This window comes from Paralichthys olivaceus, chromosome 17 (genome assembly GCF_024713975.1).
Source record: "Paralichthys olivaceus isolate ysfri-2021 chromosome 17, ASM2471397v2, whole genome shotgun sequence".
In the NCBI taxonomy this organism is placed as follows: Eukaryota; Metazoa; Chordata; class Actinopteri; order Pleuronectiformes; family Paralichthyidae; genus Paralichthys; species Paralichthys olivaceus.
Window position 1 is genome coordinate 14,350,395 of NC_091109.1, and position 72,089 is coordinate 14,422,483.

A 72,089-nucleotide genomic window follows, 5' to 3' on the forward strand; every position below is an offset into this window, starting at 1 on the left:
ATTTAACCAGAGAAATCTGTATGGGGGAGAGAGTCTGCCTTGCTGGAAGGAAACCAAACATTTACATGCTCATTATCATCTGTCAGCTCTCTAAAAAAAACCATGGCCATCACAGGGTTATGGAAGTGTTGCTTAAGATCAACGCACATCTCTTACATGTTCCTTCACAAGTCAATGTCCACATCAGTTTTTATTTCAAGCTTACAGTCTGACATTCATTTCTACGAATCTCAAAGAGTATTTCATGTTAATATTTTGTACAGCATAATTAAATTCCACCGAATCCATGCTGGGAATTACAGAACAAAAATAACAAAGTATTAGAGGGTTCCCCAAGGATCAGATTGTTTGCAAGCTAACAGGGAGAATTTTGACACAGTATTGAGATAAGGGGACACTAAAATTCATCTTATGTTTATTGTGAGTGAAATTTACCTACTACACAATGACTGGGTTTATAGGCACTTCTACACGTCTTTAATGACAAACTGGACATTCAACAGCAGCTTCAATACACATCGTAGAAACAACGTCTATAGACCGCAATCAAATAATATTAGTGATTATCCAATAATATTAGTGGCTATAAGTGGCTATACTGTAAATATGACTATGTACTTTTTGCCACAACAACAAAAATGAGACAGAAAAACATTATCTATAGTTAATAAAAAACACACATATATATATATAGATATATCTATATTTATATAGATATAGACTGTGTATATATCTATCTATATAAATATATATGTAATAATTGCAAAAGTATTACCTCATTGCTATGCTCCTGCAAACAGCAGTGTTTTTTTCATTCTTCCCAAACCAAATGGACATGGTGGCCAAACTGAGGTTTTCTCGACAGGAGATATAGAAAACCACATCAGGCATCAAAATCAAGGAAAATGAAAAGTTCCTTGTAGGGGGTTTAAATAATACCTGGTGAGTTCATTCACTGCAGCAACATCCTGAAGGCTACAACCATATGAAGCTTTTTCAAAAAGAAAAGGGCTGAATGCAACAAGGTGAAGCCGGAGGAGCCGGAGGAGGACAAGACTCCTGTTGATGAGTCAGGATGTGAGAACAAGCTCAGGCTGCTGAAGAAGCCGGCTCTTCTGCTGGGGAGTTGAGCTTAATGGTTCTAAAACAGCCTTTATAAAACAAGCATTTCCAGAGCACACTTCTGCGTATGATTAAAGCTGTGGAGACAGACCCACAATTGTAAACAATTACAGAGATAGGACAAGACAAAGACTGAAAGAGCTACAAGAGCACATAAGGGATAATGGAAGATAGATGTTTATTACATTATATTAAACTGCAATATGTGACAAATAGCAACATAATGCTGATCGATGTACATCTGTTATTGCATTGAACAGTGGCTGTAGCTGGTGTTCTGTTGTTGTGCTGTGTTGTGTGACTCAGTCCATATAGAATAATGAGCACAATCCAGCTCCTGCAGGATGGAATAGTGCATTCATGATTTGCTTTTGTTTAATCTCCCATTGTTTGGTATGTTGGTTAAATCTATGTGTAAAATAAATTATACAAAATACATGTTGATTATCTAATCATCGTGATAAAAAAAAAAGATGTTTGATTTTGGCTGGATAAAGCTGATTGCCTCTCTGAAATCAGTGGGACAGGAGAGAGGAGAAGAGAACAGGGGAGGTGAGGAAGATACAGGAGAGGTGAAGAAGAGGGAAGCATCAGACTGAACACAGTTAACACAGTTTATCATTCTTCATCACAGAGTGAGACGGAGGATCAATTTTAACTGAACAAAGCAATGGCTACATACAGTCTAGAATATGGCTGCTTCATCACTATCAAGTCTCTTATGTTATCCTAGGGTTTTCCCCTACTGCTGAGAATAAATATAATTATAACATTTAATGACAACTCAGATTGTACTGACTTCTTTTGTAATCATGCTGTAAATCTCAGCCCAGAGATTGACCGGAGACTTGTTTTCATTTAACTCTGAAATATGTGTAAAATAAGTAAAAAATAATGTGCAAGATAAAGGGACAAATTAATAAATTAATATTTTAATGAAAAGTCTTAGTCTGCTGATAAAGGAAAAACATTTTCCTCCAACTCCCAAAATGTCTCTTTTTCCAGACGGGGATTCAGCTTTTTGACCTGTTGAAATAAGAGGCATCCTGTATTCTGTCTCTGTCAGTGAACTTATCTGAGGATCCTTGGAAGAGACATTTTTGTGCAGTAAATGATCCACAATCCACTGAGAGCTAAACTGGAAGCAAAAAGAAAAACTGCAAAAACATGAAGGTATGAACTGACATTTATATCGAGGTAAACTAACACAACATGAACTCTTGTGGATCTAACTCAACATAATCAGTGTTATGTTGCGTTGGCAGTGCAATAAATGAGTAAGATCATGATAACAGATGTTGATGGACCACCATCTAAATTTACTGCTATATTTACACATATATTTATATGTATGCTACAGTATATGGTATACTTATATGTAAACAAGAACAAATTCATATGATTTACTACAAACATGACTAATTTGTTTAGAAATACATTTCTTGAGCCCACAAGATGAATAAATAAATAAAAGCCAAAAAAGCTTAATACAAATATGTTTCGATTTTCCCTCAAGTCATTTTTCACACCTATTTGCACAGTGTCCTGCTCTATTACTGCCAGCTCTTGTACAACAATAAATTCATAATTTTATGTCCAGGAATCCCCAGTAAGATTCTGATGAAGCGTATTTACCTGGTGTTTTCCTCAAAATGTAAAACTCATGGATTAGATTCTTCTGTTTTCCTGCAAACATGGCTTATTGAACCTTTCACATCAATTCAAATATTTAGACCCTTGCCCTACTGTGGTGAGCCCCTTTTTTAAATGTATCTGGAACACTCAGAAAAGAATTTTGATAATGCACTTATTGTCAAAACTAAGATTTCCTTGCAAGCAAGATATTGCAATAAATTAAATAAAGATTACACACAAACAAAAAATAGACATTTTTCTAAACTTTCCAGGATATTACTCCTAATGTCATCATGTTAGAGCAATCATATGTGATCAATACCCTTCTAATCCCCATCACTACAGACAAAGTAATCTACCCACTCTGCCAGATGGTGGCATTTAATAACAAAAGAATGTTTCCCTCAGATCCAGTGGGATGGATTATAGCTCACCACAAATCCATCACGTTCATCTGCTTCAGCTGTGTCCATTTGCACCAGCTTCTTCTTTTGTTTCTCTTTTCTTTACCTGTACAAAAGATTTAGTACAAACGAAAAGTCTTGTCAGTCAGTATAGTTGTGGTTGCTGCTTTTTCATGACTCACATGAATAATAGTCTCATGTGCTACACACTTATTCCATGTTTCTTTTTGTAATTCCTTTTATTATTTATTACATTAAAAAATATTTGACGTTATCAGTTTACTACATGGTTGCGGGGTTGTTATTGATGTAGGACTCAGGTATGTATTGTTTTGATTATTTTATAAAGTTTACCCGACATTTGTCGGTTAAATTGAGTAAATGTACTTAGATGCCAACTGTTGATCAGATGGGTGTATCTGCAGCTTGTGCCTGACACACTGAGCAGGGCTGCCAGCTCTGTGCGATGGACGCTATGCTTTCCTCCCTCCAGATGGGCGAGAGGCTCTTGATAGCAACAAACTCTGACCTTGGGAGCAATCTTGGCATGCCACTTCCTCTTGTTGAGCAAAACGTGGATGATATTTCCCTCAGAAGAGCACATCTACTATTTGCATTGAGTGGCTGGACGACGGCCAGACAGAGTAAATGTTATGTGGCCTGGGGGGGGGGGGGGGGCAGCTGGAGGCTCAGATGAATTGGACTGAAATGGGAAGCTGGGCTCTGATGATGATAGCACATGGGATAACAAGGCAGCTCACTACACTCAGACAGACTGGCGGTGGATACCGATCTCTGTGGTGCTCAGCCAAAACATAATGATAATACCGTTTGAGAACAGAAAGCAAAGGGAGTGAATAAATTAATGATCAGAAACTAAATCTGTCCTTTGAACCAATAAATCTTGAGCTTGTTTTTTCTTAAACAAGTGTTAAAGTATCAGCGGCTGGCTAACTGCACTAACTGACTCAATGCATCTTCAACCTATGACCTCAAACTTTCTTAAGGATTTGAACATTGATAATTCAAACTTCATCTGCTGAAGATTATATAATATGAAAAACCACAGTACATTTACATTCTCTAATTTGCTGTCTGGACAGTTTAGGGACAGAATTATTTTAACTTCTGTTATCCGTCAATCCAACTTAATCTCCTCCCTAAATATTTCTTTATATATTATATATATAGATAGATATATTTTCTATATATCATATTTGCCATTTGAACATATGATGAATGCTGTTATTTGTAGGACAGTCTTGCTTGCATGTATTTCTTTATTGGTGGAGCTTTATAAGTCAAATTAATTGTATGCACATGATCCTGCAAAATTAAATATGAAGGTAAGTTGATGAAACAACCATCACTTAATTCTAACTTTGATTGTGTTGTTTAAGTGTCAGCTGTGATTTGTCAGATCATTACAATTTGACATTGAGGGGAAATAAAGGTCAATAATCAATATATCCTGTATTTGTATAGCATCTAAAAAAACATTGGAACAAATTAAAAACATGTAAATCTACTTTTCACACATTTTTCTTATTGCAAAACCAAAATCTGCATTAAGAATTACAAAGAATTACAAAGATTTATTAGGGATTGCTCTGTGTTATTATGTTACTGTTAGTTTGTGGGACCAGTGTTTATGACCTCAGACTTATCACATAATTTTAACAAGTTTTGGGACAGCCAGGATCAGGTAGGCAAACAGATTATTAGGTTGCTTGTGTTAATGTCAAATGACAGATTTATAAACACATAGCTCAGCTGGCTGAGAGGAAGCATGTTTATGGAAATAGTAGTGGGCCAAAGACGGAGCCTTGAGGAACACCATAATTAAAACAGGAGCTAGCATCTGCTTTGACAACAGAGAGCATTCTATTCAGTATTACATTAGTAGCTTTAAGGCAATCAATCAATCAAATTGTATTTGTGAAGCCCATATTCATAAATCACAATTTGTCTCATAGGGCTTTAACAAGGTGTGACATCCTCTGCCCTTAACCCTCAACAAGAATAAGGAAAAACTAATAAAATAAACCCTTTAACATAGGAAAAAGAACGTAGAAACCTCAGAGAGAGCCACATGTCAGGGATCCCTCTCCCAGGACGGACAGACGTGCAATAGATGCCACTTGTAATGGAGAAAATCAGCGAAATAAGAGTATCTACAACATCGATTACAGCACAATTGAAAGAATTGGGGAGTTATCCAGTTGTCTAGACAATGGGCATCGCTTCATAGACAGATTGTTGATTATCCTGTCTGCAACAATAAACTTCATCTATGATACTATGTAAAACTAGGTGAATTAATTGTGTCATGGTAAAAATGATTTTCTCCATTTTAAACTACAATCTGCTCACTTCAGCTCTGTATTGACACTGGGTGGATACCAGCAGTTTGTGCACACCGATCTTGTGTTTTCATTTTATTTCAAAAGGAAGTAAATGGCAGTTGACACTGAGTTGAAAGCTGCCATTCATTTCAGCTAAAGGAAGGGTAACTGTTAGTTGTGTTATTGTTATTTCATAGTCGGGTGAATCTGAAGAGTATTCGGCTGTTGTATCTGACTGGGATACAATCATTGTGAATGGCAGCTGAACTGTGACAGTCACTGTCTGGTTGAGTCGCCGAGAAAAGCTGCAAGTGATAATGAGGAAACACCTTAATGAAAAATAAGAAAAGCTGATCTATTTAACTGACAGTTACAGTCCCTTTAATTAATCAAGGTTCAAAATACTGTCAGGAAAAAAAATATGAGAGTGAAGGGAAGAAATGCTCAGATATATATTTTGTTCATCGACACATTGAATTAGTTTTTAATTTATTTAACCTTGCCTGTTTTCATCAGAACTGCCTCTCACTTGTGTTGTTGTTTCCTTCAGTATGACTGAATGTGTCATTAAAGAAAGTTGAGGAAGTAAAATGTGTGCTGAATTACTTTATATATACACCATTCAACTCAGAAATCCTTCTGCATGCTATGTCCATTTTGCTAAAATGCATTTAAGTCACAATTGTTGCTCCTCTCTGATTTTTGAAAGTCATATAAAAGATGTTGAATTGACTTCGCTAACACGTGAAAACGTACATCACATGTAAATGTAGACTTTTGTTTTTCTTTTGCATCAATGCAATTTTTTTATTGTTTTATTTTCCTTATGCAATATCAACCACCAGCTCCGCAGGTCCATTGTCAATAGGTCTTTGGTCCCTAGCTTTGCATTCAACCCATATAAGTGTACTAGCAGTAAGTGTGCCTGACCTTTGTTGTCATGGTAACAATAATATGACCTATAGGAGAGTATTGGTTGCAGGCCGACCTTTATCATTATTGTAGCAATAATAAGGTACGGCCATGAGGTTTAGGGCCAAATATACTTAAGGTTTTGGAATAGATCATGATCTGGGTTAAAATAAGTATTGTCTTTACCATCATGTTTAGAATATTAAATAAGGTAGTGGACCAATCATGGACTAATTAAAAAAAAGAAAAAAACTGGTGTCACACAGAAAAAGAAAAGCAGTCTCCTGTTTGACAGTCCTGTGTTTTGTCAACCCATCCATCAATGTATAGTGATTCTATACCCATTTGTTTTGTTTTGCCTTCCTACTGTTCTGTTCTGATGAGCTGCATGTTTACAAAAAGTTAAGTAGCTGAGAGGATTCTCTGCATTTACATTGGAATAGAATGACCCCCCCTTGAAATTACTTCATTACGGTTTCTCATAAATTTTATGTGAAAAGCTACTGGACAGTAAAATCTTAAAGTCCAGTAAAACATTACAAGATTTAGTATTTAAAGGTGAAATATATACGATTTCTCTGCCACCGAACATTGTTTCTTGCCTGAAGCGGGTGGTGCATGGTGATGGTCACTTGCCATAAGCTTCAGCCATCATTACAAGACAAGAACTGAATGAGAGACTGAATGCTACCATGACTCATTGCTAAACATAAGATTGGAGTGATAGAAATAGAAGTAAGACAATTATATGCTTTCTATAGTTGCACCGTTTCTGCTACAGATTAGTGACTCAACAGCTGTTAATGCTGTAATGTTGGATGTGTATCATGCAGCCTCGTTTAAATGTATATTTAACAATGTCAAAGCCACCCTTGGACGTATCCAAGTAACAAAAAGTTTGCAAGAGAATTGTGCATCTGCTGCTGTGAGGCTCATCACATGCTTGTGTTGTGTGTATATCTGTAATTAGTCCATAATTACCAGTTAGGGTGTTTGACAGGAGAAAAGGTGAGACTGAGAGACCTTTATCAGCAGGGCATCTGCAAATGAGACAGCTTCACAATTAACTAGGGTCTTCTTCATTTCAGCTCCACCAAGTACCGCAGGATTTACATCAACTTTCTTTTTTACCAGGCTTTGAAACAAGTCAACAGGCAGAAAATCTCAATTAACTCTCTCAGCCGCCGTAATCGTCCCACAGAAAGCCCATCAACTCTGACCTGCTGTTAAATCAAGACACCCGCAGTTCCTCTTCTCATTAGAAATAAGAACAAAACAGGTTTTTTTTTTGGAAGGCATGTCTGGTTCGTCAACTTGGAGAACAAAAAGTTGACAATTTCATTAAGAGCTGTAGAGTCCCAGCTCTGAACATTCCAAGCTCTGCTGGACAATGACTCAGTAAATGAACTATTGGAGTGATTAAGTCAGTGAGGACCTTGCTGTTGCTGACCTTTGAGTGTGTGAAGAACTGCGGAGAAAAATGTGTGGGAGCTTTTGAAAGTGGCCTCACTTCTTGGACTGATATTGAGTGTGCGGTTTGATTGCGGCTGTGGCTGAGGGGTAGAGCGGCCGTTCTCTAACCAGAATGCGGCGGTTTGATCACAGTCTTTTCCATTTGCATGCCGAAGTGTCCTTGGGCAAGATACTGAAGCCATAGATGCACTGTGTGAATGTGTGTGTGAATGCGTGACAGGTAATCTGTACTGTAAAGCTCTTTGAGTGGTCATCAAGACTAGAAAAGCGCTGTATGAATACAAACCATTTAACATCAACTATAACATTTCACCAGCTAACCTAACTCAAGTCAAGTCAAAGACAATTTGGCAAATATATGAACATTAATGTCACAACTTGTTTAATACGATTTTAAGGTCTTGACCTTCTATGTAAAGAGCCTTGAGATAATGTATGATGATTTGGTGCTATACAAATAAAATTGAATTGAAATTGAATTGAATTGAATCTTTCAGGCCAGTTACGACTCCAAGCTCTGTTATCTTCTTCTGCGTCTGATCATGTGATCGCAACTCGTCTCCATCTGATGCTGCAGCAGGATCGAGTTCCGACAGCGATTTCGCTGGTCATAGAAACTTCTTCTCCAGACAGAAAACATGATAACATGATGGGGGACATTTTCCAGCTTCATATACGGGACACTGAAGTAACAAACTTTACTCGCGTTTCTCTCACTCATACTGTTTACAGGCTTGTTTTGAAGGCATGAATAGTGATTTTCCTGAATTGTTGTCACACTGATTCAGTCACATTGTCATTTGCTACTGTATTAAAATAACATATTCCGCTGGATTGTAAAAAATTCATAATTGTTTTTTTTATTTCATATTTACATTTATGAGCATTTACCGCAGCAGTCGCCATCTTGACTCGCTTCATCAATGAGAATTTTCCGTCTACGCTTTCCTTTTTTTTAATTCATTTTTGCTGAGTCAATATTTTGTTGTTCAATAAGCTGGAAACTGTCCTGAAAGCTTTTCATAGGACTGCTGTTCGCTCTCACGTGCACTGGTGGGGCTTGTGCCCTTCTAACCCGTCACCTCTTACATTAGTCACGCCTGCTGCATCTGAGGGCATCAGAAATAGATGAACTGACGGCTCAGAGCACGAGGGAACTGACACAGTCTGAAGTGATATATCATATACTGTAAGTCATATCTCCACCAACATTCAATCAATTAATCTGCATCGCATCAGACGCACACAAATATCACTCCTATAAAAATGTTGGATTGGAAAAGCTCACTTTTCTGTGTTATGACCAGCAGAGGATGACTCCAACAGTAGTTTCTGTAGAAGTCTATGAGAAAATGATTCTCACTTGATTCATAATGTCAGTAAACATAAGGAGTTTATGAGTTTATAAGGAGTTATCTCTAGTTTCATGTCTTCTTAAATACAATATGATGTTCATTGTATAAAATTGCGGTCCATCTACAGTCAACTGTGGCCGTGAGAGCTCAATGTGCTACAAATGTAGAAAACCATGCAAATAGAGAAAACACAATTCATCCATTTGACGACACATATGCTGCAAAAGGTCACAACACAAGCAAATACAGAAACTCTTAATTTGCAAGTGTTTTCCTGATTTGCAGTACGTTGAGCCCTCAACCGCCATACAAATACATCATAAAGCACTACATTAAAGGAATTTTTAGGGTTTATTGCTTTATTTATAGTTTAGTATAGTTTATTGTAGTTTAACTGCCTATTGATCAAAGCATCCTGTCCTGCCTTTGATCTTGAGCCTATATATATAGGCGGCAAGAAGCATCTGCATCATATTTTCTGAAGGACCAACATAAAATATTCAACTTGAGACAAGAACCATGTCAACTAGTACGAGATTAGATAGTGAACCACGTCCCTCTGAGCAGATCCAGAGGAAAGTCATCCCCTGGAAAGTGACAGCAGACTTGAAGCTGCACAAGGCTGAGAACCCCTGGGAGTCTTCAGTGAGGACAGGTGTTCACAGCTGCGCAAAGCCAGAGAACGATCCAGAGCAGGTCAAGACCCAAGTGGTGTTCAAACTGTTCCGCGGCATCCTTAACAGAGTGACCCCCGAAAAGTTAGATATCCTGGTGAATCAGGTGACTGAACTCGACATCGACACCAAGGAGAGGCTGAGCGGAGTCGTAGAGCTCACCTTCGAAAAGGCCATCTCAGAGCCAAGTTTTTCAAGGGTCTATGCCAAAATGTGCCAAAGCCTCAAGATGGTAAGTATGGCCTTTTGAATTCTTTGAAATTAAGCCTGTGAATGTTTGTGTGTTGATATTTTAGCTTAGATAGTGACAAAAAGCCTTCAAGTGTGAGGAATTGGTTCAGAGAAGGAGCACAATATGTGTCTGTGATCTACTAATAAGGACACAATCACTTTAATATAATGATATGATAACCATGTCTGGTATATGTAACAGAAACGTGCTCCTGGATTGGTGTTTACCATTCAAGTCCTAGTTGACACATACCTCTACCAGGCTGATGACATGAATTTAGTGCCATAGTTCTGGGCCAATGGTCAAAGTAATGGGATCGAGGAACTGAGAAGCCATTTGCACTACATAACCCGACCACACGTCCTCTCCTGTCCTGTTTTCTCTCTTTGCAGCTCACAGTCCACACCCCAGATGGACTGAAAGTCACTTTCAACAAGCTTCTGCTCCTACGTTGTCAAAAGGAGTTTGAGAAAGACAAAGATGACAATGAAATCCTGAAGAAGAAACAGGAGGAGCTGGAGGCTGCTTCAGGGGTACAGTAACGTATTAAGAACTACCAGTTGGGTTTTTCATGTATGCACAAAGGAAGTCATGGTGATTGAACTTGAGTGACTGATGGAGGGGATCCAAAGACAACCACATACTGTGAAAGCATTATGCAAAGATGCTACAGAATCTTATCTATATTTGGAACTGTCATGTTAAACATCTGGGTTTTAGAGATATAAACTTAACTATCCCTCCGCTAAAGTTTCTTTTTCTTGATCCATAATATTTTCAACATCTTTCCCTGACAGGACCAGGAGAAGAAGCAGCTCACTGAAGAGTTAGAGGAGATTAAATACAAGGCCAAAAGGGAGTCTGTGAGTAACCTGAAGTTCCTCGGTGAGCTGTACAAACTTAAAATGCTCACAGATGGCATCGCGTGCGACTGCATTGCCAAGCTGCTCAAGGACAATGATGAGGTGTCCCTGGAGTGCCTGTGCACCCTAGTGTCTGCCATCGGCAAGCAGCTAGAACTTGGGATAAGAAAGGTACAACACTCACAGTTACATATAGAGGAAGTGTGTGGTAGAGAGGAAATTAAGTTCACATGCATACTCATTACATGTATATTAGTTCTAATGAATGTGTAGCTGGATTAAGTTTTAATTTGTGCTTGTCTTCAGACTTGTTTGGACAAGTGTTTTGATCAGATGAAGCAGATTGTAACGGTGAAGAGTACCAGCAACAGGATCTGCTTCATGTTGCAGGATGTGCTTGAACTTCGACTTGTAAGTTATCATCATGAGACAAATAAAGCAAAGTGCTTATGAATAGAACCAATCAGATCACAATGATTGATGCAAGTCCATCAGTGCTGAGACCTGCTTTCAAAATTGTTATGCAAAGAAAATGAAAATGTCAGAACACATTCACTGATACACTGTGTGGACCACTATCAGCAAAATCTGACAAAGAATGTATTAGTTCAGCAGAATCAACAGAGCATTGCACCATATTACTTGGAAATATGATTCTATGTCACATTGTGCTGCTCATCCAACACTATCCTGTTTACTGAAGGATCAGTGGGTTTAATCATTTCTTACATTATTTGTCCTATCTTGTTCTCATTTATGTATTTTGTGTTCATGACTATAGGTATTATGTTGAATATGTTATCAGTCCCTTATTAATTAACATTTTATTTACATTTCACATAACTCATTTTCTTATTTCCGCTCTTCTAAGAAAGTATATATTTTCTGACGTCTAATATTCCTTGTTTGGGTCGATCTTGTCAAAAGTGGAACTGTTAGTAAAATATTTATCATTTATCACCTGTGTCCTGCACTCTCCATCTCTCTCCCTTCCACCCATTACAGAACAAGTGGGTTCCCCGGCACAAGGACCAGGGCCCCAAGACCATTGGCGAGATCCGCAAAGAGGCTAATCTGGAGGGCCAGCGGTTCAACCAGCAGCCCCACCGACGAGACAACCGATGGTTCAACCAGCAGCCTGACCGACGGGACAATCAACGGTTCAACCAGCAGCCTGACCGACGGGACAATCAACGGTTCAACCAGCAGCCTGACCGACGGGACAATCAACGGTTCAACCAGCAGCCTGACCGACGGGACAATCAACGGTTCAACCAGCAGCCTGACCGACGGGACAATCAACGGTTCAACCAGCAGCCTGACCGACGGGACAACAGAGAGTTCAATCAGCAGTCTGATGGACGGGACAACCGACAGTTAAACCAGCAGTCCGACCGACAGAGAGGCCAGCAGTTCAACCAGCAGCCTGACAGACAAGTCGGTCGATGGTATCAGCACCACAGCACCTTCAACTCCACCAAGCCCAGTTTGACGGAGGAACAGCTTGAAAAGAAGTCCAGCGCCATCATCAAGGAGTACCTGAACATCAATGACATGAAGGTACGCTGATGAGCAGTTGTTAGAAGAATGAAATGATACCTTTAGCACCACTTTCCTTGACAGTTCCTTACCTCACTCATTTCCTGTGGCTGCTTCACAATAAAAGTCGCTGTGTAGTTTGCTGGGTGAACAGTTTTAATGTGAAGCGGTAGCAGCACTTTGACTTCTCGCAGTAATAGTTACAGTTATGACCGTTACACTGAAGTTTCTGTAAACATCATCATTTATCTCTGTCTGTGTTATGTCCCTCACTGTCCCAACAGGAGGCGCTGCAGTGTGTGCAAGAGTTGAAGAGCACTCAGCTGCTATTCCTTTTCGTGAGAAAAGGGCTGGAGTACACGCTGGACCGCAACGCCACCACCAGGGAGTGCATGGGCCTGCTGCTGCACCAGCTCATAAAGAGTGGCATCCTCCCACCTGAGCAGTACTGTAAAGGGTCAGTGTTGAGTTCCACAGAGGTTTCACAAAAACAAAACCAGTCAAATGCTAATTCAGTTGGAAAATCTTCTTTTCGTCATCTTATTAAAAAAATTCAACTAGTTTTTTTTGTTTTGTTTTGTTAAATCTTCAAATACATATTGAGATGTGTGCTCTCTGTTTGTTCAGGCTTCAGGGAATCATCGAGGAAACTGAGGACCTGGCAATAGATATCCCCAAAATCTGGCTGTACCTGTCAGAGCTGCTCACTCCCATGCTCCTTGAAGGTGGGATCCCAATGGGAGTGCTTTTCAGGTAAGTAGCCAAAATAGAGAAGGAAAGTTTTTAATTTCTCATTCATTCACTGTTAATTTGTTCCTTGGTTTTGTCTCCAGGGAGATTTCAAAGCCTCTGATCCCTCTGGGAACAGCTGGAGTCCTGCTGGTTCACATCCTCAATGGACTGTGCAAAGCAATGGTGAGAACTGTCTCCATATGTGTCTCCTTATGTCCATTGTCTAGATTCTATGTAATATAATGATCAGTGGATGTGTTTATGAATCAGTCAGTAACTATGTGTATCTTCTCATCAGAGCCGTGAGAAGGCAGGTATAATGTGGAAGGAGGCCGGCCTCCGGTGGAAAGACTTCCTGCCCGAGGATGAAGACGTCCACAAGTTTGTGACAGAAAAGGTGAGAGGTCACTCTCTAGCTTCATCACCAACTGAAAGATGATCTGAAATTTCAACTATGCTTTTGAGATATTAACAGGTTTAGAAACTAGTACGAGTGAAAGTGGAATATTGGAGGAAACGTCAGTTCCTTTGAAACAAAAATAGAGAAGAAACTGAAGATGGGTCATGATTTAAACTCTGTGCCATCTTCTTTATGGTCAACTCAAAGTTGACAGTTAGGTTTTGTTAAATATGGTGAATTACAAGTGGGGGGAGTGGAGGAACCAGGAGGTGCAAGACATGTTAAACATTATGCCTCTGTCTATAGAATGTGGAGTTCACTCTGGACAAGGAGACGAAGGAGAGTCAGAAGAAGAAGCTGAGCTCTGCAGAGCAGAAAAAGGAGCTGGACACACTGATTCAGGACAAGGCCGACAACCACACCATCGCTGATTGGATTGAGGTTTGTTCCTCCAGTTCAAATTCAATCTACAATCTGTTGTTGTTCTGGCTGAATGTTTCCTCTGCATGAGAGGACTGCAGCTGTTTTCTACATGTGCGTTAATAAACATGTTTGTGTGTAGAACAACCTGGATGAGCAGCAGACCTCCTCCAACACGTTCATCAGAACTCTGACGACCTGCATCTGCCAGTCAACAATCATCTGTAAGTCAAGTTCTTCACTTTCCTTATGAGAGAATATTGATAACAGACTAAATATGATGAGGTGATGGTCCTGTCAGTGTTTAATGAAGCTTTCCTTTCTTTTACCTCAGCTGATGAAAACTACTACATTGTGGACCACGATCTGATGAGACAGCGAGCCACACTGCTGAAGAAATACCTGCATGATGAGGAGAAGCAGCTGCAGGCTCTCTCTGCCCTGCAGGTCCTGATGGTGCAGATGGATCACCCTAGCCGTGAGTCTCATTACTCATATATATATTTTACTTTCAGACACCATGAATCTGTTTCTGTGCACAATGATTCTAATTGTTTGAAATATCTTGTCGTCCTCCCTCCATCAGAGCTGCTGCGGATGTTCTTTGACTGTCTTTATGACTTCGACGTGATCACGATCAGGACGTACTACAAGTGGGAGTTAAACAAGAACCCCGGCGAGCAGCAAGGCAAAGACGTGGCCCTCCAGTCTGTTACTAACTTCTTCGCGTGGCTCCATGACTTGAAGGCTGCCAATCGCTGAAACTTAGGACTGAACGATTAATAGAAATTTGACCACGATTTCGGCCTCTCACGCTCATAATCGAAGAAAAACGATTAATGTGCCGCCGCGCTGCCTGTATGCAAATTACTGCGCTGTAAAGCAGAGTGAAGGCACCCGCTGCAGCAGTGAGTTTGTGGATCGATTGTGGAAAGAGCGATTGACAACATGGCAGAAAAGCAGCCCGAGCCTTTAGTTGAAAAGAAAAGTAGGGCAAGCTCGGTCATTTGGAGACATTTTGGCTTCAAATCGTTGGACGTAGAGCAGAAGGAGATTGTTTGCAAAGTTTGTTACGCCGTCGTGTCTGCACCCCAGGGCAACACGACAAATATGTTTAACCATTTAAAGTTCAGCTATAAAGTGGTCTATGACAAAGTACTGACAGAGCAAAAGACCCAAAAAAGTGCAAGAGCTTCAACTTCAGCCACCGCCACCGCAACACAGTCCTCCATTGAGGACACTCTTTCCAATGCCGCTCCATATCTCACCGGCTCCCGGCTGCAGCGAGAGATAACGGAGGCGGTGACGTTCATGCTAGCGAAGGACATGTGCCCCATCAGCACAGTTAGCAACCCAGGGTTCAAAACACTGGTGAAGACGATGGACAAGCGGTATGTGTTGCCATCCCGCAAACACTTCAGCAGAGTGGCACTGCCTGCTTTGTATGATAAATGTCGCGCTGAAGTTGAAAAAGATATCTCCACTGCCAATCAACAAATAATCGTGTTTATTAATCGTGATTTCAATAGGAATCAAAATAATCGGGATTATTGTTTTTCCCATAATCGTCCAGCCCTACTGAAACTGACATCAAATTCTTATTTCCATCTTTTTCATCCATTCCTTCTCTTTTTCCCTGTGAACTGTCAGCAGAGGGTTCACTATCTATCTATCTATCTATCTATTTTTTTTTTATGACAAATGGGAAATAAGAATAAAAGATGATGAACACATGCCTGAGTTAGTGTTTGCCTCTGATCCAGTTTCCTTTATTCAAGATTCAAGATTCAAAGATTTTATTGTCAAATACACAGAGAACACACGTTTCCCTATGAATTGAAATTCTTGTGCTGTCCTTTCTGGAATACCGACCAAATTTACATAAAAATTCAATAAGGCTATGAACATGTTAAAAATAAGGCAGAAACAAGGCGAATGAGGTGAATAAGGTGAGGATTGTGCAAAACACTTCTCTCTGTCCCTCTGCCCCCCCACATTCATTTATTTATTTTAATACATGTCAATGACTATTTCACTTTGTCCTCCCATAGTCTCTCTCTCTCTCTCTTTTTCTCTATCTCATTTCAGATATCTCTCACCCCGGAACTTCAGGACAACAACTTTTACCATTATTACTATTTTTAATTACAATATTTCAGTAATTAATTATTATATAAATTGTGCCTGTTATCACTAATAAATAATAGTCTTTACACTGTTGTTTACATTTTAACTAGTCAGATCTGATCACATCTATCACTCTCTCTTCTCTCCCCACTTTTCCATCCATCTCTCCTCTCCTTTTTCTTTGCTACCGGTCGAGGCAGATAAGCGCCCACACTGAGTCTGGTTCTAGAGGTTTCTCCCTGTTGATGAGGGAGTTTTTCCCTTCACAGTCTCAGAGTGCTGCTCATTGTTGAACTGTTGGTTTCTCTATTTAACCATGTCAGGATGTAGATGTTTTAATAGTTGGCCAGACTTAAAGGTGGTGTTACAGTTTTGTTGTGGCTGGACCCGGAAGCAGACACAGAGAGGAACAGTTTGTGAAATGAGTTTTTTTTTTTTTTAATGAAAAGCTTGTGGCAGGCAGGCAACAGGCTGAAGGCTGGCTGAGGGTGAGCAGGAGCGAGGGCATGCGGGTTGAGCTCTGGCGATCCTGAGGCAGGGGAAAAAACAAAGTGAGTCACATGTACAAAAAACAAGCGAGGAGGTTCTTTTTCTAAGAAACACTACGAGTGAAGCTGAGAGTGTGAACCACAGGAGTGACTGTAACAACCTGGCAAGGAGTGGAGGAGAGACCTGGGTATTTGTAGCGCTGGTGATGAGGATGATTGAAGCCAGGTGTAGAACTCATGCCAGGAGTAGAGACCACACCCACGCACACCCGAGGAGGAAAAGGAGGAGGGACATGGAAAACACCATGGAAACGGCACAAGCCATGACAGGTGGAGTGAAAAGTCATCAGTTGTGGAGAGGAAGGGATGTGAGGAATAATGATGTATGGTTTTATGTAGTATCTCCAGGAAGACATTCAATGTGTTACACTTAGTTATTTATACAAAAAGTATAACAACAAGTTGTATGACATTCAAAAAAGGGAGTGCTAGAAGGAGAACGTTGCCTGGATCCTTTCTCACCATCTCATAGCTGGCTACTGGAGGTCATGCCTGTTGGAATTAGTTTAAATCCCACTTCAGGGTGCCTGAGGAACATTTTTGCGAAACTCTCTGCATCATTTTGTGTAAAGAGTACAGAGGCATTTGTGTTTTATAGAACTACCTGCAACATATATCCACTAAGAGCTCCTCTCTGAGTAGCATTCGTTAATAGGAGGGAAATGTTAATTTTCAAAGCTCGACTCCCACATGAAAAGGGATGATTTATTCTCTTTGCCTGCTCAGCCCGACAGATACTGGGAGGGGACAGTATCTGCGAGTCTTCAAGGAAGAGAGATTCCTTTTGTGACTTTATCATAGATTTACCGAAATGTGTGATGCCATGCTCCGGAGGTAGCACATTTGTTCTGTTTGCTTTATCTGTATTTCAGATGTGGCATCTTTGTTCTATAGAGGAAGGGCAGGTGGATTGATCTGCCAAGAGGGAGAAAAGAGGGAATGCAAAGTCCCTCAGCTGTTAGAGAAACAGATCCTAGATGTGGGAAGGTTGTAGAGGAATGGGAATTTCTTTGATAGAAATGCTCGTACGCATTTTAGGACCTGGCACACATATACTACAGTGGGTACACATTCAGACACACAGGAAGTTAGCATGCTTTGGATACAGGATTTTACATCTTGGCCGGAGTATAGTACATTTTGGAATTCCATTTAAGTAACTGAATACCACCGATACATGCTGAAAACTTTAAGAAATCAATATTTGAAATCACTTTTTACACACAAGTATGAGTCCATCCTTACAAATTGGTTTATGATCTCTAAAGGATAACGTTATTCATTCTAAACATGTGTAGACATGTAGTGGAACCTATGATTTCTTGCATTAAACTGAAAACGAAGTTTTAGTGAAATTTCTGAGAGAGCTGCTAAAATGTAGCTTTGAGCTGCTAAAAAATGTTGATGCACACATCTGAATCATCCTCAGTTAATACTACGTGTTTAAAGCTACAGTGCTACGAACTTCAGTGTTTCCCCTCTGATTTTTTTTAGCAACGGGGACCAACCCCTCCAACTTATGAATAAACAAATACATAAACAAATAAAATAAATCGTAATGTAATTATTTTGACACTCTACATATCAATGCACCAAGGCTTGTGTGCTGAAACACTCAGTAAGGTGGCCTTGCTGCCAGTGCAACCAGGCTCATTAATGAGAGATTTAGCTCCTCTGCTCTTTTCTAATCACTCACACGTATAATATGTATGCTCCTGGATAAACGGGGCGTCAGATCTTCTGCAACAACAAAGTTAAACACTGTTTTATGTCATAATCTGCAGGAGGAATTTTTTTGGTGTGTGTGCGTGTCTGCCTGTCTGTCGCTCTTCACACACACAAAAGTTATTTAGTTCTTAATTGATGTTGAAGTGCATGCATGCAAAATGGTGGACTATCAAATTGTATAAATACTTCTCATAAACTCTGGAGCGAATCAAACACACACAAAGTAGGGTTCACTACTGTTCAGATCCTAATTACATCTAATTAGTGTTTATTGTAAATGTGTAAAGTGAGCACAGGTCAGTGGGGGAGTGAGGAGGGAGGACATGCAGCACTGTGCAAGGATACAGGATTCATAAGGTGCGTCTGCTCTGATCCTGAAGCAGCAGCTGCAAGAATTTTGAGTGGAGGGGAAACCCTTGACTTGCTATGTAAGTAGGATCTCAGAACCTAAAGTGCAGACACATGACAAAGGCAGATAATATAAACGTGAGCTACAATGGCACTCAGTAAAGTGCATACCTGCCAAGGCCCATCAGTCCCCTTAAAGGTTCAGTGTGTACGATTTAGGTGAAAGGGATTTTTGGCAGAAATTGAATGTGAAATAATCCTTGTGATGTTTTCACTAGTGTGTTTCATCTAAATTGTATGAATTGTTGTTTTCTTTACCAGAGAATGAGCTCTTTATATTTAAATACTTTATATTTACATGGAGGGGGGTCCTCTCTGTGGAGGCAGCCGTGTTTTTTACTGTCGTCCAAACTGGACAAACTAAAACCTTTTGAGTTTTCATGACAACTGAAGTTCACCACAGGTTCTTTCTCATGTTTGGAAGGAGAGGGTGAGGTGAGGAGTATTCAGCTGCAACATGACACTTCACCACCAGATGTCACTAAATTCTACACACTGAACCTTTAAATGCAACCCATGTAGATTTCAATTTTAATGAATGATCACAAGCTTACAACAGCGTCTCAACTGATTCTACAAAAACACAATATTCCATTCTTTCTTTTTTTGCAGTGTTCCCTATAAACATGAAATCAGGGCTTTATATCACTCCTATAAAAATGTTGGATTGGAAAAGCTCACTTTTCTGTGTTATGACCAGCAGAGGATGACTCCAACAGTAGTTTCTGTAGAAGTCTATGAGAAAATGATTCTCACTTGATTCATAATGTCAGTAAACATAAGGAGTTTATGAGTTTATAAGGAGTTATCTCTAGTTTCATGTCTTCTTAAATACAATATGATGTTCATTGTATAAAATTGCGGTCCATCTACAGTCAACTGTGGCCGTGAGAGCTCAATGTGCTACAAATGTAGAAAACCATGCAAATAGAGAAAACACAATTCATCCATTTGACGACACATATGCTGCAAAAGGTCACAACACAAGCAAATACAGAAACTCTTAATTTGCAAGTGTTTTCTTGATTTGCAGTACGTTGAGCCCTCAACCGCCATACAAATACATCATAAAGCACTACATTAAAGGAATTTTTAGGGTTTATTGCTTTATTTATAGTTTAGTATAGTTTATTGTAGTTTAACTGCCTATTGATCAAAGCATCCTGTCCTGCCTTTGATCTTGAGCCTATATATATAGGCGGCAAGAAGCATCTGCATCATATTTTCTGAAGGACCAACATAAAATATTCAACTTGAGACAGGAACCATGTCAACTAGTACGAGATTAGATAGTGAACCACGTCCCTCTGAGCAGATCCAGAGGAAAGTCATCCCCTGGAAAGTGACAGCAGACTTGAAGCTGCACAAGGCTGAGAACCCCTGGGAGTCTTCAGTGAGGACAGGTGTTCACAGCTGCGCAAAGCCAGAGAACGATCCAGAGCAGGTCAAGACCCAAGTGGTGTTCAAACTGTTCCGCGGCATCCTTAACAGAGTGACCCCCGAAAAGTTAGATATCCTGGTGAATCAGGTGACTGAACTCGACATCGACACCAAGGAGAGGCTGAGCGGAGTCGTAGAGCTCACCTTCGAAAAGGCCATCTCAGAGCCAAGTTTTTCAAGGGTCTATGCCAAAATGTGCCAAAGCCTCAAGATGGTAAGTATGGCCTTTTGAATTCTTTGAAATTAAGCCTGTGAATGTTTGTGTGTTGATATTTTAGCTTAGATAGTGACAAAAAGCCTTCAAGTGTGAGGAATTGGTTCAGAGAAGGAGCACAATATGTATCTGTGATCTACTAATAAGGACACAATCACTTTAATAAGAATGATATGATAACCATGTCTGGTATATGTAACAGAAACGTGCTCCTGGATTGGTGTTTACCATTCAAGTCCTAGTTTACACATACCTCTACCAGGCTGATGACATGAATTTAGTGCCATAGTTCTGGGCCAATGGTCAAAGTAATGGGATCGAGGAACTGAGAAGCCATTTGCACTACATAACCCGACCACACGTCCTCTCCTGTCCTGTTTTCTCTCTTTGCAGCTCACAGTCCACACCCCAGATGGACTGAAAGTCACTTTCAACAAGCTTCTGCTCCTACGTTGTCAAAAGGAGTTTGAGAAAGACAAAGATGACAATGAAATCCTGAAGAAGAAACAGGAGGAGCTGGAGGCTGCTTCAGGGGTACAGTAACGTATTAAGAACTACCAGTTGGGTTTTTCATTTATGCACAAAGGAAGTCATGGTGATTGAACTTGAGTGACTGATGGAGGGGATCCAAAGACAACCACATACTGTGAAAGCATTATGCAAAGATGCTACAGAATCTTATCTATATTTGGAACTGTCATGTTAAACATCTGGGTTTTAGAGATATAAACTTAACTATCCCTCTGCTAAAGTTTCTTTTTCTTGATCCATAATTTTTTCAACATCTTTCCCTGACAGGACCAGGAGAAGAAGCAGCTCACTGAAGAGTTAGAGGAGATTAAATACAAGGCCAAAAGGGAGTCTGTGAGTAACCTGAAGTTCCTCGGTGAGCTGTACAAACTTAAAATGCTCACAGATGGCATCGCGTGCGACTGCATTACCAAGCTGCTCAAGGACAATGATGAGGTGTCCCTGGAGTGCCTGTGCACCCTAGTGTCTGCCATCGGCAAGCAGCTAGAACTTGGGATAAGAAAGGTACAACACTCACAGTTACATATAGAGGAAGTGTGTGGTAGAGAGGAAATTAAGTTCACATGCATATTCATTACATGTATATTAGTTCTAATGAATGTGTAGCTGGATTAAGTTTTAATTTGTGCTTGTCTTCAGACTCGTTTGGACGAGTGTTTTGATCAGATGAAGCAGATTGTAACGGTGAAGAGTACCAGCAACAGGATCTGCTTCATGTTGCAGGATGTGCTTGAACTTCGACTTGTAAGTTACAGAAGCAACACAAACCACAGATTTACACAAGGATATGCACTGGCAATCATGAGACAAATAAAGCAAAGTGCTTATGAATAGAACCAATCAGATCACAATGATTGATGCAAGTCCATCAGTGCTGAGACCTGCTTTCAAAATTGTTATGCAAAGAAAATGAAAATGTCAGAACACATTCACTGATCCACTGTGTGGACCACTATCAGCAAAATCTGACAAAGAATGTATTAGTTCAGCAGAATCAACAGAGCATTGCACCATATTACTTGGAAATATGATTCTATGTCACATTGTGCTGATCATCCAACACTATCCTGTTTACTGAAGGATCAGTGGGTTTAATCATTTCTTACATTATTTGTCCTATCTTGTTCTCATTTATGTATTTTGTGTTCATGACTATAGGTATTATGTTGAATATGTTATCAGTCCCTTATTAATTAACATTTTATTTACATTTCACATAACTCATTTTCTTATTTCCGCTCTTCTAAGAAAGTATATATTTTCTGACGTCTAATATTCCTTGTTTGGGTCGATCTTGTCAAAAGTGGAACTGTTAGTAAAATATTTATCATTAATCACCTGTGTCCTGCACTCTCCATCTCTCTCCCTTCCACCCATTACAGAACAAGTGGGTTCCCCGGCACAAGGACCAGGGCCCCAAGACCATTGGCGAGATCCGCAAAGAGGCTAATCTGGAGGGCCAGCGGTTCAACCAGCAGCCCCACCGACGAGAGCACCGATGGTTCAACCAGCAGCCTGACCGACGGGACAATCAACGGTTCAACCAGCAGCCTGACCGACGGGACAATCAACGGTTCAACCAGCAGCCTGACCGACCGGACAATCAACGGTTCAACCAGCAGCCTGACCGACGGGACAATCAACGGTTCAACCAGCAGCCTGACCGACGGGACAATCAACGGTTCAACCAGCAGCCTGACCGACGGGACAACAGAGAGTTCAATCAGCAGTCTGATGGACGGGACAACCGACAGTTAAACCAGCAGTCCGACCGACAGAGAGGCCAGCAGTTCAACCAGCAGCCTGACAGACAAGTCGGTCGATGGTATCAGCACCACAGCACCTTCAACTCCACCAAGCCCAGTTTGACGGAGGAACAGCTTGAAAAGAAGTCCAGCGCCATCATCAAGGAGTACCTGAACATCAATGACATGAAGGTACGCTGATGAGCAGTTGTTAGAAGAATGAAATGATACCTTTAGCACCACTTTCCTTGACAGTTCCTTACCTCATTTCCTGTGGCTGCTTCACAATAAAAGTCGCTGTGTAGTTTGCTGGGTGAACAGTTTTAATGTGAAGCGGTAGCAGCACTTTGACTTCTCGCAGTAATAGTTACAGTTATGACCGTTACACTGAAGTTTCTGTAAACATCATCATTTATCTCTGTCTGTGTTATGTCCCTCACTGTCCCAACAGGAGGCGCTGCAGTGTGTGCAAGAGTTGAAGAGCACTCAGCTGCTATTCCTTTTTGTGAGAAAAGGGCTGGAGTACACGCTGGACCGCAACGCCACCACCAGGGAGTGCATGGGCCTGCTGCTGCACCAGCTCATAAAGAGTGGCATCCTCCCACCTGAGCAGTACTGTAAAGGGTCAGTGTTGAGTTCCACAGAGGTTTCACAAAAACAAAACCAGCCAAATGCTAATTCAGTTGGAAAATCTTCTTTTTGTCATCTTATTAAAAACCTTCAACTAGTTTTTTTTGTTTTTTTTTGTTAAATCTTCAAATACATATTGAGATGTGTGCTCTCTGTTTGTTCAGGCTTCAGGGAATCATCGAGGAAACTGAGGACCTGGCAATAGATATCCCCAAAATCTGGCTGTACCTGTCAGAGCTGCTCACTCCCATGCTCCTTGAAGGTGGGATCCCAATGGGAGTGCTTTTCAGGTAAGTAGCCAAAATAGAGAAGGAAAGTTTTTAATTTCTCATTCATTCACTGTTAATTTGTTCCTTGGTTTTGTCTCCAGGGAGATTTCAAAGCCTCTGATCCCTCTGGGAACAGCTGGAGTCCTGCTGGTTCACATCCTCAATGGACTGTGCAAAGCAATGGTGAGAACTGTCTCCATATGTGTCTCCTTATGTCCATTGTCTAGATTCTATGTAATATAATGATCAGTGGATGTGTTTATGAATCAGTCAGTAACTATGTGTATCTTCTCATCAGAGCCGTGAGAAGGCAGGTATAATGTGGAAGGAGGCCGGCCTCCGGTGGAAAGACTTCCTGCCCGAGGATGAAGACGTCCACAAGTTTGTGACAGAAAAGGTGAGAGGTCACTCTCTAGCTTCATCACCAACTGAAAGATGATCTGAAATTTCAACTATGCTTTTGAGATATTAACAGGTTTAGAAACTAGTACGAGTGAAAGTGGAATATTGGAGGAAACGTCAGTTCCTTTGCAACAAAAATAGAGAAGAAACTGAAGATGGGTCATGATTTAAACTCTGTGCCATCTTCTTTATGGTCAACTCAAAGTTGACAGTTAGGTTTTGTTAAATATGGTGAATTACAAGTGGGGGGAGTGGAGGAACCAGGAGGTGCAAGACATGTTAAACATTATGCCTCTGTCTATAGAATGTGGAGTTCACTCTGGGCAAGGAGACGAAGGAGAGTCAGAAGAAGAAGCTGAGCTCTGCAGAGCAGAAAAAGGAGCTGGACACACTGATTCAGGACAAGGCCGACAACCACACCATCGCTGATTGGATTGAGGTTTGTTCCTCCAGTTCAAATTCAATCTACAATCTGTTGTTGTTCTGGCTGAATGTTTCCTCTGCATGAGAGGACTGCAGCTGTTTTCTACATGTGCGTTAATAAACATGTTTGTGTGTAGAACAACCTCGATGAGCAGCAGACCTCCTCCAACACGTTCATCAGAACTCTGACGACCTGCATCTGCCAGTCAACAATCATCTGTAAGTCAAGTTCTTCACTTTCCTTATGAGAGAATATTGATAACAGACTAAATATGATGAGGTGATGGTCCTGTCAGTGTTTAATGAAGCTTTCCTTTCTTTTACCTCAGCTGATGAAAACTACTACATTGTGGACCACGATCTGATGAGACAGCGAGCCACACTGCTGAAGAAATACCTGCATGATGAGGAGAAGCAGCTGCAGGCTCTCTCTGCCCTGCAGGTCCTGATGGTGCAGATGGATCACCCTAGCCGTGAGTCTCATTACTCATATATATATATTTTACTTTCAGACACCATGAATCTGTTTCTGTGCACAATGATTCTAATTGTTTGAAATATCTTGTCGTCCTCCCTCCATCAGAGCTGTTGCGGATGTTCTTTGACTGTCTTTATGACTTCGACGTGATCACGATCAGGACGTACTACAAGTGGGAGTTAAACAAGAACCCCGGCGAGCAGCAAGGCAAAGACGTGGCCCTCCAGTCTGTTACTAACTTCTTCGCGTGGCTCCATGACTTGAAGGCTGCCAATCGCTGAAACTTAGGACTGAACGATTAATAGAAATTTGACCACGATTTCGGCCTCTCACGCTCATAATCGAAGAAAAACGATTAATGTGCCGCCGCGCTGCCTGTATGCAAATTACTGCGCTGTAAAGCAGAGTGAAGGCACCAGCTGCAGCAGTGAGTTTGTGGATCGATTGTGGAAAGAGCGATTGACAACATGGCAGAAAAGCAGCCCGAGCCTTTAGTTGAAAAGAAAAGTAGGGCAAGCTCGGTCATTTGGAGACATTTTGGCTTCAAATCGTTGGACGTAGAGCAGAAGGAGATTGTTTGCAAAGTTTGTTACGCCGTCGTGTCTGCACCCCAGGGCAACACGACAAATATGTTTAACCATTTAAAGTTCAGCTATAAAGTGGTCTATGACAAAGTACTGACAGAGCAAAAGACCCAAAAAAGTGCAAGAGCTTCAACTTCAGCCACCGCCACCGCAACACAGTCCTCCATTGAGGACACTCTTTCCAATGCCGCTCCATATCTCACCGGCTCCCGGCTGCAGCGAGAGATAACGGAGGCGGTGACGTTCATGCTAGCGAAGGACATGTGCCCCATCAGCACAGTTTGCAACCCAGGGTTCAAAACACTGGTGAAGACGATGGACAAGCGGTATGTGTTGCCATCCCGCAAACACTTCAGCAGAGTGGCACTGCCTGCTTTGTATGATAAATGTCGCGCTGAAGTTGAAAAAGATATCTCCACTGCCAATCAACAAATAATCGTGTTTATTAATCGTGATTTCAATTGGAATCAAAATAATCGGGATTATTGTTTTTCCCATAATCGTCCAGCCCTACTGAAACTGACATCAAATTCTTATTTCCATCTTTTTCATCCATTCCTTCTCTTTTTCCCTGTGAACTGTCAGCAGAGGGTTCACTATCTATCTATCTATCTATCTATTTTTTTTTTATGACAAATGGGAAATAAGAATAAAAGATGATGAACACATGCCTGAGTTAGTGTTTGCCTCTGATCCAGTTTCCTTTATTCAAGATTCAAGATTCAAAGATTTTATTGTCAAATACACAGAGAACACACGTTTCCCTATGAATTGAAATTCTTGTGCTGTCCTTTCTGGAATACCGACCAAATTTACATAAAAATTCAATAAGGCTATGAACATGTTAAAAATAAGGCAGAAACAAGGCGAATGAGGTGAATAAGGTGAGGATTGTGCAAAACACTTCTCTCTGTCCCTCTGCCCCCCCACATTCATTTATTTATTTTAATACATGTCAATGACTATTTCACTTTGTCCTCCCATAGTCTCTCTCTCTCTCTCTTTTTCTCTATCTCATTTCAGATATCTCTCACCCCGGAACTTCAGGACAACAACTTTTACCATTATTACTATTTTTAATTACAATATTTCAGTAATTAATTATTATATAAATTGTGCCTGTTATCACTAATAAATAATAGTCTTTACACTGTTGTTTACATTTTAACTAGTCAGATCTGATCACATCTATCACTCTCTCTTCTCTCCCCACTTTTCCATCCATCTCTCCTCTCCTTTTTCTTTGCTACCGGTCGAGGCAGATAAGCGCCCACACTGAGTCTGGTTCTAGAGGTTTCTCCCTGTTGATGAGGGAGTTTTTCCCTTCACAGTCTCAGAGTGCTGCTCATTGTTGAACTGTTGGTTTCTCTATTTAACCATGTCAGGATGTAGATGTTTTAATAGTTGGCCAGACTTAAAGGTGGTGTTACAGTTTTGTTGTGGCTGGACCCGGAAGCAGACACAGAGAGGAACAGTTTGTGAAATGAGTTTTTTTTTTTTTTAATGAAAAGCTTGTGGCAGGCAGGCAACAGGCTGAAGGCTGGCTGAGGGTGAGCAGGAGCGAGGGCATGCGGGTTGAGCTCTGGCGATCCTGAGGCAGGGGAAAAAACAAAGTGAGTCACATGTACAAAAAACAAGCGAGGAGGTTCTTTTTCTAAGAAACACTACGAGTGAAGCTGAGAGTGTGAACCACAGGAGTGACTGTAACAACCTGGCAAGGAGTGGAGGAGAGACCTGGGTATTTGTAGCGCTGGTGATGAGGATGATTGAAGCCAGGTGTAGAACTCATGCCAGGAGTAGAGACCACACCCACGCACACCCGAGGAGGAAAAGGAGGAGGGACATGGAAAACACCATGGAAACGGCACAAGCCATGACAGGTGGAGTGAAAAGTCATCAGTTGTGGAGAGGAAGGGATGTGAGGAATAATGATGTATGGTTTTATGTAGTATCTCCAGGAAGACATTCAATGTGTTACACTTAGTTATTTATACAAAAAGTATAACAACAAGTTGTATGACATTCAAAAAAGGGAGTGCTAGAAGGAGAACGTTGCCTGGATCCTTTCTCACCATCTCATAGCTGGCTACTGGAGGTCATGCCTGTTGGAATTAGTTTAAATCCCACTTCAGTGTGCCTGAGGAACATGTTTGCGAAACTCTCTGCATCATTTTGTGTAAAGAGTACAGAGGCATTTGTGTTTTATAGAACTACCTGCAACATATATCCACTAAGAGCTCCTCTCTGAGTAGCATTCGTTAATAGGAGGGAAATGTTAATTTTCAAAGCTCGACTCCCACATGAAAAGGGATGATTTATTCTCTTTGCCTGCTCAGCCCGACAGATACTGGGAGGGGACAGTATCTGCGAGTCTTCAAGGAAGAGAGATTCCTTTTGTGACTTTATCATAGATTTACCGAAATGTGTGATGCCATGCTCCGGAGGTAGCACATTTGTTCTGTTTGCTTTATCTGTGTTTCAGATGTGGCATCTTTGTTCTATAGAGGAAGGGCAGGTGGATTGATCTGCCAAGAGGGAGAAAAGAGGGAATGCAAAGTCCCTCAGCTGTTAGAGAAACAGATCCTAGATGTGGGAAGGTTGTAGAGGAATGGGAATTTCTTTGATAGAAATGCTCGTACGCATTTTAGGACCTGGCACACATAATACTACAGTGGGTACACATTCAGACACACAGGAAGTTAGCATGCTTTGGATACAGGATTTTACATCTTGGCCGGAGTATAGTACATTTTGGAATTCCATTTAAGTAACTGAATACCACCAATACATGCTGAAAACTTTAAGAAATCAATATTTGAAATCACTTTTTACACACAAGTATGAGTCCATCCTTACAAATTGGTTTATGATCTCTAAAGGATAACGTTATTCATTCTAAACATGTGTAGAAATGTAGTGGAACCTATGATTTCTTGCATTAAACTGAAAACGAAGTTTTAGTGAAATTTCTGAGAGAGCTGCTAAAATGTAGCTTTGAGCTGCTAAAAAATGTTGATGCACACATCTGAATCATCCTCAGTTAATACTACGTGTTTAAAGCTACAGTCCTACGGACTTCAGTGTTTCCCCTCTGATTTGTTTTAGCAACGGGGACCAACCCCTCCAACTTATGAATAAAAAAATACATAAACACATAAATAGATAAATAATAAAATAAATCGTAATGTAATTATTTTGACACTCTACATATCAATGCACCAAGGCTTGTGTGCTGAAACACTCAGTAAGGTGGCCTTGCTGCCAGTGCAACCAGGCTCATTAATGAGAGATTTAGCTCCTCTCCTCTTTTCTAATCACTCACACGTACAATATGTATGCTCCTGGATAAACGGGGCGTCAGATCTTCTGGAACAACAAAGTTAAACACTGTTTTATGTCATAATCTGCAGGAGGAATTTTTTTGGTGTGTGTACGTGTCTGTCTGTCTGTCGCTCTTCACACAAACAAAAGTTATTTAGTTATTAATTGATGTTGAAGTGCATGCATGCAAAATGGTGGACTATCAAATTGTATAAATACTTCTCATAAACTCTGGAGCGAATCAAACAAACACAAAGTAGGGTTCACTACTGTTCAGATCCTAATTACATCTAATTAGTGTTTATTGTAAATGTGTAAAGTGAGCACAGGTCAGTGGGGGAGTGAGGAGGGAGGACATGCAGCACTGTGCAAGGATACAGGATTCATAAGGTGCGTCTGCTCTGATCCTGAAGCAGCAGCTGCAAGAATTTTGAGTGGAGGGGAAACCCTTGACTTGCTATGTAAGTAGGATCTCAGAACCTAAAGTGCAGGCACATGACAAAGGCAGATAATATAAACGTGAGCTACAATGGCACTCAGTAAAGTGCATACCTGCCAAGGCCCATCAGTCCCCTTAAAGGTTCAGTGTGTACGATTTAGGTGAAAGGGATTTTTGGCAGAAATTGAATGTGAAATAATCCTTGTGATGTTTTCACTAGTGTGTTTCATCTAAATTGTATGAATTGTTGTTTTCTTTACCAGAGAATGAGCTCTTTATATTTAAATACTTTATATTTACATGGAGGGGGGTCCTCTCTGTGGAGGCAGCCGTGTTTTTTACTGTCGTCCAAACTGGACAAACTAAAACCTTTTGAGTTTTCATGACAACTGAAGTTCACCACAGGTTCTTTCTCATGTTTGGAAGGAGAGGGTGAGGTGAGGAGTATTCAGCTGCAACATGACACTTCACCACCAGATGTCACTAAATTCTACACACTGAACCTTTAAATGCAACCCATGTAGATTTCAATTTTAATGAATGATCACAAGCTTACAACAGCGTCTCAACTGATTCTACAAAAACACAATATTCCATTCTTTCTTTTTTTGCAGTGTTCCCTATAAACATGAAATCAGGGCTTTATATCACTCCTATAAAAATGTTGGATTGGAAAAGCTCACTTTTCTGTGTTATGACCAGCAGAGGATGACTCCAACAGTAGTTTCTGTAGAAGTCTATGAGAAAATGATTCTCACTTGATTCATAATGTCAGTAAACATAAGGAGTTTATGAGTTTATAAGGAGTTATCTCTAGTTTCATGTCTTCTTAAATACAATATGATGTTCATTGTATAAAATTGCGGTCCATCTACAGTCAACTGTGGCCGTGAGAGCTCAATGTGCTACAAATGTAGAAAACCATGCAAATAGAGAAAACACAATTCATCCATTTGACGACACATATGCTGCAAAAGGTCACAACACAAGCAAATACAGAAACTCTTAATTTGCAAGTGTTTTCCTGATTTGCAGTACGTTGAGCCCTCAACCGCCATACAAATACATCATAAAGCACTACATTAAAGGAATTTTTAGGGTTTATTGCTTTATTTATAGTTTAGTATAGTTTATTGTAGTTTAACTGCCTATTGATCAAAGCATCCTGTCCTGCCTTTGATCTTGAGCCTATATATATAGGCGGCAAGAAGCATCTGCATCATATTTTCTGAAGGACCAACATAAAATATTCAACTTGAGACAGGAACCATGTCAACTAGTACGAGATTAGATAGTGAACCACGTCCCTCTGAGCAGATCCAGAGGAAAGTCATCCCCTGGAAAGTGACAGCAGACTTGAAGCTGCACAAGGCTGAGAACCCCTGGGAGTCTTCAGTGAGGACAGGTGTTCACAGCTGCGCAAAGCCAGAGAACGATCCAGAGCAGGTCAAGACCCAAGTGGTGTTCAAACTGTTCCGCGGCATCCTTAACAGAGTGACCCCCGAAAAGTTAGATATCCTGGTGAATCAGGTGACTGAACTCCACATCGACACCAAGGAGAGGCTGAGCGGAGTCGTAGAGCTCACCTTCGAAAAGGCCATCTCAGAGCCAAGTTTTTCAGGGGTCTATGCCAAAATGTGCCAAAGCCTCAAGATGGTAAGTATGGCCTTTTGAATTCTTTGAAATTAAGCCTGTGAATGTTTGTGTGTTGATATTTTAGCTTAGATAGTGACAAAAAGCCTTCAAGTGTGAGGAATTGGTTCAGAGAAGGAGCACAATATGTGTCTGTGATCTACTAATAAGGACACAATCACTTTAATAAGAATGGTTATTGATAACCTTGTCTGGTATATGTAACAGAAATGTGCTCCTGGATTGGTGTTTACCATTCAAGTCCTAGTTTACACATACCTCTACCAGGCTGATGACATGAATTTAGTGCCATAGTTCTGGGCCAATGGTCAAAGTAATGGGATCGAGGAACTGAGAAGCCATTTGCACTACATAACCCGACCACACATCCTCTCCTGTCCTGTTTTCTCTCTTTGCAGCTCACAGTCCACACCCCAGATGGACTGAAAGTCACTTTCAACAAGCTTCTGCTCCTACGTTGTCAAAAGGAGTTTGAGAAAGACAAACATGACAATGAAATCCTGAAGAAGAAACAGGAGGAGCTGGAGGCTGCTTCAGGGGTACAGTAACGTATTAAGAACTACCAGTTGGGTTTTTCATTTATGCACAAAGGAAGTCATGGTGATTGAACTTGAGTGACTGATGGAGGGGATCCAAAGACAACCACATACTGTGAAAGCATTATGCAAAGATGCTACAGAATCTTATCTATATTTGGAACTGTCATGTTAAACATCTGGGTTTTAGAGATATAAACTTAACTATCCCTCCGCTAAAGTTTCTTTTTCTTGATCCATAATATTTTCAACATCTTTCCCTGACAGGACCAGGAGAAGAAGCAGCTCACTGAAGAGTTAGAGGAGATTAAATACAAGGCCAAAAGGGAGTCTGTGAGTAACCTGAAGTTCCTCGGTGAGCTGTACAAACTTAAAATGCTCACAGATGGCATCGCGTGCGACTGCATTACCAAGCTGCTCAAGGACAATGATGAGGTGTCCCTGGAGTGCCTGTGCACCCTAGTGTCTGCCATCGGCAAGCAGCTAGAACTTGGGATAAGAAAGGTACAACACTCACAGTTACATATAGAGGAAGTGTGTGGTAGAGAGGAAATTAAGTTCACATGCATACTCATTACATGTATATTAGTTCTAATGAATGTGTAGCTGGATTAAGTTTTAATTTGTGCTTGTCTTCAGACTTGTTTGGACAAGTGTTTTGATCAGATGAAGCAGATTGTAACGGTGAAGAGTACCAGCAACAGGATCTGCTTCATGTTGCAGGATGTGCTTGAACTTCGACTTGTAAGTTACAGAAGCAACACAAACCACAGATTTACACAAGGATATGCACTGGCAATCATGAGACAAATAAAGCAAAGTGCTTATGAATAGAACCAATCAGATCACAATGATTGATGCAAGTCCATCAGTGCTGAGACCTGCTTTCAAAATTGTTATGCAAAGAAAATGAAAATGTCAGAACACATTCACTGATCCACTGTGTGGACCACTATCAGCAAAATCTGACAAAGAATGTATTAGTTCAGCAGAATCAACAGAGCATTGCACCATATTACTTGGAAATATGATTCTATGTCACATTGTGCTGATCATCCAACACTATCCTGTTTACTGAAGGATCAGTGGGTTTAATCATTTCTTACATTATTTGTCCTATCTTGTTCTCATTTATGTATTTTGTGTTCATGACTATAGGTATTATGTTGAATATGTTATCAGTCCCTTATTAATTAACATTTTATTTACATTTCACATAACTCATTTTCTTATTTCGGCTCTTCTAAGAAAGTATATATTTTCTGACGTCTAATATTCCTTGTTTGGGTCGATCTTGTCAAAAGTGGAACTGTTAGTAAAATATTTATCATTAATTACCTGTGTCCTGCACTCTCCATCTCTCTCCCTTCCACCCATTACAGAACAAGTGGGTTCCCCGGCACAAGGACCAGGGCCCCAAGACCATTGGCGAGATCCGCAAAGAGGCTAATCTGGAGGGCCAGCGGTTCAACCAGCAGCCCCACCGACGAGACAACCGATGGTTCAACCAGCAGCCTGACCGACGGGACAATCAACGGTTCAACCAGCAGCCTGACCGACGGGACAATCAACGGTTCAACCAGCAGCCTGACCGACGGGACAATCAACGGTTCAACCAGCAGCCTGACCGACGGGACAACAGAGAGTTCAATCAGCAGTCTGATGGACGGGACAACCGACAGTTAAACCAGCAGTCCGACCGACAGAGAGGCCAGCAGTTCAACCAGCAGCCTGACAGACAAGTCGGTCGATGGTATCAGCACCACAGCACCTTCAACTCCACCAAGCCCAGTTTGACGGAGGAACAGCTTGAAAAGAAGTCCAGCGCCATCATCAAGGAGTACCTGAACATCAATGACATGAAGGTACGCTGATGAGCAGTTGTTAGAAGAATGAAATGATACCTTTAGCACCACTTTCCTTGACAGTTCCTTACCTCACTCATTTCCTGTGGCTGCTTCACAATAAAAGTCGCTGTGTAGTTTGCTGGGTGAACAGTTTTAATGTGAAGCGGTAGCAGCACTTTGACTTCTCGCAGTAATAGTTACAGTTATGACCGTTACACTGAAGTTTCTGTAAACATCATCATTTATCTCTGTCTGTGTTATGTCCCTCACTGTCCCAACAGGAGGCGCTGCAGTGTGTGCAAGAGTTGAAGAGCACTCAGCTGCTATTCCTTTTTGTGAGAAAAGGGCTGGAGTACACGCTGGACCGCAACGCCACCACCAGGGAGCGCATGGGCCTGCTGCTGCACCAGCTCATAAAGAGTGGCATCCTCCCACCTGAGCAGTACTGTAAAGGGTCAGTGTTGAGTTCCACAGAGGTTTCACAAAAACAAAACCAGCCAAATGCTAATTCAGTTGGAAAATCTTCTTTTCATCATCTTATTAAAAAAATTAAACTAGTTTTTTTTGTTTTGTTTTGTTAAATCTTCAAATACATATTGAGATGTGTGCTCTCTGTTTGTTCAGGCTTCAGGGAATCATCGAGGAAACTGAGGACCTGGCAATAGATATCCCCAAAATCTGGCTGTACCTGTCAGAGCTGCTCACTCCCATGCTCCTTGAAGGTGGGATCCCAATGGGAGTGCTTTTCAGGTAAGTAGCCAAAATAGAGAAGGAAAGTTTTTAATTTCTCATTCATTCACTGTTAATTTGTTCCTTGGTTTTGTCTCCAGGGAGATTTCAAAGCCTCTGATCCCTCTGGGAACAGCTGGAGTCCTGCTGGTTCACATCCTCAATGGACTGTGCAAAGCAATGGTGAGAACTGTCTCCATATGTGTCTCCTTATGTCCATTGTCTAGATTCTATGTAATATAATGATCAGTGGATGTGTTTATGAATCAATCAGTAACTATGTGTATCTTCTCATCAGAGCCGTGAGAAGGCAGGTATAATGTGGAAGGAGGCCGGCCTCCGGTGGAAAGACTTCCTGCCCGAGGATGAAGACGTCCACAAGTTTGTGACAGAAAAGGTGAGAGGTCACTCTCTAGCTTCATCACCAACTGAAAGATGATCTGAAATTTCAACTATGCTTTTGAGATATTAACAGGTTTAGAAACTAGTACGAGTGAAAGTGGAATATTGGAGGAAACGTCAGTTCCTTTGAAACAAAAATAGAGAAGAAACTGAAGATGGGTCATGATTTAAACTCTGTGCCATCTTCTTTATGGTCAACTCAAAGTTGACAGTTAGGTTTTGTGGAATATGGTGAATTACAAGTGGGGGGAGTGGAGGAACCAGGAGGTGCAAGACATGTTAAACATTATGCCTCTGTCTATAGAATGTGGAGTTCACTCTGGACAAGGAGACGAAGGAGAGTCAGAAGAAGAAGCTGAGCTCTGCAGAGCAGAAAAAGGAGCTGGACACACTGATTCAGGACAAGGCCGACAACCACACCATCGCTGATTGGATTGAGGTTTGTTCCTCCAGTTCAAATTCAATCTACAATCTGTTGTTGTTCTGGCTGAATGTTTCCTCTGCATGAGAGGACTGCAGCTGTTTTCTACATGTGCGTTAATAAACATGTTTGTGTGTAGAACAACCTGGATGAGCAGCAGACCTCCTCCAACACGTTCATCAGAACTCTGACGACCTGCATCTGCCAGTCAACAATCATCTGTAAGTCAAGTTCTTCACTTTCCTTATGAGAGAATATGGATAACAGACTAAATATGATGAGGTGATGGTCCTGTCAGTGTTTAATGAAGCTTTCCTTTCTTTTACCTCAGCTGATGAAAACTACTACATTGTGGACCACGATCTGATGAGACAGCGAGCCACACTGCTGAAGAAATACCTGCATGATGAGGAGAAGCAGCTGCAGGCTCTCTCTGCCCTGCAGGTCCTGATGGTGCAGATGGATCACCCTAGCCGTGAGTCTCATTACTCATATATATATTTTAATTACAGACACCATGAATCTGTTTCTGTGCACAATGATTCTAATTGTTTGAAATATCTTGTCGTCCTCCCTCCATCAGAGCTGCTGCGGATGTTCTTTGACTGTCTTTATGACTTCGACGTGATCACGATTAGGACGTACTACAAGTGGGAGTTAAACAAGAACCCCGGCGAGCAGCAAGGCAAAGACTTAGCCCTCCAGTCTGTTACTAACTTCTTCGCGTGGCTCCATGACTTGAAGGCTGCCAATCGCTGAAACTTAGGACTGAACGATTAATAGAAATTTGACCACGATTTCGGCCTCTCACGCTCATAATCGAAGAAAAACGATTAATGTGCCGCCGCGCTGCCTGTATGCAAATTACTGCGCTGTAAAGCAGAGTGAAGGCACCAGCTGCAGCAGTGAGTTTGTGGATCGATTGTGGAAAGAGCGATTGACAACATGGCAGAAAAGCAGCCCGAGCCTTTAGTTGAAAAGAAAAGTAGGGCAAGTTCGGTCATTTGGAGACATTTTGGCTTCAAATCGTTGGACGTAGAGCAGAAGGAGATTGTTTGCAAAGTTTGTTACGCCGTCGTGTCTGCACCCCAGGACAACACGACAAATATGTTTAACCATTTAAAGTTCAGCTATAAAGTGGTCTATGACAAAGTACTGACAGAGCAAAAGACCCAAAAAAGTGCAAGAGCTTCAACTTCAGCCACCGCCACCGCAACACAGTCCTCCATTGAGGACACTCTTTCCAATGCCGCTCCATATCTCACCGGCTCCCGGCTACAGCGAGAGATAACGGAGGCGGTGACGTTCATGCTAGCGAAGGACATGTGCCCCATCAGCACAGTTAGCAACCCAGGGTTCAAAACACTGGTGAAGACGATGGACAAGCGGTATGTGTTGCCATCCCGCAAACACTTCAGCAGAGTGGCACTGCCTGCTTTGTATGATAAATGTCGCGCTGAAGTTGAAAAAGATATCTCCACTGCCAATCAACAAATAATCGTGTTTATTAATCATGATTTCAATAGGAATCAAAATAATCGGGATTATTGTTTTTCCCATAATCGTCCAGCCCTACTGAAACTGACATCAAATTCTTATTTCCATCTTTTTCATCCATTCCTTCTCTTTTTTCCTGTGAACTGTCAGCAGAGGGTTCACTTTCTATCTATCTATCGATCTATTTTTTTTTTATGACAAATGGGAAATAAGAATAAAAGATGATGAACACATGCTGCAGGGCCTGAGTTAGTGTTTGCCTCTGATCCAGTTTCCTTTATTCAAGATTCAAGATTCAAAGATTTTATTGTCAAATACACAGAGAACACACGTTTCCCTATGAATTGAAATTCTTGTGCTGTCCTTTCTGGAATACCGACCAAATTTAAATTTAAAAATCTGGAGCGAATCAAACAAACACAAAGTAGGGTTCACTACTGTTCAGATCCTAATTACATCTAATTAGTGTTTATTGTAAATGTGTAAAGTGAGCACAGGTCAGTGGGGGAGTGAGGAGGGAGGACATGCAGCACTGTGCAAGGATACAGGATTCATAAGGTGCATCTGCTCTGATCCTGAAGCAGCAGCTGCAAGAATTTTGAGTGGAGGGGAAACCCTTGACTTGCTATGTAAGTAGGATCTCAGAACCTAAAGTGCAGGCACATGACAAAGGCAGATAATATAAACGTGAGCTACAATGGCACTCAGTAAAGTGCATATCAGTCCCCTTAAAGGTTCAGTGTGTACGATTTAGGTGAAAGGGATTTTTGGCAGAAATTGAATGTGAAATAATCCTTGTGATGTTTTCACTAGTGTGTTTCATCTAAATTGTATGAATTGTTGTTTTCTTTACCAGAGAATGAGCTCTTTATATTTAAATACTTTATATTTACATGGAGGGGGGTCCTCTCTGTGGAGGCAGCCGTGTTTTTTACTGTTGTCCAAACTGGACAAACTAAAACCTTTTGAGTTTTCATGACAACTGAAGTTCACCAAAGGTTCTCTCTCATGTCGGGAAGGAGAGGGTGAGGTGAGGAGTATTCAGCTGCAACATGAAACTTCACCACCAGATGTCACTAAATTCTACACACTGAACCTTTAAATGCAACCCATGCAGATTTCAATTTTAACGAATGATCACAAGCTTACAACAGCATCTCAACTGATTCTACAAAAACACAATATTCCATTCTTTCTTTTTTTGCAGTGTTCCCTATAAACATGAAATCAGGGCTCAAAGGTGAAATGTCACCGGCTAAGCTATAATGAACACTTTAGCATCTGCGGCCCTCGGTGTGGTAAATAGCGTGTTCAGTTTATTGCTGTTGCTTCCTGCTGCTCTTGATGGCTCGGAGGACAGAGCTGTTTCGGTTTCTTCCCCAGCGCTCCCTGCGCCAACGTGGCCGCAGCTGCAGGAGAGCTCTCTGAGATGGTGAACGTGTGATTCTGTGTTCATGAAGAGAGGAGGGGGAGATAATCCCTGCAGTACTTCATACCCCTGCAGGGAGAGATGGATCAACCAGCATGACACACATCATCTCCAGCTCTCCCTTTCTGTCGCATTTCCACTATGGTCTGATCTCCTCACTCTCTCCAAGGGTGAGAAGAACAAATTAGTGTGTAACTCACTGTGCTCCAGTAGTTCTGTGTTCTTATTGTACATCAAGTTCCTATATTGCACCAATTCAAGAATTTTCATTTATAAGCTTCTTGATTGAGTGTTTTCTGAGATTAAGACACAAATTTAGTGTGACGTTTCAGAGGCCGTCGATACATCTACATGTATTTCAAATGGGATTTGTCATTTTCTCATCAGTAACCTTTATTAACATGAGCTTCAGGATCACCCTAATGTTTACCTCATGTTTGCCTGCTCAACTCTCTGCCAGCCACACTCAGCTCGAACCACTCTTCTCCATATGCAGCTCATCTCCACCAGTCTTCAGCTCCACTCAGCCCCCTGCCTCATCCATCTGCTCCCCAGCTCCTGTCTGATGATCAGTCCTCCATCCAACACAACCGCTCTCTTTCTCCTAAGCCATCACCTGCCAGAAATCTCATCTCAGTCAGCCTTCATGATATCACCTCTGTGTTCTGCAGTAACTAGGAAGATGATATCAGAGGCCATTTAGGCTAAAAACATGGTGTAAATGATTCAATTTCAAGTCTTATATGAATGTCGAGGCTTACGGACACTTGCATGACACCACAGTAGTAGTATGGAGGAATGGTTTTTTCTGTTGTTTTTTTACATTTGAAAACGTGGTCATCAGTTTCTTCAATTGTATTAGATTTGGCTGCAACACTGTTTACCCCAGAAACTCCTAAAGTATTTTGTGGACTTGTCACTTGACATGAATTTTAATTTGTGGGTGAACTATCACTTTAATGTTGGAAATACTGGGTTTTTCTGAGCATTATTATTATTACTATTATTATTATTATTTTTTAAAATGCTTTTTTATGACAATAAATCTTGTACTCCATGGTATTATGCTCACTCTCATTCAAGATGAGATGCCACTGAATTGTATATTTGTGAATATGGGCTATACAAATACAATTTGATTGATATCTAAACAGTCATATTCAGACTTGTTTCACAATTCCCCAACAAACTGTCTTGAGACTTAAACAAACAACACATTGGATTCTGTCATAGAGCTTTAGTCGATGTTAACTGCACATAAAAAATATAAATATACATTGTCACATTTTACTTTGGATTTGTTTCGTTGAATGGACCCTATAAGTCAAAGAATTCAAGTCACAATTTGCCTCAGTAAGTGGAGTTTAATGTATTAAAATGAAGCATCAATAAATAAATATACTGTGTCAACATTAACATGTGATTTTTTTACACAAGAACGATTGTGAATCTAATGAAGTTGTTGAATGCCAACAGAAAGCCTCACCTGAGGTGTTCCAGCAGCAGAGCTGGGAGCGGAGCGGGATGAGTGGAGTGTGGAGCAGCAGCAGCCTCCAGCACAGCTCAGTGGATGCTCGAGTACTTGTGGAGTCTTCTCCTGCAGGGTTTCCCACCAGCTCAGGGGTCATTGACTCCACAGCATTGACTGCAGCACTTTCCACAGTACATTGGCCAGCTTCACTCCACTACACCCGCTCTCCTCTGTGCAGCACACACACACACGCACACACACACACACAGCATTGATTTCCATTCTTTTTTCTTGGAGTCCTACTCCAACCTTAAATATAACTACTACTTGACTAAACCCCAACCTTAACCTTGAAACCTGTCTTCATTGTAATTTGATGATTTATATCATGGGGTTTGGCAATTTCTATCACAAGGAAGACAAGTCCCCGACACATTTACCCTCATAGAGCTGAAGCTGTTTTAACATCAGTGTAGTGTCCCTAACAAAGCGCTCTGTGAATGAATGTTTACTACATCTTTCAGCACAGCTCATCTGTTTAGCCAAACTAAAATTAGATAGAGGTGTTTTAATCAAGGAAACAATTTAGGAGCATATCAACCTGATGATCCTGATGGCCCTCTGATGGGCAGCTGTGGCTTAAGAGATAGAGCGAACCCCATCCACTGACCGCATACTCCCCATTCCACATGTCAAAGTGTTCTCGGGCAAGATAATGAAGCCCCCAGATTGCCCCTGACGGCTGCGTCGGCAGTGTTTGAGTGTTTTGTGATAGAGAAAAAGCTGCACATTTATGAACTGTAGAAAAGCTTGTGAATGGAAAAAACTGTACTGTAAATAATCAAGACTGGAAAAGTGCTTTTTTATAAGGACCATTAGTGAATAAATGAAGGCCCTTTCTGTCGAACAGCCACAGGAACATACCCAAACAACCTCTGAGCAGCAAGGTTAATGAGACTTGAGGTGATAAAACAACAACAATAGAGTTCCATAGAGCAGCTTCAGTACAGTCTCCACATATATATTTGGTGAAGTCTAAAAAAACATTCTCACCCCTCACATTCATCTTAATGGTTGATGGAAGCTCGAGGAAGCATGAGTGAGCACAGCTCTGTACAGTGAGTACATCTGCAAAGATGAGTGGAGAACCCCGGAGAGCTCGGTTGGAAAGTTAAGAGGGTTGTGATGACGAGTGAGGTAATTGACAAGCCATGGTGGAAGCAGCGTTGGATATGTGAGGCTAAAGATATACCAACAACTTTCAAGGAAGAGCGGAATTCCTCAGAAACTGTCTCAGTGTCTGGAGTGCTATTTGAAACTGAATGAATAAAGCACCTTATTGTTTAAATGTGGATAATGCATATCATTACATCTGTTATATAATAAATAATATTGATACATTCTCTTACAATTTCATCTGTTACTGTCAAGTGCCTCACAGTATCAGGCCAAGAGAGCAAATATTCACTTCTCCCCTTATTTAAGTCAAACCACCGGCTCTCCCTCTGTACAAATGGACCATCACCGAGTGGTCCATTTTCCTGGTGAGGTAACCACTTCCATTAGTGTTCATCAGCCTCACCTACCGAGGGACCACTTTACTGACATCTGCCTGATTCTGGCATCCACACGCTATAAGGTAAAAATGTTCCTCTAGAGAGAGAGAAGCAGAGCGAGACCCTCTTGGCTCTGTGGCTCCATGAGTATTAATTGATGGCTTTTGGGCCACATCAGGGTATTAGTGGTTAAAATGTTTTTCCTCCAGTCCTGTGGTGCCATGGACTAGCATTTGGTTGCACTGATAATCTGTTTCCTAATAATGTTATTATCTTGTAACAGAATGCCACATATCAGTCACATAAACATTATTTGTAAATGTCATTGTTATTTCTTAAATCTAATTATCTAAATTCTATCTGATTTATCTAAATTCTATCTGATTTATCTAAATTCTATCTGATTTATCTAAATTCAAGACTTTTATGTAAGAAACAAAATAGTCAATTTAAAATTGTTATATTTATAATGGAAAAGAAAGACATAAATTCCATTAGCCTTCATTTAGAGCCGTTCAGACTTTACCGACTTTAAACAACCACTCAGGTGAGCCTTTTTTTAGTTGCAAGACCGTAAACTGACCCAAAAGCAGAACTCAGAGACAAAGTCCAGTTTTAATAAACTGTAGTAGGTTTATTCCAGTCAGGGTTCGGTACACAAGAAGGCAAGAGACTAGGCGAAGGTATCCAAAAGCGTGAGGCTAAGTCGCTGAATCTGAAAACGTGGTCAAAACGTGGTAAAAAAACATGAAACAGCACTTAGGAAAAACGCTGGTAAACTACGTATGAGACAAGACGAACTGGCACAGGACAGTGGGAGACACACACCATATATATACTAACTGAACTGAAGTTAACTAGACAGAGCTGAAACAAATCAGAGAGGGGGAGGTAATTAGTGAGACACACAGGGGGGTATCGAAGTAAAACAGGAAGTGACATGAAACATGAAACAGGAAAGGCTGTGAGTATGTTTTTGTGTAACCATGACAAAAGGATCCCTACTCACATTAATCTGCTCTCATTTTATCTTCAAAATTAAATTTGGTTAAAATTGTTCAAGTGGATAAACTCTCGGCTTATTTACAAATCCTGAGCCAATCTGAAATCCAGAATTATGCAAATACCTTTGAAATTAAAATGTTACCAATTACACCCCAAAAATGGAAAAAATCGACTGACATTGTCCTTAACTTTACCCGCGGCCAATTCATTCATTCATTCTCTTCTGACTACACCTGATGGTCGAATAACCATCATCAAAATAAAACAAACAAAACAATTAAGTTCAGTTGCACTTATAAAAGGCACTTACATGTAGCACTTTGTACTTTGGCTTTTTGAAGCTAATGTACTTCTGATTCTAGCTGTTCTGGGTTTGTACCCTCACAGTTGAATGCACTTATTGTAAGTCGCTTTGGATAAAAGCGTCAGCTAAATGAAGCGTAATGATGAAAAGCAGTTTTGTACAATGTAAAAAGACCTGAGCTAAACTCTGTCATCCAAAAATACTGTGTGCTGTAGACAAACATACATACAAACAGATAAACATACATTCCAACAATTGGCCATTCCAATTAAAAGGGATCCTGTTCAGTTTACAAAACACACATCTTGTATCGTATAAATTAAAATGAAGGGGGAATAAAAAAGAAACACACAAATATTAACAAAATACCACTATGAAGATCTTTTTGATTTCCCCAAAGCCAATTTAGAAAACAAAATCCGAACTGAAGTAATAATGCATGCTTCATAATTCAGCATCATTTTCCTTGTTATCCCTCCTCTTTGTTTTCCTATCTTCTAACTTTCCCTGTCTCAACACATTTCTATCTCCCCCTGTTCCTCCAGCCCAGGGTTTTGGCCTGGTGTTTTCTCCCGTGAAACCTTTGACAGGCATGATATTTGGCGCTGTGCTACTTCTTCCATGGCTGGTAGCAGTGGGCATCCCTCCAGCACCCACCCCACAGAGCAGGCCTGCCCGTCTGTCTGCCTGCCTGCCTGCCTGGAGAAATGAAATTTGGGAAGACATGATGGCACAGTCATCCTCTCTCCGCCCACAGGCTGATTGTATTAGCCGAGCATAAACTCGATTTGGTTCTTTTCTATGGCCATCGGAGAGGAATTGATTTGGATTTAGCCTAACCGGCTCAGCCACATGTCCTCAGCCAACAGGGATAATTTCTGAGGAGGGACCTTGGTGGGATGATGACAGTGGTGCTGGTGGTAGAGGTGGCTTGAAGAGCAGTTTAACTAGCAAGCAGTGTGCCAATATTATTGTGTCTCAAAGTGATGATTTGACAGGCAGTCAAGTTTAGCTGGATCCCACTTTAATAGATGCAGTTGAGGCAGACATTTCTTTCATAAGGCTGCATTCTCATACAAATGCATGAAGAGGCCAACTGACTCCTGCACTTTTACTCACTTTTGCTGCCCCAAAAATACAGAACACAATACGTCTGTTCACTGCAGTAAGTCTGTCCAGTATTGTCTTGAACAGTTGAATATTTGGAAAATAGGAAACAAAGCAATGGCAAAATATGGACTCAAATTCATAGAGCAGGTATAGATATACAATATTTGTAAAAAGTTCATTGCAAAGCAGTCCTACGCAGGTTAATCAAAAAAACCAGGCAACCAAACCAAGAGTCCATTGGCTCTTTGCTTCTTTCTCCATGCCAACAACAAAACACAAAACAGCAACACTAAAGACGTTTTCAGACCTGACCTCTGGAGGATCCTCGGAGAATTGGGTCCAGACTTTCTCCAGAGGTTTCCTTTCACACATGCACAACGCAGCAGGAGATTCTCTGCTCAGACAAGTTCACAACAGCACTATTTCCTCTAGAGGTTTTTTTTTATTTTTGCGTCTGTTGTATGTGAGAGCTGTCATCCACACCCCCCACTCACTCGGAGGATCTCCAGCTGTGTTCGCAGCTCCGAATTTACGTTCACACACAGCCCCTCCAGAGAAAGTAATAAAGCCAGAGGAAATGTAACAAAACTCATATGTATACGAGTACACAAATACAAATATGCACTCTATAGAGCATTGCCTTACCACTCCCCTTTTGAGAACAATCACAATAATCACTTAAGAAGGACCTTGAAATATGTATGTATGTAGTAGCTCGACATTAATACTAACCCGTTGCCACAGGCACAGCTCACATTACTTCACTAACGCAACAAACTTGTATTTCATCTTACTACGGTAAGGCAGGTAGATCACAGTATTCTTATTATGTTTACAGTTTTGGCATACTGTAAATATTACACCTGTGTCATGTGACTTTCTAATCATGACAGAGTGACCATTAGACCAATAATAACCTTGATATTTCAGACCCTTTACTCTTACTTAATACTTTGATGACGGCACTCGGAGAGCCCATACCTCTGCCAAAGCTGATTAACTACTTTAGAAATTATTTTTAAAAAATTAATGTTAATGCAGGGTGAAAAATTAACCCTTAGTTGAAATCTCTCCAAAAGTTAATGGTTTCTGCCTTAGCCTATACCCTTCCACCAAGTTTAAAAAAACATCTAAGTAGTGGTTGCTTAATCCTGCTAACAGCCAGACAAAACACCAAACAAACAGCAATACAAACTTAAGCTCTTTGGCAGAGTTAAATATTCATTCAGCTCAACACATACAAATGAAAGACTTTTCAGTTATTTAAACACACAATTGTAATACATGTTTGTTTTTGTTATACATCAAAAATGCACAAGCCATCACTGCTGTGATGAAATGCAAACTTGTTTCTAAGGACCACACACGCCTGTGATAGACACTGACATTTTGACTCCATGGATCTTGGATCAAAGCCCTGTCCGAAGCGTGTGACAAAGTAATTCTCCCTGCCACGAGGCTTCAAAGAGGTCCTCATCCAGATGGAGGGTCACAGTGGAATTTAGTCCACCAACAAACCTGATTTTCTCTTTTACCTTGAACTGAAAATAGCTTCCCTGACCAATAACATTGGTGCAGGCAGCTCTACTGCATCCCTACTTCACTTCAAATCTAACCCCTGCCAGCTCAGCATGCTATAGATTACAATCAATCTAAGGCCAACACACAGTTCACTGTTATTGATAAAAATTCTGAATGTCCTTTCCATCCTAAATGACTTTTAGAGTGGAGAATGAACCTTTAATGTGAAAACTGCACATCACCACTGCCATTAACAGGCACGACCTGTAAAAAAAAAAGTTAAACTGCAATGGGAAGATCCACCACCTAACACCCACACAGACACCAGTGTTTTAAGTGTTACACATAAATATTTCAATATTTTAGAGCTGAACTCATAATGTAGGGCATACAGAGTATTCAAAGGGTTTTGTGAATGGTGAAAAATTGAATGTTCAAACTGGTTTTGGTGACGGTCCTGTCTGGAATTCCTGTTTTGGGGGCGTGGATGGCTGAGGTTTGAGCTGAACAGCTGTTTCCAGACTGCAGAGAATAGATCGTGCAGGGAGGTGGGTGGTTGGAGGAACTGGGAAGGGCAGATGGATGAAGTCAATTTCTAATCGTACAATCTGTGTCAAAGACGCGCACTAAGAAATATTTTATTGGGTCTTATTATTTTTCATTGTCCTATTTGTACCTTGATGCATTAAAAAGAAATTACTGTAACTGTCCATACCTCTGTCATTACAATTGTCATCATTCATGTCCCCCCACCTCTGTTCCACTCTCGTCGAGGGTTAAGGACAGAGGATTTCACACCTTGTGCATGTTGTTAAGCCACATGAGGCAAATTGTGATTTTTGAATAAGGGTTATATAAATAAAATTTGATTGATAATAACCACATTAGACGATAGCTGCATTTGCTGTCCAACTCTTGACGCACTTTTAAAAACATGGGAGACCACAGACATAATGACAGATGTAACCAATGTCTAATATTAAAATCATAAGAATGCACACACTACGTGATTTGGTCAGAACGTAAGACCACACATTTCCGTTTGTAGGGAACAATTTGACCGTGGCAATTCCAGAGACTTGGAATCTTGCAGACACTTGCAAGATTCTTCTTCTTTACCATCACCTTCTGAACTGGAGAGTGGAAAACCTGCATGATTAAACTTCAGAAGAAAAACACACATGAAGGATGACCGATGTCTGTGTTCTGTTTTGGCAGTGAAAATCCTTTTCCTGTTTCCAAACCCAGTTGATGTCCAAACTCTTGTGAGTCAGGCTATAGTCAGGCTATAGTCAGGCTGAAACTATGTAGTCTGACAAACACAAACATTCTGTGAGTGGCAGGTGATGAGAAAAAAACGTTGTTATAACCAACCCATTGACTCCCTGTACAAGCTGCAGCTACAGCTTGGCTTCAGCTGCTGAAATTCCTCCAGCAGCAACGAGTTTTGACATTTAAAAAAGAGGACAGAGCAGACAGCAGACTGTTAGTATCCTTCCCGAGAAGCAGACCAACTTCTTAACTTATTATTAACGCCCCCATGATTGGTGGAAGGGGCACATGGGGCTTAAATCTGCAGCCTTTTGGGGAACTGGAATAAGTTGTAAAAATGATGACACTCTTGCATTGATTTTTACATATCCAGGATATTTATGTTGACTTGATCAATGCAAGTAAGATATTCAATCACCTTTAAGCTCCGTTCACTAACAAAAAAAAATCAGTTTTTTAGTTAAATACCCCACTACAGTGTGTTCATGTCCAAGTTGTAGCTGTAAAACCAATGCAATGTTGTGAAATTTGCTAGTTAAGTAAAAGTTTTTTCTATGTATCACAAATTTGCCTTAAGGGGCTCAACAATACGTACAACATTTTCTGTCCTTAGACCCGCAAATTGGATAAAGACCCCCCCCTCCAAGTGAATACAGACCCCACCTCCACCCCCAACCAAATGTATATAGACATCATCGAAATTCAGTTGACTTCCCTCCTCACCATTCGCTGTCACCAAAGGGGACAGCTGCTTACTTTTTAATGTAACCCCCCATACAGGCAGCACAACATCATCTATTATGATGTTATTAAAAAAGGCTGGCTACTGACCAGGAATGCAAATACACCCAGAGCAGTGTAATAGATAGCATCACGCATCATTGCCTTTAAGGGAGAGCGGTGGAGAGAAGGAACAGAGAGAGACAGAGCGGGAGAGAGAAAGACATATATGAGCTGTGCTGTTGCCTCAGCGGTGTCATTTGAATTTGCATGTTATCACATACAAGACGTCTCCATCAAAATGTCAGACCGTGCCTGTGGTCTCTCATCACTGATTTATAATAAAGGCAATAAGTTAAAGTTTGTCTGCTTCTCAGGAAGGATACTCACACAGTAACAGTTTGCTGTTTTTTATATGTCAAAACTCGTGGCTGCCGGAGGAATTTCAGCAGCTGAAGCCAAGCTGTAGCTTACAGCTTGTACAGGGAGTCAAGGAGTTGGTTATAACAATGTTTGTCTCATCACCTGCCACTCACAGAATGTTTGTGTTGTGCTGGGGTCAGACTACATAGTATCAGCCTGATTATAGCCTGACTTTAGCCCAACTCACGAGATGTAGGACATGGGCTGGGTTAGGAAAACAGTCAATTGGACAATACGTGTGACAATCAATGGTTTTATCTTGTAAATAACAACTGCTGCTTCATCTGGGACCACTCACACCTTCCTAACAGAGAGACTAGTGTGTTTGATCTTTTTTTTAAATTTTGACATATTTAAAAAATGTTCAAATATAAGCATGGTGGAGTGAAAAGAGAATGAACTTCAAAGGTGTAACTGTGAAACAGAGGAAAGGCTTTAAGGCTTTGACGACAATGAGACAACTTGTGTCACACTACACACCGCTTTAGACATGATGCTTGTTTGTGTTATTTTCCCCGGAAGTCGGTTGCATGCACAAGATGGTAAATGGTGATTGGTCATGAAACAACATGTAGTGGATTATGTCTCTCGGCCAGGACACTGGAAGAATTAATGTCTCTATAATCACCTGAAGGCTGCTGCACACTAAAGAATAATTGGGCACAACCAGATGTTGGGTACTTGTACCTCACCTCAAGTTCGAGCTGCAAAATGTATAAGCCAATTCCATGTTCTCAGCAATGACTACATTCATAGTTTGCAAAACAGAACGTCGCCAGAACACAGCCGGCTGACAAATTCATTGCATGTTTGTTTTTCTTCTGAAGGCACGTTTACTCATGCAACAAGTGTTTTCCACACTTGCACCTAAAAGTTGTTGCCAAACACCACAAAAACACAGAGAAGCATTAAGTAAGTCTCTGGAATCACCACTGTGAAACCTTTCCTACAAACAGAAAGTGTTTGGTCTTACGTTCTGACCACTACTACTACTACAAACTGCCGAACAGTCTGGAGCGTGTATTCGGACGATTAGAATGTTAAAAATCAGTTAAATCTTTCATCACGTCTGTGGTATCACACATTTTGGAAATCAGTTAAGAGATAAAAATCCTCATGTGCACCAGGCCTAATCCGACACAGTGAACATTTGTAACAGACACATTTTATCAGGTAAAATGATTTTATCTCCCCACCATGAGATCTCAAATTTGACACACTACCTACCAAAATTTAAGTTTCATTGTCTTTCCCACCACTGTAAATGTAACACAATCTGGGGTAGGGTGTGACCATTTGAGTGAAGAATAGAAAACAGGAGACCACAACACAACATTAACATTTTAATTTTCTTTCTTCTGTATGAAGTATTTTTGCAGAGCATATTTTAAGGTATGGTGACATTACTCTTCCATCCTATGCATATTTGCTCTATTTAATATTTTGTATGATTACTAATTACTTTAGTACTTTAGACATTTTTTTTATAATTCTCAAAAATATTTAAATGACTCAATATCCTTTTACTCATTGTAGATCATTACCCCTTTTAAGCTTGTTTGGCATATATAGCATATCATATATGCTATATGTATGTAGTACAGTGAAAATGACATTTCTACTTAGAGTAGCATAAAGTAAGGCTTCAAAAACCTTACATGGCGCTTGAGTTAATGATTTACTACACATAGTTTGACATATTTATGCAGGTTAAAAAATAATTGCCTACATAAAAAGATTGGTTATGGGTGCACAAAATAAAAACTCAATCGGAATCTCTGACCTGCGTTTCGATATTTGAGGAGGCCTGGATCAGTTGCAGTTTCGAGACAGTGATTTATCGATGTGTTTCTCCAAAGGGTCACCAAGTTGATTGTGGGATATTTTGAGCCACTGAGCTCGTCGATTGCCTGTTGAAAGGCTTCGGCAATTGGACAAGCATTTGTAGTTCATTCAGTAACTTTCTTCCCATTCCAACAAAATGGACTGCACATCCTAAAATCCACCAAGGACCCAACTGAGCAGGTGTGACAGGTGTTCCACCTTGTTTTGTGTTCTTCTTTCAAAGAGGGCCTCAGTTTCAAATGTAATCCTGAGTGCTTGACGAGAGAAAGTCAGAGTCTTGAACTCATCAATATAGGCTTTAACAGAACATTGCAGCATGTTCTGTATAGTTTTGGTGTGTCCACTGGGTGAGAGTTTCATGCATTCAGAACAAATTTTGACCCCTCCCTTTTTTGGGCATTTTGTTATGTTACATGTTTGACAAGGTAAAATAAGTTGTTGTATCGATGAGTATAGCAAGTGTTTGAAATTAAGTTAGATAACACAGATGTGAACTAGTAGTATATTTCCTGCCACTATATATATATATATCCATACTTACCCACAGTTCAGCTCATTCAATATTAAAATGAACTTTCATAGATCACAATTTAGAATTCTAAAATAAATTCACAGTCCCAAAAATGAACTAGTTCACAGTCAAATCTTCCTTTAAATTAGCTGTTTTTTTTTTTAATAGAATCTCTTCCTACACATTCATCCCACCCCCCCAATCACTGCCACCACCCACATCCCAAACTAAATGGGTCTCTGCATATTACTATAGAGTCACCGACAGAGATGACTTTTAATTAATCCTGACGCCTCCGGTATCTGGGGCAACAGCCGGCCTTACAGAACACATCTTATTAGAACCTGCTACATAGGGAGGACCACAGCCATGAGGCTAATGAACGTAGTGTGATCCAGCTTGACTGAAACCCTTTTCACCTGAATGAATTTCCAATGAAGTTCCAACATCAAGCTACTAAATCAACACGTTGCAGACTGTCCCATGTCCACAAAGCTGGCACTGTCGTTCTCATTACTTCAACTAAAACAAAACTTCAAACTATATATCGTGTGAAAGTGTATGATCACCTCAGATTTTTTGTCTGGGTAAGTTGTGTTTTAGTCCAAAGCTGTGTCTCAATTCAGGTGCTGCATCCTTTGGAAGGCTGTAATTGAATTTTGTCACAGCGGTGCGTCGCTCCCAATTCGAAGGCTCCTCCAAATTCAGACAACAAATGTGTCCTTCCCCCCGAACTTCCCATGAAGTGAAAATGTTATAAGAAGTTATTTTTACATGTAAGTAATCAACTGAACAGCAAACTGTACACATGTTAAAACATATTTTCAACTTTTTTAATCAACCTAAGACCTTTTTCGTCCATAGCTCTGTTGCTAGGCAATTGCAGTAAGGGAGAAACAAGCTAGTGATGCAATAAGAAGATCAGACCATCCCATTTCGGTTCAGTCGATGCAACGTAGGAAAGACCAGGTCCTCTGAAGAATGCAACCCCTGAACTGAGACACCTCATGAGCGAATGTCTCTGTGTCACATTGAAATGATTCCTGACAGTTCTCTTCTATTTTTTTGTTACAGGGCGACGTTTCTACTGCGAAATAGATACATACTCACATGTGTCTATGCAATTTTTCACTGCAAATACTTTCAACAGGACATGACCTCCCTGCCCCCGTGGTCGCCTGTGGTAATTCCAAACCATATGCTGTTCCTTGATGGAGTATTTGTTCTGTGAATGTTTGAGCTTTTTGGGAACAAAAAGAATAAACAACTTCACAGGGATTTCTGCTTTAATCTTATCTGTCTCCTTCCGTCTGTCAGCATCATCCTGTCTGTGCGGCCTGATGCTCACATCACCCTCTTTTACTGGATGTTGGATTTAAGAGTGATTGACAGGAGTCAGATGGATTGAGCGGTGAGGCTGCCCAGTCTTTCAACATTTCATGACCATTAGCAGCTTAGTCAGTCTGTTGCATGTCTGACAAAGCAGTAAGCTGAGGTGATTGATTTTCATTTTGCATGTTAGGGTTAGGGTTAGGGATAACCCACATCCAGAAATATTGATGTATTTTCTAATTTAATGGTATGTCTGACATAGATATAATAGCACTTTCTGCCACGAATAAATCTTTATGGAAAACTGCATACATACATACACATAATAATGTTATTTGAATAAAGTACTCTATCTATTTTATTTATCATTTGTTAAATGTTAAATATGTTTTATTTTCTACAGCCACATTAACCACCTTTTGGCCAAAAAAGAAAAAAATGTGCTTTTATAGAAGCAAAGATGGTGCTTTCCTTATTATAGAGTAAGCAACAAGGAACTAACATTGCAACATTTTCCAACTACTTGTTTGTGTGCTGGACATTGTTTGTCTCTGTGATTCAGCTCAAAGTAAAACACTGCCACAACAAAATGAACGTTGTGCTTTTACAAACTGAACAATTGCCAAACAGGAAGTGATTCAATGATTTTTGTTGCCATGATGAAGGGCAGCCTTGACTGCCAGTGTCTGTGTCAGTCCGATATGGTGAAATAAAACATACACAACAAATTATCAAAATGATCTGATGGAGAATTTAACCTGTGGATAACCCAGTTGCCAACCGCTTCTATGGTTTATCTGATGAAGTAGAAGATTCACCCCCCCCCCCCCCCCCCACACACACACACACACACACACACACACTCACATGCACACTGACTGCTACACCGCGTTGGCTTTGGTCGCTTGATTATTCAGTTTTTGTTAATATTGAAGATATTGCATGTCTAAATTTCAAACTCAGCACTTCCCATAACCACAAAATATACACATGCCAAGACAGACAGCTTGTGGAATCAGTATGTAGATGACCAGTGCTGTTGTAAATACAGACTAGGAGTGTTGGAGGCGGAAATGTGGTCTTCATTTGGGGGAAACACTATCAATACCACTAAACTGTTACCTGTATGGAGCAAATACTATTTGTTTACAGTAATTACTCATATTACTCTGATTATATATGCAACAATTAATTTGACAAAGACATACTGCTATTTAAAATCCGCTGAGCATTGTACTTTTAACATTAAACAAGAGATAAAAGGATTTCTGCAGACAATAATGGATGAATGGGATTGTATACAGCTCCCTGCTGTATGCTAATACACTGGTACAGTAAACAACAAGGCTGCATCACTGAGCATGTATAGCGCTAAATGCAGGGTTGTATTGTTTTTTTCTTCCAGAGTCGGTTTACTCCAGTCTTCATTGTTCCTTTTAGTTTGACTTTCCAGAGCTGTATTGAGTTTACTCTTGCTCTCACCAGGCAGAAGCTAAAGTAATCCCTTTGAAATGACTTATTGTATTGTGCTTTACAGACAATGTCATCATTTGTTTTAATAGAGAGCAGCTCCTAATAACATGCCCCAATGAAAAGGTCAATATTATCTCTCAGGCATGGGCCATATGAGCTAGGGACCAGGAGGGGGATTGGAAGGATGAGAGAGAGGGAGGGAGATTCAGAGGGAGAGAGAGAAGCAGTGCCTATTAACATTTATGAATAATTTAATCCTGCATAGCTGGCCAAAGTCCAAGTGCATAATTCACTAATTGCAATCAGAGAGGGAAAGCTAGGGAAGCAGTGTGTGTGTGTGTGTGTGTGTGTGTGTGTGTGTGTGTGTGTGTGTGTGTGTGTGTGTGTGTGTGTGTGTGTGTGTGTGTGTGGAGGGATATGGAGGTTGGGGAATTGGCTTTGTGAATGTAAAAGGGGGAACTGAGCCTATCCTATCATCCATGCATGGTAAAGCTCTCCTCACTGGACCTGCTCTGCTATTACACCAGGCAACATGGGATACCGTGTGTTGTTTGTGTGAGCACATTTATCTCTGACCCCGTCTTCATAAACAAATAATCATGACAGACATTACTGTAAAAATAAATACCCTGTTGTTTTTACACAATATATTGATGTGAAATATGAAATAAAGAGTAAGCCTGGTGTGTATACCTGTCAGTGTTATTTCTCTGTGCTATTGAGCTCCATTGTCATCCAAAAGCTATTATAAACACGTGAGTGAGCCATGCTGTTGCCCATTTTCTATGGCTTCATGCTGACATCATCAGTGACCTCACAATGTTGAGGCAGTTGCAGGTTAACTGGTTTTGAACACATCATCTTAAAAATGTTATCAGTTACATTATGTGCCCTATACATCTGGTATGTGCCAACAGTCTTCAGCTTATCACTGACTGTTTGTTATTTTCTCTTGATAATAATCTGACACCACAAAAACTGTCTAATGGATGAGTTATGTTTGTAACTGCAACATGAAAGGGACCCAGGGGAAACAGCTGATTCTTTGTTCCAGTGGAAGAATTTAGAATGTTAACATTTTCATGCTCAAATTCTCATATTCAGAGACAAATTTAACAAATATAAGTTGGATTGAATCAGTGCTCTGAAGGAGCGCTGGCAAACTGGCTGCTTGCTGGCAAACTGCTGGACCAGTGATCATGTACAAAAAGAACCTGGTTGAGAGAGAAAGCTCAGAAACCCTTGATGGAGAGGGTGTTTAGGTAGATGTGTTACCAGAACCCCCTCAATCATCCATCACTCTGTCTGACAAGCCCCAAATGTCAGGCAGGGCGATCCCTCAGAGCAGCACTAACTAGATAGCGACAGAGGACAGATATGGTATCGAACGGCAGACAAAAAGTTCTGAGATAGTGCTTTTGTTCATTACAGTCCACCTGATAAATGGCTCGTGGGTTCAGATAGTTTCAGCAAACAGTTTTCAGTCCCCCTGTCACTGTAAGCATCCTGCTGACAGGCCTGCTACCCATCAGCAAAGAAAGTTTCCATCATTCTCCACACTTGTCAACCAGCCCTGTTGTTTTTTTCACTTCCCCAGTGACAGACATCCAGGCTGAATTTTAAAGATGACAGGCCAAAAACGTCCAGCCAATGAATCTTTCATTGGAGGAAGCACTGAAGTCAGTTTGGGTCTTGAGATGAGATTATTTCAAATGCCACTGTACAGAATGTAAAACTGACTGCAGTGTACTATGTCTACTCAGACAGCAGAGAAGTTCAGGTTATGAAAGTGTATGCACAGCCTGGTAAATAGTCTGACTCAGGCTTTCCATGATGAATTCTGTAGCTGGTTCTTGAACTACTCTTCCAGTTTTGTATGTGAGTGCAGTTTGAAATATCTTAAAATGGTTTGTTTAGATTTTTTATATAACGCTTTTCTAGTCTTGATGACCTCTCAAAGTGCTTTACACTACAGTTTGCCATTCACCCATTCACACACACTATAATACAGTGCATCTATTAGCAGCACTTTTTGTTCTATGAGGGGCTATTCAGGGTTCAGCATCTTGCCAAAGGACACTTCGGCACGCAGATGGGGAAGACTGGGATCAAACCGCCAACCTTCTGGTTGGAGGACGACCGCTCTAGCCCAGGAGAGGAAGATGCAGCCGGAGGCAACAGTTTCCTACAACTCTATCAAGTGATTTCCCCCAAGGACCCTCCAGCACCTTCTGCTCTTGGTCCCCTGTGGGCAGATCAATCACCTATCCATGCACAAACAGTTAACGGCTGCATCCACAAGTCTTGCATTGATGATTAATTATGTGCAGGCCCAGTGTGTATGAGTGCTGCTGTGACTCTGAGTCCTCTAACATGGGGATAGGCTATCATTTTCTAACTCAGAGCTAATATGTCCTTAATGAGTTCTTCACTCGTCCAAACAAAGAGCAGACACCCTGCAACTTGATCTGTGTTGGCTGAACTTCTGAACTATGGCTTGAAAGGAGCTCGATCTGATTCCTATGTTCGGCTCAGTAACCTAGCCAACACGACGTTTAAGTTCTACTATACTCAAATGGCCAGGAGTTAGCAACAAGTCTAGTATCAGTCTTTGATTGATCAAATGTGTCATGTGACATTACCCCATTTATGTATTCTGTTTCACTCCTACTGCTGTGTCAGTGCACTTATCTGGAGCATAGTAGTTTATACTGTATATTGCAGTGTCTAAGTGAAATGTTCTCTGCGATTTGTCGTTCATGTTGTATTCCTGTCTACTAATTCCAGGAGTCTGTCTGTCTCTGTCTGACTGTGTAACACATATCTCGACAACCATTCATCTCATCAGCTTCACATGTGATTCATTCACTAATAATACACTTTGAATAAACAGGCGACCAGCGCTCTGTAGCAGTGGTGGCTGACAACAGCGTGAGCACGTCAAAGGCAACTCATTCTCCAGTTCAGGGTTATTTGTACTGAGTGGAGCTTCACAAAACCTTGAATGAACAGGTGAACGGCTCTTTGTGCTGCAGCTGTGTCGTGGCTTCAGGGTTCTGAGGACTGATTCCCTTTTACATTTTCAAAACACTTTGAAACCATCATTAACACAGGCCAAGCAAACAGTCCATTCCAAACAGGCAAGGTTATAATGGGCATATAAAAAGAGACCCTGCTGTCAAAGAGTATGTTCAAGAGAATCATCTGATCATTTGAATGATTTGATTGTGCCTCAGATTGATGGCTTGAATATTCTGAAGCTGTGGATGTAAACAGAAAACAGAGTAAAAGCAGAAGTAGTCTGATGTGAGTCAGAGACACACGGCCACTAGTGTGAGGAGTGAGGCTGCTTCCTCTCTGTGATGCTGCGGGTTAAAAACAAACTTGTTCATTTCTTTGCCATTTTGGCTTTTCCTTTCTACGCTTAAATGAAATAATTACTTTGATACAAAAATAATGGTGAACACCTTTGCTATTCATTTGTTCAGTGACTTAGAGGCCATCAAGGTTAGTTGAACTGAAATACTTTGCACAATTTAGGAGATGTGTTACCATAGCAACAGTTTAAGAAAGGGATGTCCACCAAAATGAAATTCAATAACAGTCGGACGTAATTTCAAACGGTGTATTTCTTTCTCTTTGTCCGCTTCTCTTCCTCTGTCTAAAGGTTAGCAAAGCTTTCATTGGGTCTGCCACTGATCCTCTGTCCTTGCGTCACCCCTCACATTCAGCACAGTGACAGCCTCCTGTGCAGCTTCCATCATTTACAGAGGCTCTTTCTTTGCAACCACAAGTTTACAGTGATCCAAAGTGACTCCTTTAAGCAGGCTGGAACAAAGGAAACCATGACAACAACATTCATTGATGTGCTCTTTTCAAACAAGGCGGCAAAGCTAGCTGTGCTCAAATCTTGCCAGTAATGAGACTGAAAACCTTGGAGCTTACTGACACATGCCAAGACGATTCTTTACTTCTACAAAATGTGATTCCTACATCTCATTTTACTGTTCCCCTGTAGGTAAGACCCATGCAGGGAAGTATAATCTGGCCCATTATTTTTAAATAGCATATACAGAGATAACAGATGTGAGCACACACATTGACACACAACAGACAATCATACCCAACTGTACCCTGTGCATTGAGAAGTGCAAAACATGATTTCAGTTACAATTACAAAGGTTCAATAGCATATTTGGATTTTAAGACATTTTGTTGTTTACAAATCTTTATTCAGATGAAAAGCTGGCTGGGCAATAAGTAACAGTCACTCCTCAATTTGCTGTAATGATCTGGAGCTACTTCAGAATAATTCCTTATTAGTGAGTCTTCGTCTAGCAGTTCTACAACATACTGTTTCTTTTTATTGTTTGTGTGGTGGAAGTTGTGTGCAGAAGGTTTTATAAACAGTCTACTATGTAGAGTTAAGTTTGAATGCATTTATCCTACCTGGTTCATCTGCAGTGAGCATTTTATCATCAATGTGTTTCATAAAATGAAACTTTGCGTTATTACTGTTCACTGTGAGTTCATTATAAATAATTCATAAGTTTGAATTTTAACTAAACCACTGTTTTTTTCATATATTGCATGTTGCATTGCCGTCTGTCTGTGTCTCAGTCAGACTTTGACATGTTCAACTCTACTCACGGACTGAAGGCCCACTGCCCCGCCCCTACTGACTGCTACAGAGCACTGGTTTCCTGTTTATTAAACTTCTAGTCATTGTGTCCAAATTGCACCGAATTCGACAGTGCACTTTCCTTGGCCATTAACAATACACCTGCCAAGTGGGCAGCCAATAAGACGAATGGTTCCTGAGGTCTGCATTCCGCACACAGAGAGATGTTTGTGGAATTAGTTGGTGGATTTATTATGCACTGAAACTGCCAAAAGTCTCGATTTGCTTCACATGCCTTCCGCTTAATTTGCCCCAAATAACCTGTCACCATTACATATGAAGTCATGTCGAGGAAATGTGAAAGGATACAGTTCTTTAAAGAAAATATCTTTTAGTTTGAATGAAAAATGTTGCCATTTTGTTGTGCCAAATTTTCAACAAAGTTTCAGGGGAAAAGTATGTATAAATTGGGGCAAGCTAAGCATGTGAATTTATAAAATCTTTATGTTTCTTCTGCAGCTTTTTCTACATAACCTCTTATCATCATCCACCTAAATAACTGGTAGAGGTGGCGAGCACAAAGTTAGTACAACTCCTAGTGTAATTGAGCACATGTATGGGAAGTGCCAATCCATCCGTTATCTATACCGGTTATGCTTCGAGGGGTAACTGAAGCCAATCCCAACTCACATTGTGCTCAGGTTGCTATTGTATCGCTGGGCAAACATAGAGACAAACACATTTTCAAACACACCTACAGTCAATTTAGAGTCTACTGAAGAAAACCCTGACAACAAGCAAACTCAACACAGTTCATACAGACTGATGCAATCGGCAAAACCACTGTTCGGTTTAAAAATACTTTTAAAAGTTGCCATGCACAAATATCAACAAGAAGAGACTGTTTAGTTGTTATTTGGTTTCTGCTCACGTATGTGTTCAGCAAATTTCATGTAGTTGCACAAGAAGCAGTGACAGTGAGAAGATTATATCGTTTATATGGATGTGGAATTGAAGCATCTGGCAGGTCTGGATGTTAAATCAAGGTTACTTTTTCAAACAATTAAAATGAAAGTCCAGTCTGCCGCACGTGAGAGCTGCTGCTGAAAAATGAAAAGATGTTCGACGAAGGAGCCACAAGGGCATCTCATCGTGGTATTTTTTAGAAATAACACAGTTCGATTGTGCACAATTCTCTCATCTTTTTTTTTTTTTATTCCATGCAATATAGGGTCCCTGCAGTCCAGGTTAGTTTGTGCTAATCTGCATCAGTATACACCACTGTTCCCTCATTTACACTTCTATATGGTTGCAAATAGAGACCTGAGGGATCTCCTTCCTCCTGAGACAGGGTTAAGAAGCAGCTATACCTTCAACAAGACAGTCCCTGCATTTCCATATACTTCAGTCATGCATGTATGTGACCTGAGTTTTGTATTGCGGTTCTGTCTTTTTTTTCTTTTCCTTTCTTTTATCACAGTGTGTTTCTGTTGCTGTCTGCTGCCAGAGGGATGCACAGGGCCTAATGAGCTTTTCTCAAACTGGCTTGCTTCATTCCAGAGTCAGCATCCAGAATCAATATGCCCGTCCGCATTAATGCGAAAACATACACAGTGGTCGCTTGGCCCCTTATGTTAAGGCCATGCTCTTACGTGTATCGCTCTTATTGCTTCACTGAATTTAACCCACACCAACCCCCAACTGGAAAAAGGGGCTAGGACTCATTTAAATAACATGCAGAGAGCACTACATCTTCTCCTCTCCTGGGTCCATGTATCATTAATTCAAGTGTAGGGAGGAAAGAGGGAGAGAAATAAAAGTAGATAGGGATCACGTCATGTGTAGGATCTGCCTCTCTTTCCGCAAATGGCTCCCTATATAATATGAGTGGTCCAATGTTGTCACTTGTTAAGCCTCAGCAAGCCCTTTAGCCTGAAATGCACTGACAGACATTTGACAAATAACTAATCCACTAATGTTAGCTGCTGGATTTCTCTACATAATTTGAGCTGGCTTGTCAGAGGTCAGTTGCATATTAGCAGAAAGCCCCAGTTTCACCTCATTTTGGAGCCAAGAGAAGCTGGTGATACTCCACCCACCTACGGCTCGGCTGCCATTGACAGTGCCACTGATGAGCATGTGTTTGGCCAGGAGTTCATGGCCGCAGCCCGTAGATCGATGCCACGTAGATATTTAATGATGTGCTGTCAAACGAAGGCCAGTGCCAACATTAGACAAGCTTACTATTGTGTATGCTAAATGTCATTCTAATTATCCATCCCTTTAGCGCTGAATGTAGAAGTAAACATTTGCACAATTCTTGGCCGTCTTGATCCCTACGTTCCTTCATTTGTCCTATTTCTCTTTATAACTCACGCTAGCTGGCTAAATATCTAATTCATTTTCTGTCAATGTTTGGTCTGTCTGGATCAGGGTGTCTCTGATTAAATAAGGTAGTATGCATGACTCAACCCTTTAACGTTTTAGCTTTGAAGTGAAAAAGCAGAAAGTTTAAGTTATTATTAAACACCTAGGTGTTCTGGATGGTTGCTGGTGAGAGCAATGCCAAAACAACAAGCAGAAACAATTCATTATATTAAGAACTACGTTGCCTTCAAAAAAGAATGAAAAATGAAAATACGGCCGGATGCCAATTTAAAGGAATTTACTTTAAACATCTCAGTGCTGGTACTGAGCCATAAGTAAGTCTTTGAATTTTCTGGGAACATTGTGGCAGAACATGATCAATCATTGTTTGTAGTATAAAGCTAACAGTGTTGATCGTGGGGCATGGGACAGGTCCAATCATAAGACAACAGATTTGTCTTTGTTTTCATGGGCTTCTCTAATGTGTTGCACAATTTATCTCTGTGCCCCGGCCACTCAGAAACTCCCGAAATATCTCCTTTATGCACTGAGTTGTCAATATAGCTGTTCATCGGAAGGGAATCTGTCAGCCTTCAGGAAACATATTTAAGTTTATCATCCCCTCTATGCTGAATAATGAGATGACCACCTCTAGTCAGCAGCTTCTCTGCTGCATCATATCACCATCAGGAGTTTCCAGTTGTGGGCATCCCAACTCCCATAGCACTCCTAATACGATAAACAGCCATTTTCTCAGAATTCACAGCATGAAGGCTGATAGTTTAAATCCTGGTAGGTGGATTTAAATTGTCTGTAGGTGTGAATATGAGCACAAATGTTTGTTTATGTTTGTATGTCAACCCTGCGATTCACCTGTGGCCTGTCCAGGGTGTACCAACCTCTCATCCACTGTCAGCTGACATTGGTTCCAGCCCTTTTGCGACCCTCAAAGGGAAAATTGGTACAAATAATAGATAGATGGACTAGCTGTGTGGCCAAAGGTTTTGACACATAGCTGACAATGATGGTTTCATTATTTCAACCTGCCTGTCAGCATCTCCCTTGGTCACACATATATGTTGCTATTCCCCCCCGGCTGAGGGCATTCGATACAGTGTTGTCTAACTTCAGTTCCTTGGTAAAGCAGGTGTGGTGCATGCATGTGCATGCCTGGGCTCTATAGGGAAAATCCTAGCTGGTCTTCCTGGCTGGGTCTGGCTGTGTAGGATCAATTATGTGGCCTCTGTACATGTATGAGATGTGTTTCAAAGATACTTTACATTTTACATACATATACATGTATACACTAGTATACATTTTAATTTGGAACCAGTGGGTTTGGAGCCACAATACAGGATGACTTGACCAATGGAATAACATATTGCTGGTTCTGCAGTAGTCATGGGATTTGTGTGACAGTAGAAATATATGGCTATATAATCTACCAACTGTAATGTTTGTCTCGTTAACAGATGAAAAATACAGTTGGCTATGTGTCCCTCTTTGGATCTTTCTTTCTGAGCCACAACCAGAAACCCCCTGGCTCCATCTCCTCAGCCAGTTCCTTGACTTCCTTCTTCTGCTTGAACCTGATAATACTAAGTGGTGGTTGAATTGTCCAGTGTCGCCACTGCAGCTAACCTCTAGGTAAATAGATACCGGCTAATCTGCTTCTGTGCTTGCAGCCAGCTTGCTGTACTTCTTTTCTAAGGAATATCTCCATACTCCATACTCTCTTCCCATGCCACAATGTCCACAATCACTACTCTGGCAAAGGTGGACCAAAGTACAATACATGATAAATGGGAAGTTGTGTTTGTCTCACATGGGAACTGCAACTGTTAGTTCAGGTCAACTCTCATGTTCCACTTGCTCCATTCCTGATTAAATGAATCCACCGTTGGGATGTTAACAGGCTGGTCATAAACACATCTGTGTGCCATGGAAAGCTTGTGGTACCATTTATAAGCCCAGCCCTGCCTGCTGGCGACTACCCCACTATCTCCTGGTCATTAAACTTGCTGGTAGCCTGATCAGCTGCTTCTTCTGCCCTCCCACTGTGCTCTGTGCAAACTTGGATCTTGGCTTTCTTAACAGTATGATCTGTTCAGTTTCTCAGGTGGAATACAAGCCTCATCTTCTCCTGCATGTAGCCCAAGTTGAGCAGTGGTAACTGGAGTCCATTGTATTTAGTTAGGGCCTCATGGAGCGGTACCAAGAAAGACCCAACCATGAATGTAAATTATAGTTGTTTTGATGAACGATATCTCATAATTTCAACATCCACATCAGGTATCAGTCCAAGGTGAATGTATAGCAGAAGACTTTGAATGTCTTCAGGAGGTGGCGCTCTGTGAGCACTGCATCATGTCAGTGGAAACCATGTGTTTGAGAGAACATATAAATATGTATAAAGCCACCCAAGTCTTTATACTTACTGTTCATCCAACAGCTGGATCCTCTCTCTTACTAATCTTCTCTCTCTATTACTCATGAACTGCAATAATTTCTGGCTACTTTTATGAATGGAAAGGCTTTAACACAGGTAAGAAAATTGCTTCTCTTTTAAAAAGATGCTGAATTATATTTGTTACTTTAAACCTTTGTATATGACCTTTTATAGATTGCTTTAATGTATCTGTACTTCAGTACAAGTTCCATGTATGTTCTATTTTTCTTCATTTTCCCTTTTTGTCACTTTATCCTTGAACATAGTTTAAATTAAAATAAATGCTAAAAAACCTGATTGCAGGAATAATTTTCAACAATTAAAAGGAGAATTAAATCTTCTGTGCAAAATCAATCAATGACAGACAAATGAGATGATCTGAATGTAGTAAATGTACAGAGCTAAAAGCAGAGCTATTCAGTAAAAAAAACAAAAAAAAAAACAACACAATTTAGACTTCAGGGCAGAAACAAAAGGACTGCGTATATTTTTAGACTCATTGGACCATGATAACTCAGTGCATTTTAACCTGTACAGGACATGAAATGGCAACGCAAAAGCATAGTGACGGTTAGACAAGATTCAGACAGGTACCCAGTGGGCTGGCTGCAGTGTGTATTGCTGTAGCCCTTTGGCTGCTGCCATTTTAGTCTTCACAGTGTGACATGGAACCTAAGCAGAGCTATGACCAGAGAGAGAGAGAGAGAGAGCAAGAGAGAGAGAAAGGGGGGATAGTGGTCACGCTTGACCTTTCTGTGTTTCCCAGTAAATCAGAACTACTCTTCATATCTAATGATGCAGAAACAGTCAAACATGACCTTTAAAGTTACAATACTGTACTGTGGCATTGTGACGCCCCCCACCCACACCCTCAATATCCACCAGCACGTACATGGATTGCTGATTTCCACACTTACATGGCTCCCAAATCAAGACAAATGGTTAGGCGAACTAAACATAATCAGTATGTAATTGACATTGATTTGCAAGATTAGGCATGGAAAGTGTTGCGAGGTGCAGGGAGTAAGGTGTTGTTGGTAGTGGTTAGGCCAAGGATACATACTGGAGGAAGGTGTTTCAGCTTAACGTGGGAGTTTGATTAGCTATTTAAACAAGCTTACCGAAGCGTGGCATATGGCTGTTTACTGCGAGGAAAGGGGTTTGCAGCAGTGTTTGACAGATACAACTTCTACAGTTGTTGAATTAATAGCAGTAAGTCAAAAATACAGAGCCAAATTAAGACAGACAGGAGTAGAAAAAGGCAGGCAGGGATTTAGAAAGAGTTTAGAGGGTTTTTTTTCTTCCTGCCAATCAATGGTGGAATAAAGTAGCTGGCATCCATCTCTCTTCATTACCAGCCCTGTCCTTCTGATGATATCCTGGTGACCATAACGTCTGTCTTTACTGCTGGGGGGCCAGGTCCATCTGCTCTTATCTCTTCTTCTTAGAAGGTATAGCCCTCATCAAAAGTAAAAGCATAGGGACATTTCACTTTGCTGCATAAACATCCATTACCCTTCCGGTCCCCTTCATTATCATTATTGTGTTCCTGAGAGAGCATGAGACGGAGGGAAGGGCACAGAGGCCAGGAGGTGGAAAAAATTAAAAGAAAAAAGAATAAAGGAGCTCAGCAATGACAAGTTCTCCTTGCTTTGTAGAAATAACTCATTTGTTTTAGTTGTTTGAGCTTCACATATTTATCACTAAATTATAGGCTGATGGGGGTGTGTATGTTGTGGGGTTGTTGTTATGAATGTGTTCCAAACAAATTATCCATTTTCATATTTTATTAGTGCTATACTTCTATAACATTGTGCGACTCACAACAGACTGTGAATAGAGATAAAAAGCAGTGCAAGTAGAACCAGAGACATTGGCTTTTTTATTTCACGCATCCATTTTCCTTGAAGAAATTTGGTACATACGACTTCACCACCAACACCTCAGTCTGAGACTCAGACTCTGGTCAGACTAATGTCCAGGTATTTACTATTCATATTGATCCGGACTTCACCACAAATAAAATATTTATTTTAATGATATATGTCAAGTTATGAATACTGTCTCGAGTATAAAAACTAATAATACACATTGTATCTGAACTCAACACTGATAGTTCTGCAGGCATGTCAATCACTGTGTCATTTTTAGCCTGTTGCTATCCTATGAGTCATCGGCTCTTCCTAGCCTAGCATATGACTCATAAGTTGCTGTGTCTGTCAGCCAGTCACCTTATCTTATTCAATTCAATGAGTATGGCCTCTGAGATTGTAGTGTTGGTTCCTTTTGGAGAATTCTTCATGCAAATATTGGACATATAATAAGTCCAAGAAGTTTGTGCTATAGTATGGCAGTGAGGGAAATTCAAATATTATTGTATTAATATGACTCCTGACAGGCTTTCTGAACTACACCTGCCATCTGACATCTAAATGTTTTTTTCCTGGTTTTGTTTGGACATTTATATAGATAAATACAGAACACTTTCAGATAAATGACAAAAAGAATGACCTGATATACAAAGACAACACACAAGCTGATTATATATTTACTTTTGGCCTCACATTACCTGTGTGATACCAATAACACCTTCTCATAGACTGTGAGTCTTCCTGGAAGACTATTAAAAAAAAACTACTCATTGTACAGGTACTTCCTCAGTTTCCACTTTGTGCCGTGTATCCAGCACCTAACCTACAGGATCACTTGGATGCGGACACAGTCCTCCGAGTGTAAAGCTATTTTTTTTAGAGCTACAAACAAAAGGCACTCTCCAAAACCTTTGCAGGCTCTGGTGCTGGGTGCAAAACTGCTTAGTTATCTTCAGGTAGAAAGTGAAAAGAAACCCAAAGAAAAAGACGGCATAATGTTTTTGCTGGTATCTCTGTCTTAGAACCTGTCTCAATATGTCAAGAACACTGAAAAGTAGTGTGGGTGTGATTTTCACATTCAACTTCAAGTAGACCTCTTTCCCTTGGCTCATAACTTATCTCTATCATATGACATGGTTACTTTCAATGAACAGTGAGATTTGTCAAGACACATTTGTCATTTTGTCAATGATGGTGAAATTGTGCAAATTTAAACACAATTTATTGAAATATTAGCATAGATTAAGTTTCCTAAGTCCTTATTTTATTCAAATAGAACACCAACACATTGAAACATTGAATTATAAAGGAAAACACATTAATTCATATAAACATGTGGTTACAGCTATGTCTTGCATGGAGTCCATGGAGTGAAAGAAGGAGAAGGAGACAAATACTGTGATTATAGGGAAGAAGAATAGCAGAGGCAGTGCATGGTTTAATCATTTTTTTACCAACTATAAAAAACATAAAAAATGAATTCAGCATTAGCTAGGAAGAAACATTAGATATGTGTAGGCCTAACAAAATGAGTCCTAAAAGCCCATTTTAAAAGCAGGGACACTGCCAACTTTAGCAGTTAGGAGTCATAGAGGAAAAATGAAGGCGGCTGGAGCTGAAGCTGGTGCACTTTGTCCTCCATGATAACCAGGTTGACACAGCCGACCTCAACACGAGGACATCCAGTGCACTTATTCATTGCAGTGAGTGGGAAAAGAAGGGGCATAGTACTTTTCTAGCACAGTCCACCCCAGTCAAACCAACAGACACGGACATCTGGCAGGTTGATATATATAGTCTGTACAGCTCTCTGGACACCACGCTGGAAATTTTCTTCAATGATCCACAATGTGACGAATGGAGGAAGATAAATATATAATACAAACTTCAGGTTATGAAAAATATTAAGTCCACCTCAACAAAGACCAATGTGCTGAAGGAAAAAGAAACTCCTTGTAAAATATAAATGTGCCTTTGTTCCTTGGCCATCATATATTCAAGGTAATAATTTCGTACTGTGCTGTCGACAGCAGTTCACGTGAAGTACCCCGCTGACTTCTATCAGTGTCAAAACCATAAATGCACACAGTATGTGGGCAATTATATCAATTTAATGTAATGTAAGCTATTATGCAACCATGCAACTGCACTGAGAACTTAGGTGAAAGTCTACATTCAGCCTGAAGACATTTCTATGTCAGTTATTAGTTTAATTGTTTGTCTGTGTATCAGTTTAGTATTACTTTCTGATTTTCTAAAGTAGACACAAGTCTTCTCGATATGTGTATAAAAATACAAATTAATAAAGAAGAAATAAGAAAAAGGTTGAATAACTTGTGGATTTAATTTCTTCCAGCAGGTTATAAAGTCCAAGTGTGATTTATTTATGATTATTCTGATTATCTATTTACTCAGACCTTCTCATTGTTCAAAATGATTGTTATCGTAGAATTTCATGAAGATGGTTTAGGGAGTGGAGATTGACTGGAGAGCATGACAGGACAGTTTTGAGATGATCAGATGCAGATGTGCTGTGAATTTCTTTGTGGGGAAAAGTTTTGACACCAAACCAAACAAAAATGTGCAAGTGTCAGTGGGACAATGGGGACATCATGGTCCATCAGTATATGCTGTCCTCTAAGAAGAACGTTGGATGAAACAATAATGTCTCTTTTTAATCCTTACATCTCTTCCTCTCATCTCTCAGGAGAAGCTTATATAAATAATGGAAGTAAGGAGCCATCTTAGCCAGAAACCCACATTCACTATCTGATTTTGTCTTATCAGTCAGGACATAGCTTTACGTGATTCGGGTGACCCTATTTCAGAAGACAATACTGCGTCAGCCTCGGGAACCAGCAGTGTGTCAAATTCATTACATAATACTACGACACCTGCATTCTAGGTGTATGTAATGGTCATGTGATTTGCATTTACAGTGTGTGTTCATTTGGACAGAGATTATTTCTGATACAGAACTAAAACTGTGTAGACAGACATCGTTCTCAGATGAAAATCAACTCTGTCCAGACATCTACATTAGTGTGGCTGTAGCCAGGGAGAAAAGTGTGCTAAAGAATCGGAATGAGACAAAGAAGAATAGGAGTGAGAGGAGAAAAGGGAAGAGCTTTTAAAATAATTATCCTGACTATAGTAAGAAAGTCAACAGAGACCTAAAAGATGCTGTGGCTGCAGAGGCCACTGAGTCCACTCAACCCCAGCTACACAAGGCAGTACACTGCACTAGTACAACTTGTTTTCCACATCCAATCAGCCACATTGAATTGTTCCACAGCCTGCGTTATACATGTACTGTATGAAAATCAAGATACCACAGTTTTACATTCATTCACACAGCAAATCATTTAGTGTTTATTGTCCTTGCAGAACTGTGTGAAGTGAAAATGTATTTATACAGAGAAAAGCAGTGAGCAGCTAAATGAATCAAGGACAGTGCATCTGTAATATATTCAACTGAATCATTATTGTGATTAAAAAACATTTGTCAGTCTGTAATTGTAGTAGCACTCAAATGTGAAAATGAAGAACAAATGAAGATCGAATCGAATATTAAATAAACTGCTTATTCTCTTTTTTTCTATACAATGCAACACCAATACACAGGACAAGAAAAAGCGCTGAATAAATACATGTGGACATGTGGTTTGTTAGTAACTGGGAATCCGCAGTTAACTTTTCTTTCAAATTCACACACTTTTCATTGACGAATATGCAGTTGCAAGTTTCGAATAAAGGATTATCTTATTTTATCTTCAATAATTTGAGAACAATTTTGACTTGATAAAAGGATTAAATGTAATTTGTTATTCCCATGCCCAATGGAAGTAAAGTCTCCATATGGAAACATGTATCACTCTCTCCTAAACCTATACATCAGAGAGGATCCTCAAACACAATGGTGAACTGACTTTGTAAACGAACTAACATTGTGAATGTCATTACAGTATTAAAACAGAATGCAGAAATAGTTTATTTAATCAAACCCCTAAACTCCTGTCTCTCCTCCTTGTCAATGCAACTTTAATTTAAAAGGGCTAGAAAGTACAGCACTGCAGCATGGCATGGACACACATAGACTTTATATAAAGATATATGTGTAAACAAGATATGTCTGATGTCCACCCAGGACCCCAAATATCCCTGATGCAAATGCTGTCATCTTGAGCTGAAGACATATTTCGGAGTGAGAGTCTGTAGCAATTAGCTGCAGTAGGTGACACAGATAGACCAATCATGAGTCAGTCTCAGGCTGGTCATTATGACGCTTCACCATGTTTTATCACAACTTAATGAACACTTGAACATCAGCTCTATAAGAACTACTTCAAATAACATGAACCATCTTTGGAAAAATTACTCTCACTACTTTTGCCCATGTCCCATCCGCCAACATTTAGGAGGCTGTTTTTATGATCTATACTGCAGACAGCCACCAGGGGGTGATTGAGACACCGTGGCTTCACTTCCAGGCAGCTGTCATGTCATCCATCTTTATATACAGGTGCAAGCTGCAGCAGTTCAGCAGGGTAGCCAATGGCTTACACAACACTGGCAGTGTGTCACAGACAGGATAATTAACAATCTATATAGGAAATGGAGAGTCTGGCTTTTGTAATTAAATGCAGATTATTAATTACGTTATACATCTTGTTTTCCATTATTGGTGATGAGATGGAGAGGCTAAATCCTGCAGAGCTCAGGTAACCAGAAATTGTAATTGGTAAACTGAGATGTTGAGGAATCAAACCCCCACCCGCACACAGATGTTCAACGAAAAAGATGGAGGGCGATATTCACACGTGTCAACAGACCATCATGCTCAATAATATTTTAAACAGATGCAGCACTTAAATCAAAATATAATACATTTAGCAACAGTGTGGGTGCACAGAGTATGACCTTCGTGTGTGTGTGTGTGAGAGAGAGAGAGAGAGAGAAATAGAGAGAGAGAGAGAACTGCCCAGTCTGACAGTGCCATATAATGCCTGATGAATGCCTGTCTTTATTAGAAACCATTAATAAGGCGAAATGCCCCTCACCATCCCATCCTCTCTAAGAGAATGTGTGTCAACATGAACAATTACCAGGCTGATAAAACGCACATGGCCCTGTCTACTTCATCTCCAGGGCCCTGATAGATGGCAGGGGACATTTATTTAGCCGCAGAGGAGCCCAGATGAATCATTTAATATATATGTGGCCTGTGGCATCACTGGCCAGACTCACAGGGCGATGAACAACGACTTCCAGGAGGTTTTGTGTATTTATTTCTTCATGCACAGTATAAATATACACAACTTGTTAACCTTGTGCCCCCCTTTCTCTTTTTTTTGTTTTGCCAGCAGTTATGGGGAGCAGGCTGCACCACGATTTGAATTGTTGTCATTCATTCCATATCACAGTGTGCCCTCTACTTATTCTAATTTGTAGTAATTTATTTAATAACACACACACACACAGTGCATCAACAAAAATGTGCAACACTTTCAGGATTAAACATCACTCACGCACTGCTGGCTAAGCCATCAGGGGAAACTTGAGGTTCAGTATCTTCCCCAAGGACACTTCAGCATGTGCAGCAGACAAAAGAGGATGCATATTATCATTTTGTAATTTATGCAACTAATTCAATACATGCAGTGCTGTAGCTGCACATTGTGATTGGGACTGACCAGAAAGGTATGCTACCTGAAAGTCTATAACTTTGAATCCTACCTGGTGACTGTCCATAAGTGAAAGGCCTAAAGTGCTCTACTTAGTGAAGATTTTGTTGAGACATAATCTCTTTTATTCTTCCACTCTGTTCCTCAGGGTTCTTCCTCGTCAAAGCACCGCCTCTCTTCCCTTCCTGGAGTCTATTCTCCCCTCCTCCAGCGAGCAACAACACCACCACGCTTCTTATTATGCCGTCAGAGGACAGCAAACAGCGAGAGAGACAAAGAGCCCCAGCTGTCAGCCCATTATTATTAAAACCTTGCTGTTTACTCTGGAGTAGTGGCCACTGTTCTTCATCCACCAAAAATTAATGAGATCCTCTCTGCTAACATTGACACTTTGAGCGTAGCGAGCAGAGAAAGCGGGGGGAAACCAAAAGGCTTTGATGAGCTAATAAGCTTTTAGTTACATAGTCTCTTCATTTGAGAGCGCACACAGTGTCTGTGGAGGTTTGCTCTCCACCGCAGACACAGCAGAGGTGGGGAAACAACAGTAATCTACTTCAGCGTCCTGCTTTTCAGAATCATATGCTGCATAAAAACATTTCACAGTGTTTGCAGCTCAGTTTTATTCCTCCTCTCTCCGTGTTGAAATGCATCCGACATGATGTTGAAGAACTGTTTGGGCTCCTGAAAGTTAAATAGGAGCTGATTGCACTCACACACTGCTTCTCTCACAGAGTATAGTCCTGCGTTTTACAGTGTTTATATCTGCTACGGGCCCTCTACTGTAAAATCATGCAATATATTTGCAAAAATATTCATTCACCAACCAGGCTCAAGACAGTGTCGTGTCAATGAGCAGCAATTGCTTGCTCATTCCAAATGGATTCTACCAACTAGACAACCCACTTGAGTATTTTTCTTTTCTGTTCTCACTCATCAGAGGCTCATACTTTTTGCAGTGCACGTGAAACCAAATATGAAAGCATTACCTCCTGCCCTTATCAGCTTGTCACGGAATGGGGTATTTTGTTTCACAATGAAAACAACGTTTTCCAGGTAGAGGAAGAAAAAAAGTGTCTCTGATTGTTTGGGAAAATATAATCTGAGAGAGGAAACCATTTTACTGAATGCATTATCATATCCTCAACAGAGCTGGTGGAGGCAAGGCCATGCTGATAGAAGCAGTGCAACAGACATATTCATAATGTGCTGCTAAGCGCCCATCAGCTGAAAACCTGCTGTTTGCTGCCTGAGGATATCACTTAGAGAAGATTTCTAAATGAAATGCTGATGTGAGGTGACTGTTAAGTCTTCACACTAATTACCTCAGTGTATGCAACACAATGAAAAAACATGGAGCTGTTACAGGAGGTGGAAAATTAAAGGGTAAATCTGCTTATTTTCAGAATGAGATCTGATGCAGCATCATGTTTCCATCGTGATGGTTGGCAAGTTGAAAATAGGTTGAGCTGTCAAATAAACAGGAAGCAGCCATTTTGGGAGAAGTTAGGTAGTTAGAGGTGGAGTGAAGTCACAACTAGATCTAATAAGGCAACACTTTATCATATTTATTTAGATACAAGGTAAATCTCAGAGAATGGTTTAATTTTAAATATTCATGAAGACATGATGCTTCTGACTTTTGACAAAATGTCAAATATGGAAAGTCATAAATATATTATTGCAACCATGCACATTGTTCACTATATTTGATTGCAACAGATGAAGTATTGTTGTCAAGAAACTTACATTTTAGTTTTTTAATTGAGTTGAATGATGATCTTTTTCTAAAGTTTATAGGGGGAAAAAAAGATTATCTGAGGGGAACCACAGATAGTTCAATCAATTTATTGAATTTTCACGCCCCCAAACTGAGACTTAAACCCCCGGCCTGATTCCTCTTTTTGGGCACCTCTGTAATGTCTCATACCAACAGACTTAAAACCACAAATGGAGCGACACTCGCGAGGTAGCCAACTCTAAACATGTCACACACTCACTCTTGACAACCCTCTGTCATGTGCACACTCCCAACTTGGCGCTCTGTTTAAACGGCAAAGTGCCCATCTTTCCATTTACTTGTAAATACCTACGTTGTTGCTCATGTGATCATTATCTTACCTTGTGGTTCCACAAATGTCTCTTGCAATCTTAGAATTATAGTGAGTCAGGGGATATTACCTCCTGTCTCTTTGGCTCTACATTTGAATTCAAACAGTAAGCCCAGAGGTAAAGGTAAAGCTCCAGCAAAGGAACCCCCTGCTGCTCCAACAGCGTCTCCCAGAAAGGCAGACGATATTCACCTAAAGGCAGAAGAGATCAAAACCCTGACTCTGCTGAAGCTTATTGGCACCTAATGTCATGATGCCAGAATTCATCATTTAGAATATAACATCCAGAATATTACATATCCCCCACACCGTTGAATTAAGATATCACAGTATGTCTGGTTGGTTAAGTCATTCCATGCTGCTACACACAGTTCATCTCAATCTTTCCCTTTTTCCCCAATGCTCCTGGTAAATCCTGTCACCAAAATAACAAATGCATGCGGACACTCTCCATGTGCACCGGACATGCAACCGCGCTTTGCACTGTGCACCATGGTGCATGAAAATGGGGGCCCATATTGTTATTGACAAGTTATAGC

General features: G+C 40.6%; 2 protein-coding genes and 3 non-coding genes across 5 annotated transcripts; all 5 read left to right on the plus strand.

The window, feature by feature from the left end:
* The first annotated feature begins 9,745 nt into the window (after positions 1 to 9,745).
* Positions 9,746 to 15,839, plus strand: LOC138405303 (eukaryotic translation initiation factor 4 gamma 1-like). The gene is made up of 13 exons (XM_069512943.1): positions 9,746 to 10,152; positions 10,545 to 10,685; positions 10,950 to 11,186; positions 11,322 to 11,426; positions 12,021 to 12,575; positions 12,839 to 13,011; positions 13,182 to 13,307; positions 13,388 to 13,469; positions 13,585 to 13,683; positions 13,993 to 14,127; positions 14,249 to 14,330; positions 14,441 to 14,584; positions 14,693 to 15,839. The coding sequence occupies exons 1-13, from the start codon at positions 9,766 to 9,768 to the stop codon at positions 14,866 to 14,868; spliced, it is 2,442 nt and encodes an 813-aa protein (XP_069369044.1). The 5' UTR covers positions 9,746 to 9,765; the 3' UTR covers positions 14,869 to 15,839.
* Positions 10,407 to 10,484, plus strand: LOC138405346 (small nucleolar RNA SNORD66). Its single transcript, XR_011239060.1, has one exon. It is a non-coding gene; the product is annotated as a small nucleolar RNA SNORD66 (small nucleolar RNA).
* Positions 15,840 to 20,129: 4,290 nt separating the features above from the next.
* Positions 20,130 to 36,712, plus strand: LOC138405342 (uncharacterized). The gene is made up of 27 exons (XM_069513109.1): positions 20,130 to 20,571; positions 20,965 to 21,105; positions 21,370 to 21,606; positions 21,742 to 21,846; positions 22,485 to 23,039; positions 23,299 to 23,471; positions 23,642 to 23,767; positions 23,848 to 23,929; positions 24,045 to 24,143; positions 24,453 to 24,587; positions 24,709 to 24,790; positions 24,901 to 25,044; positions 25,155 to 25,325; positions 25,611 to 25,959; positions 30,644 to 31,049; positions 31,445 to 31,585; positions 31,850 to 32,086; positions 32,222 to 32,326; positions 32,965 to 33,447; positions 33,711 to 33,883; positions 34,054 to 34,179; positions 34,260 to 34,341; positions 34,457 to 34,555; positions 34,865 to 34,999; positions 35,121 to 35,202; positions 35,313 to 35,456; positions 35,565 to 36,712. The coding sequence occupies exons 1-27, from the start codon at positions 20,185 to 20,187 to the stop codon at positions 35,738 to 35,740; spliced, it is 5,175 nt and encodes a 1,724-aa protein (XP_069369210.1). The 5' UTR covers positions 20,130 to 20,184; the 3' UTR covers positions 35,741 to 36,712.
* Positions 20,827 to 20,904, plus strand: LOC138405350 (small nucleolar RNA SNORD66). Its single transcript, XR_011239064.1, has one exon. It is a non-coding gene; the product is annotated as a small nucleolar RNA SNORD66 (small nucleolar RNA).
* On the plus strand, positions 31,307 to 31,384 carry LOC138405351 (small nucleolar RNA SNORD66). Its single transcript, XR_011239065.1, has one exon. It is a non-coding gene; the product is annotated as a small nucleolar RNA SNORD66 (small nucleolar RNA).
* Positions 36,713 to 72,089: the final 35,377 nt, after the last annotated feature.

Excerpts from the sequence above, each read along its gene's own strand:
- LOC138405303 (XM_069512943.1), top strand. The coding sequence starts at position 9,766 with ATGTCAACTAGTACGAGATTAGATAGTGAACCACGTCCCTCTGAGCAG. Across the intron at positions 11,427-12,020 it reads ATGTGCTTGAACTTCGACTT|AACAAGTGGGTTCCCCGGCA; the intron begins GTAAGTTATCAT and ends CACCCATTACAG. Across the intron at positions 13,012-13,181 it reads CCTGAGCAGTACTGTAAAGG|GCTTCAGGGAATCATCGAGG; the intron begins GTCAGTGTTGAG and ends CTGTTTGTTCAG.
- LOC138405342 (XM_069513109.1), top strand. The coding sequence starts at position 20,185 with ATGTCAACTAGTACGAGATTAGATAGTGAACCACGTCCCTCTGAGCAG. Across the intron at positions 24,144-24,452 it reads ACAAGTTTGTGACAGAAAAG|AATGTGGAGTTCACTCTGGG; the intron begins GTGAGAGGTCAC and ends CTCTGTCTATAG. Across the intron at positions 35,457-35,564 it reads GCAGATGGATCACCCTAGCC|AGCTGCTGCGGATGTTCTTT; the intron begins GTGAGTCTCATT and ends TCCCTCCATCAG.